Raw genomic sequence first — 72,089 nt, 5'->3', positions numbered from 1 at the left:
TAAATTGCACGAGTTCAACTGTTTATTATGATACATATTATGGGTTCCGTTCTTTCTTGCACTGTGGGTATTTCTTTTGGTTTCTATATTCCTTCTTTCCTTGCCTTTATTCTTCATATTCTTTGTCAGTGTTTCATGGTTTTGTAAAATTTTGGAAAGCACTTAGAAATAAACACTATTGAAATTCATCAAATGTATAACCCCAGACTCTTGTTATGCTGCCATGTTGTTGATCTTTTGGCAACATAGGTGGTCCGAGTGATAAACAGGTGGTGAAATTGGCATTGTGGAGAGAAATTTAGTGATTTCGCTGGGCAGCAAGAGCCGTTTTTCTACCTTGATATAATTTCTCCAAGTGATCATGCCTGGTACACGGATGTATGACGTTACAACGCATACTTTTACCACGCCTACCATTAAAACGCATTTTTTTACAACGCAGGATCCATTACAACGCATACCATTACCACGCATGTATTTACAACGCAGGTACCTTTACAACGCATACAATTACAACGTAAGTATTGGTAAGTATATAATATTTTTTAATATTTAATTTAATTGAAATTAATATAATGTAATTTAATTTAATTTAATTTAATTAATTTAATTTAATTTAATTTAATTTAATTTAGTTAATTTAATTTAATCAATTTAATTTAATGTAATTTAAATTTAATTATATTTAATTTTTACCCTGTACCCTTTTACCCAAAAACCCAAAACTGACCCTGAACCCAAAAAATACCCCTTTACCCAAAAACACAAAACTGACCCTGAACCCTAAAAATACCCCTTTATCCAAAAACTCAAAACTGACCCTAAACCCTAAAAATACCCCTTTACCCAAAAACCCAAAACTGACCCTGAACCCTAAAAATACCCCTTTACCCAAAAACCCAAAACTGACCCTGAACCCTAAAAATACCCCTTTACCCAAAAACTGAAAACTGACCCTGAACCCTAAAAATACCCCTTTACCCAAAAACTGAAAACTGACCCTGAACCCTAAAAATACCCCTTTACCCAAAAACTGAAAACTGACCCTAAACCCTAAAAATACCCCTTTACCCAAAAACTGAAAACTGACCCTAAACCCTAAAAATACCCCTTTACCCAAAAACTGAAAACTGACCCTGAACCCTAAAAATACCCCTTTACCCAAAAACCCAAAACTGACCCTGAACCCTAAAAATACCCCTTTACCCAAAAACTGAAAACTGACCCTGAACCCTAAAAATACCCCTTTACCCAAAAACTGAAAACTGACCCTGAACCCTAAAAATACCCCTTTACCCAAAAACTGAAAACTGACCCTGAACCCTAAAAATACCCCTGTACCCAAAAACTGAAAACTGACCCTAAACCCTAAAAATACCCCTTTACCCAAAAACTGAAAACTGACCCTGAACCCTAAAAATACCCCTTTACCCAAAAACCCAAAACTGACCCTGAACCCTAAAAATACCCCTTTACCAAAAAACCCAAATAATATTTTTAATAAAATAATATACTTACCAATACTTACGTTGTAATGGTATGCGTTGTAAAAGTACCTGCGTTGTAAATACATGCGTGGTAATGGTATGCGTTGTAATGGATCCTGCGTTGTAAAAAATGCGTGGTAATGGTAGGTCGTGGTAAAAGTTGCGTTGTAAAGGTTGTATACCCTGGTACACTTAAGCCCTACACCTGGTTCCTATTGCACAAGTTCTCATTAAGAGGCCAGAATTTGTCTCCTAAACCTTTATTTGCATATCTTTCACTCTAGTGTTCCTTATTTTTCTCTGGTCTTTTACTCTTCAGTGTCTTACTCTTCTTCGGAACCGTGAGACCGTCACATAAATGTACTGTTGTGTGGGATATGTTGACCCCACTTTTGCTGAGATTTACTCCTGTAATACTTTAATTTACTCCCGAGTTCCAGGAGTAAGTCAGAATTACTCCAGATTTACTCCAGGAATTCAGGAGTAGGTCAGAGTTTTACAACAGTACTTAACTAATACTCATGGCAAAATCTTTGTGACCTGAGACCATGTCCTTTCTGCCAGGGGGGGCAAATGAGCTGTGGAGTTTTACAGAGAACATCCCCAACTCAATCCCATTACTTTTTCAAAGCAGTGTATGATCTATTTACAAAAGTGGTGGCCAACCTAGGTGCAGGAGGGCAGGGCCGATGCCAGATTCAGGACATCCCTGCACGATAAACGTACATAAGATGGATTTAAATGCAAGTGGTTGATCTGAAAACCTAGGCCCCTTTCAACCTATATCTTAAGTACCTATTTTACAACTTTTGGGGGCATCTGCAATTTTCCCTCTATGGCTGAAACGCGAGGGAGTTCCTATGGACAGACGATGACGCAGACCACTAGTACCCTCTTTTCTTGTACCGGAAGAATTGAGCTATCACCTCTGAGCCATGAAAGGTCAGCACACCACCGGAGTACAACACGACAATTACTCCTCGTCGTTAATCACGTGGAGTATAACACGCACCACTGTTTAGACCTGTGTGACAGCAAGCGATATTCCATTTTGTGGTAATGAGGGCTCCCTTCACATGGAAAAACATCTTCATATTGAGATTACCAGGCTAATGACAGTGGTGTTTTTAGCACTCATCATGTTTGTACACCTTACAACACATCATTTGTCAGATGTCAGCAGGCTCAGTGTCCAAAGCGCAGCTTAGTTTCTAATTACCGCCATTTTGTTGACAGGGATCTGGCTATAGTTTTCCGACTTGAATATGCATTTAATTGGCGGGAGCAACAATTTAGAATTTATGTGCTTTGGACAAATTCTAAAAGCCTGAAAACGCCTGAAACGTGAACACGCGTAGGTACAGTTTCTTTGTTTATTACTTCAATCTTTTTGTGTATAATTGTGATTAATTGGAATAATAAATAAAACAATCTCACTCAAAATATATTATCAGTCACTTAAGCCTAAAATCTAACATACATTCATAATTATTCAGTACACCATCGAAACAGATTTCATTATTCATTAAAATGGTTATCTTTAAATTGTCTTGCCCAATGCAACGTGGAATTTGAGCAGCTTAGGAAAGCACCATTTCTTCAACGCATGATAGGATAAGATGCCGGCATATTTGAAGGTACCATGGGGTGACTATGGGGGGTCCTCAACATTTTCCTTATATTAGGTGTGAGTGGAGCTACATTCTTTCAGATCGCAAAGACAGGGCAAAATAACAGACACATGTATTACTTTCTCTACACACGTTATATCATGGTATGTGTTTTTGTTTCATGTAACAGAGTATTGTAGCCCACAACATAGGGTGACCAGAATTTTAAAGCCAAAAACCGGGACATTTCACAAAAATAGAAGAAGGACTACAATTTCACTTCAAGCGATGAGAGCGCTTCTCAGCAGAGAATTCAAAATTTGCTAACATTCGTGACAAGAATTTTCAATTCTATTAAGGACAAGGAGGCGAGGATTATGCTTAGTCTCATTTCTTTACTGACACATAGCAGCCAATCACATTACAGTAAAGAAAAAACAGAAAAATACGTCACGTATGAACCCAGGGCAACCATAGAGTACACCCATAGTATATAAACAGTCTCAGAGGTAACCACTTCCTCTTTCTTTGTCCAAATCCAGTAGGAAGAACCAATTGAACATCAGAAAACCACGGAGAACATCATCCGAAAGGGCCAAAATCCGAACGAGGAGGAGGAGGAACTTCCAAAAGCCACAGGAACAGAAGCAGTCCCACGAGGAGAAGAAACTCGCAGCAGAACTGCCACAAGGGCGGAGCCGGAGGAACCTCACTTGGGATCAGAGCCTGAAAAGAGACACAAAGCCGTAATACACATCCTGTGTAATCATGAGCAAATAAAGGGTGGGTAGAGCAAAAATCAAAGCATTCATTACATTTCATCAGGAAAGAACTATGAAGCATTGCATAGTAACAATATAATAGATACATGCATATACAAAGGGTGGGATAATCCTCGCCTCCTTGTCCTTAATAGAATTGAAAATTCTTGTCACGAATGTTAGCAAATTTTGAATTCTATGTCAGGACAGGAGGCTCCGATTATGCTTGTTTAAAGCTCATCCACCACAACAGAAGCAACAGTAGGAACAGGCTTGAAATAAAATGTCTTAAACACTGAATCTGAGGACCAATCCGCAGCTTTCATAATGTCACATAAAGAGACCCCCAATGAAAAAGCCTTAGAGGCCATGGCTCCCCGAGCCGAGTGAGCACCAAAAACAGAAACATCAATGCCCGCTTCCTCCATAAGCCATCTTACCCAACGGGCCAAAGTGGCTGGAGCAACGGGACGAAAGGGTTTTTGCAAAGCAATCAACAATTGACCCTGCATATCAGATCGATGAAGAGAAGTACTCACCTCATACTCCTTAAGGCATTGAACCACACAAAGGTTGGGTCGAGCCGGAAAAGAAGGATACGAAATGACCTCCGTGTTAGTTTTTGTGCGCCGGGAAAGGCGAAAGGAAACACCCTCAGGCGTGAAACTACGACCCGCTAGATCTAGAGCGCGGACGTCAGAAATGCGTTTGCAGGAAAGCAAACACAGTAACATAGTAAGCTTGGCTGAAAGTTGCTTACGAGATAATAAGGAATTAACCGGCCAAGCGTCTAGAAAACGTAGTACCACAGAAACATCCCAAAGGGAAACATATTTAGGCGTAGGAGGAGTAGCCATACGAATACCTTTCAGAAGTTTGGCTACGAGAGGATGTTCCCCAACTGGCTTGCCATCGACAGGAAGATGACCCGCCGAGATGGCGGAACGGAAATTGTTGACTGTGTAATAAGCCAAACCCGAAGAGGAGGACAGGGAGGACAAAAAAAAAATTGCAGATCAAAGAGATATCAGCCGATGTGGGATCGACTTGCCGTTGAGCACACCAATCACTCCAACGTTTCCAGGAACTTCTGTAGCGCTTGTGAGTGTTAGGGGCCCAGGCATTGCTGAGGAATCTGGCAGCGTCTTCAGAAAGGCCTGGCACCGTCCAACGGTCCCCGAAATCCGCCACGCCAGGAGAAGGAGGGAGCCTGACTGAACCAGGGGATGCGGATTCTGCAATGGATCTAGAAGGAGATTCGCCCTCTGAGGAAGAAGAAAGGGCAGGTCGCATGCCATCTCCAGAAGAACAGGGAACCATGGCTGAGCCCTCCAGAGAGGGGCAATCAGAATCAATTCCGCCTGAAAGCGCGTCACGTAGGCTAGAACCCTCGGGAGCATCATAAATGGGGGAAACGCATAACAGAGGGATGTCGGCCACGTCTGGAGGAAAGCATCGGTGGCTAGAGCCTCCGGATCCGGTCGCCAGCTGAAGAACTGGGGAAGTTGGGCGTTGAGCCGGGACGCAAAGAGGTCGATCAGACACGGACCCCAGTTGCGAAGCAGTTGGCGAAACACCCTGGGGTGGAGTCTCCAGTCGCTGAAGTCCCTCAGATGTCTGGAGTTCCAGTCCGCCACTAGATTGCGAGACCCGGGAAGATACTCTGCAATAACAGTGATCTTGTGTTGGAGGCAATAATGCCAGAACTCCTTGGCAATCTCTGCCAACAACCGCGACCGAGTTCCCCCCAGCTTGTTGATGTAACGCACTGCGGAGACATTGTCCATCCGGAGAAGGATGCAGCAGTGGGATTGAAGAGGCGACAGGCATTTGATCGCAAATGACCCCGCTAGCAACTCCAAACAGTTGATGTGGAGTGAAAGTTCCCGCGGAGACCACCGTCCCCCCGTCGAGACCGGACCGCAACGGGCTCCCCAGCCCCAACGACTGGCATCCGATTCGATCACAATCTCCGGGGAGGAGCCGAAGAGGGCTCTGCCGTTCCAGGCCTCCATGTGATCCAACCACCATTGCATCTCCAGCCTGGCCTCCTCCGAGAGAGGTATCAAATCGGAATACCGGAGGCCACGCTGAAGATGCTGGATCTTCAGACGCTGAAGGGCCCGATAATGTAGCGGTGCTGGAAATATTGCCTGCAGGGAAGACGCCAAAAGCCCGACTACTCGTGCTAACAACCTCAATGACACAGTCGGACTCGAGATAATGGAATTCAATTCCTTCTTGATATAGCGAATCTTCTGCTGGGGCAGCAGCAGTTGACAAGTGATGGAGTTGACTCTGAACCCCAAGAAATCGATGACCTGAGAAGGATGAAGAACAGATTTGGGAACATTCACCAGAAATCCGAGGGACTGGAGAAGGTCTATGGTCCAGTCCAGATGAGTCATTAGTCGGACCGGACAATCCGCCAGAAGGAGGATGTCGTCCAAATAAATGATCAAACGAACCCCACGACTGCGGAGCGATTCCACTACAGGACGTAACAGTTTCGTGAAGCACCACGGTGCCGACGAAAGGCCGAAGGGAAGGACTTGGTATTGATACCAAGTCCCCTGCCACTGAAACTGCAGAAAACGGCGATGTGGATGGAAGATCGGGACCGAAAGGTAAGCATCTTTGAGGTCCAAACGAACCATCCAATCCCGTTCCTTCAAGAGGTCTCTCAACAGATGGATACCCTCCATCTTGAAATGCCTGTAAACTACCCCCGCATTGAAGTCCTTCAGATTGAGGACCAACCGTGAACCGCCTCCCTTCTTGTCCACCAGAAAGATCGAGCTGGCAAATCCCTGCGGATGGCGGACTGTCGGCACAATGGCCCCCTTCAATACCAGAGACTTGAGTTCCTCTGTGATGAACTCCTGACTTTCCTTTGAGAAGTGAAGAGGGAAGGGAGGACGAGATTGGTGAATGGGATGATAGAATTCGATTTTGAATCCCTGAACTGTTTCCAGCACCCAAGCATCGCCTGAGATTGCGCGCCAATTGGCTAGAAAATGGCGGATCCTGCCCCCCAGAACAACACTGCATGCAGGAAGAAGTCTCACCTGAAGCGGCGGAATCTTGACGTCCGCCGGAGTAGCCACCTGAACCTCCTTTCCTGAACTGCCCACGTCCTTTCCTGGAAGGGTAGAAGTTAGATCGCTGGGCATAACCGGAATCCTGATGGCCTCCCTTCTGGGACTGGTTCCCACGTTGAGTGGATTGGTATTGACCACGGCCGGACGAACGTCCCCAGTTTCGTCCGGCCTTGTTAAAAACCGGACGCATGGCCCGTTTTAAAGTGGCCTGTGCTTTGTCAATACTACTAAAAGTGCTGACAAAATGGGTGAGCTCCTTCAAAAAGGATTGGCCAAAAAGAAGACCCTGAGCAGCAGCACCTGCCTCTGAGGAAGAAAGTTCAGACAATTTCGGGTCCAGTTTCAGAAGAATAGAACGCCGGCGTTCACTCGAAAGGGCACAGTTGGCGTTCCCTAAAAAACAGACGGCTCGCTGTGCCCACTGAATGAGCTCGTCAGGGTCGACAGTGGAGGAGGCTTCTTTGGCCCGGAAGCCCAGATCCAACATTTTCGTGATAGGACCTAAGAGGTCCAAAACCTTATCCTGACAAGCCCGCCAGGAACGGTCTAGACCTTTTTTGGGGTCCTTGGAGAATTTGGTCATGTACGTAAGAATGGTAGGGTCGACCTCCGGCGTGTCCGCCAGGTTGTCTGCCAAATCTGGCCGCGGACACTCTGAGCGAAGACGCGCTCGTACATCTTTATCAAAAGGGTGTCTGATATACTGCTGAACATAGTCAGCCACAGCCGGGGAAGGAAGCCAGGCGGAAGAATTCGGGTGCACAATATCCTCGGGCTCAAAAGTCAAAACAGGAGGCCGAGAGGAGGCGTCCACAAAATGTTCTTTGCATTTACGTTTTTTGGGAGGAGGAGGCAAAACCTCCGACGAGGAGGAGGAAGCATCATGGTCGTCGCTCTCCTCCAGTACAGGGACAGCCTTGGATTTAGAGGACAATGACCGAGCCAACTTCCGAAAGTCCGAAGAATGGGGGTTACCAGGAGAGGAGGACTTCTTGGAGGGAAGCCAACCTTGCCGTTGCGCATATTGCGTCAAATGGCGTTTCAGGGGAGTAAGGGCGCGAGCCATTGCCCTATTCATAGAGAGTTGTACCCCTTTGTCCAGTGCCTCCACCAGGTCCTGCTCAAAAAAGTCAGACCCCTCCTCCTCAAAGTCACCTTCCTCCCCAAAATGATAGGAGCCACTCATGATACACTGGGAGTGTAGTAAATCAGCCCACCAGGTGACAAGAAATCTGGTATGTCAGTGACACAGTCTGAGGGAGTGAAAAAAACCTCACAGTCAGCAAGATAAGCAGGAAAAACTGCATAGAAGACAAGATATAAAGCGTGGAGGGAGGCTTGCCGACCAAAAAATCACCACTCTAGGCAAAGCCTATGCAATTTTACAACCGGGACCTTTTTCCAAGCACCGGCGTCGAACGGGACAAGCTGACAGGCAGTGGGCGTATACGTCAACAGACGCGTTCAAGAGCCGGCGCTGTGTTGACAGAAAAACACAGCTGCGCGAGGAAAAGCCCTTAGGGACAAAGGTCGCGCATGCGCAGACACACGGCTCACCCGACAGCCAAGGAGTCTGCTCGCGCTGAACGCGCGCGAGGCAGGACAGTCCCCAACTCCCTCCACCAAATACGGGACAAACGGCAACAAGTGCCCGACCCCGGGAGGTGACACACGCTCCCACCGACGCGCCGGCCGAGGAAATGGAAACGACCAAGACGGCAGCAAGAGCGCGAAATAAGCGCCAAAGCAATAGCACACAGCGCGCACAAAGCGGTATGAATTTAACCAACAATATAAGTTAAACAGTAATAGAAGAACAAGTTTGCACTTAACTGGCTGCGGAGCAGCAAAGAAAGAGGAAGTGGTTACCTCTGAGACTGTTTATATACTATGGGTGTACTCTATGGTTGCCCTGGGTTCATACGTGACGTATTTTTCTGTTTTTTCTTTACTGTAATGTGATTGGCTGCTATGTGTCAGTAAAGAAATGAGACTAAGCATAATCGGAGCCTCCTGTCCTGACATAGAATTACAGAACAGGCAGTAAGAACATACATAAAATGCAATGTTTAAACCCAGTAGCTTGCCTGTTAATTAAATTGCTTTCTTGAAACAACTGCTAACTATCCCTACTTTGTAAAACATTAAAAACACCTCGCCCCGTTTTCAGTCGACCCTCTCTAAAACGGGGACATTAGCTAAATTTCTTCAAATTTGCAGGGACAGCTAGTTAAAAACAGGGACCGTCCTGGCAAAACGGGGACGCCTGGTCACCCTACCACAACACCCAAATTACAAGCATGCAAATTGTGTCCATCAGTTCCAGCCCAGTATCTGAAGCCTCTTGGCCAACTATCAGCCCATCCAGGGCTTTAAGTGGGATAAAAAGAACTGGGGGTCTCTCAAGGGGCGTGACCAATGTAATTAAGGGCGTGGCTTAAAAGCATGTAAGCTAAAGGTCTGTGCTTAGTGCCGCCGGACTTGTATTTTGCTGTTTCCGTAATTGCATTCAGATATATGATGTAAGAAGTAACAAATACATGTACAACAAGCCAGGAATATTGGCTTTGTCAATGGGTGTTAGTTGCATAAGATAAATAAGCAGCAACTATGGCTTGTATATAATATTGAAAAAGCTTCCACTTAAAGCCCTGGTGATACCACAACAATGTTGCTGCTCCTTAGTTTCAAAAAGAGAACGGAAATCCAGAGAGAAAATGACTCTCTTTGAACGATTTCCCTTCCCCTACAACGCTCACCTGGCATGACGTCATGCCGTGACTCCTCTACTAGTGAGAAGTGAGCACTGTGAGCATGCTCACATCAATATGCCTGCTGTCACTACAGTGGGGGGGAGGGGGGAAATGGACCGCATGTGCCAGAGCCCGATAGAGACCCGTTTCGAGGCCCCCTTTTAAAAACTGCCTGTGCTCAGCACCGGTGCGACCTGGCCCACTCAAAGCCCTGAGCCCACCTGCATTCATCATGAACAGCAGGGTACAAGCAGGCCTCTACTACTACCCAACGAGCATTCACTTTCAATCAATAACGTCAAGTCCGGAGCAACAGACACCATCCCAGTGGTCCTGAACGCTACTGGTAACACCACGTTATACGGCCTTCTGCAGGCACGCCCTCTCAGTGAGAGGGAAAGGAAAAGACTCCGTAAACAATGGAACAAGACAAGCAGTAACACTCTCACTGCAACTCGTAACCTATTTCCACTGTTTGCAGATTCTAGAATCGGGTCAGCCTCCCCCATTGGCGCTGAAAGTGGCCCACACACTGGCAATCACATGGTCAAGTTACCCACCAACCTTTTTTTGATAAACACATTTTTATTGAGTTTAACAAAAAGATACCAGCCAATCATCAAGGCTCCATGATAACAAATGGATGTGTACAATAGTCTGGACAATCCAAAGGTAAAGTACATGCAAATCAAAAGGACAGCATCTGGAGAATCCCCTACGAGACTAAACCAAGCCCCCCAACCACTTCCCCCAAACCCTACGGTACTTCTTGGGAAAACCACGCGCTGCATACATTGTTTTTTTCTGTGCCGCGCACCAGTCTACCCGGGCCTGTAACTTCCCCACAATGGGAGGGTCAGGACTTTTCCAAACAGAGGCTATATCCCTCTTGGCCACCGCCATTGCTTTAGTGTAAAACAATTTTCATGTCTGGACCCATCCAACCCGTCTGTGATGCCCAGGATCGCATGCTTTGGATCGTGAGGAATCTCCCACCCAAGCACCTCAGTGAGTTCCCCCTCAATGTCTCCCCAGAATCGCGCCAAGCGCGGGCATGACCACACCATATGGAGAAAGTTGGCTGGCTCATAGCCGCACCTCGTGCAGGCGGAGGTCGGCTGGAACCCCGCACGGTGCAGGCGTGCCGGTGTAAAAAAGGCAGCATGTAAGAAGTAGAGCTGCATCATAAGCAGTCTGGCAGAGGCCGTGACTGTCTTGGGAGCCATAAGGGCGTCGCGCCAGTCCTCCTCTTCCAGGGAGCCTACCCATTCCTCCCATTGGGTCTGGAGCCGCTCAAGTGAGGTGGGAGTATTGTTAATGAGTGCACAATAGATGTGGGAGATGCCCCCCCCTTCCCAGGTCCCCCAGCACGTTTTGCGCCTCGGGCGGGCTGTGGTCGGGTAGACGTGTGCCAGTCGTGAGGTGCGCCTGAAGGGCGTGAGGCAGCTGTAAGTATCTATAAAACTGAGAGTGATGTAAGGAGTATCTTGCCTGAAGGTCCTGAAAGGAGCGCATATGATCACCCACCCAAATGTAGCCCATCTGCGAGATACCTATCAGGGCCCATGACCGGAAGCCCTGTAGCCAGTTGACTACCTTGAGCCAGTTCCCCTGCCACAAGGGTGTGCACTGGGTCAGCATTCGGGTCCATTTGGTATGGTGGAGCGCAGCCCGCCATGCCAGGAACACTGAAGGAGTCACTTCGGACAAACGAGATGGGACAGGTGCCCCATACATCATCGATTGGAGGTTAGACAAGCCCAACTCACTGAGTTCCAACCTGTATGCCGGGTCAGACCAACCCCCATTGAACCAGTCATGCAGCACAAGAAAGCGCGTTGCCAGATAATATAGGTATAATTTGGTCTTCCCTAAACACCCGTCGTAGGAAGGTATTTGGCAGATGCCCAGGGCCAATCAGGATCTGCCCCTCCCCCAAAGGAATTTGGAGGCCAGACTGTCAAACTCCTGGAACCAAGCTCTCGAAAAATTAAGGGGGATGTTTTGAAGCATGTAAAAGAATCTGGGAAGAATCATCATTTTAAAAAGCGCAACTCTTCCCATGGGATTCAAAGGCAGCGGCTGCCATTTCAACAGATCCTTCCTAACCCGCTTCACCAGGCAGTGACATTAAGAGTCCAGCTGAGCTCAGGGAGCAAAGACACCCATATCCCTAAGTACTTAAACGACTGGCGGCGGAACGGTATGGTGGACTCTCACTCAAAACACTCTCTGGAGATGTGGAGGGGGCCAAGACTGACTTACCTGGATTAAGCCGGAGGGCGGAGGCTTGCTCGAAAGACCAGAGGATCCGGAGGCAGTGGGGGCCTGAACTCACGGGGTCCGCTCAATAAATCAGGACGTCATCAGCATGGAGGGTGATTTTGTCTGCTTCTGTATTGGACCATTCCCAACCCTGCACATGTCCGCTAGAGCGTATGAGGACTGCCAGGGGCTCCATCACCAGCGCAAAGAGCAGGGGAGAGAAGGGGCAGCCCTGCCTCGTTCCCCTACAGATCTGGAAGGGTTTGGATAGGACCCCGTTCACCAGGACACAAGCCCTCGGGTGAGCATACTGTATGCGGTCAAGACCATGAAAGCGGGGTCCGAAGCCTATCCCTGCCAGGACGTCGTCCAAGAACCCCCAATCCACTGAATCGGAGGCTTTCTCAAAGTCTACCAGGAGAAGTGTGAGGTAGGGGGTGATTAAATTGCGGTGGGCCAGGTCTGAGTGGAGCCTCTGCAAACAGTGACGGGTACCATGGGATGGCATGAACCTGCATTGGTCTGGATGGACCAGCGTGTGCAAATGGGGTTTGAGGCTCTGAGCAAGTACCGTGGCATACAGTTTTAGCTCTGTGTTAATAAGTGAGATGGGACGATAGTCCGCTCACCGAATCAAGGGTGGCTGGGATTTAGGCAGGACCACAATGGCGGCCACATCAGTCTCCGGCAGACAGGAACCCTTCTCCACCGCCTCATTGAGTAGCTGGACAAGGTGAGGAGTCAACGTCTCATGGAACAGGGCGAAATACTCCTGAGGGAGGCCGTCTGGACCCGGCGTTTTGCCAGACGAGACAAGGGCAATCGCCTCCCAAATCTCATCACGAGTGATGGGGCGGTCCAGGTCCATCTGCACTGCCAAATCCAGGTGAGGGAGCCGACCTTCTTCAGCCTGCAGCATGTCTAAGAGAGACAGGGAGGGAGTCCGGGCCGTGTAGACCTGGTGATAATACCGAGCAAAGGCCTGGGCCATGCTGGCAGAGGAGTTACAGACCGAGCCGTCTTGATCTATGATTTCAGGGATTATACGGTTCGCTCCTGGGTATGTGGCCAATCTGTGGAGGAGGGAGCCGTTCTAATCTCCCCATCCGTACACCCTAGCAATAGAAGAGCTCCAGAGGAGTTGAGCCGCATCCATCGACAGTTGCTGAATCTCTTTGCGTATGTGGGCGAGGAGTCTCACGTCTGAGGCATCAGAGTTCAGGGCAGCGGACCGTTCAAGGCGTAAGGCCTGTGCCTTGCGTGAAGTGAGCTGGTCCAGCTGCGCACGCCGCTGGGCTTTGAGTTGCCCCTTGGCCACTCCATGGACCATGGCCTTGCCAGCCTCCCACAGAGTACCCGGCGACAACACCGACCCCTCATTGGTTTGGAGGTAATGTTGGAGTTCCTGTCCTACCACTTTCCAGAAGTCCTTGTCTTGGAGGAACCACGCATTCAACCTCCAGGTCTGACGCATTGAGGCAAGAGGGGGGCCCACAGTGAGCAGCACCGGAGAGTGGTCGGATATACCCCGTGGGAGGATTGCGGCATCCTGGAGCCTAAGGCGGTCGGTCGAGGGAATATAAATGATGTCTATACGGGCGTGTGTGAGGTGTGCAGCTGAAGTGTGCGTGAATAGCCTGGATCACGGGTGCCAAGTACGCCATGCATCACAAAGACCTAGGGATTCAGCCCAGCTCGCTAAGTGCTTCGCTTGCGCCAGTCTGCCACGGGAGGGGATCCCAGTCGTTTCCAAGTCCGGGGAAGGGACCGCGTTGAAGTCCCCCCCAGGAAGGTGGAGCCCGGGGGCAAGGAGGCCAGGAATCCAACGGCTGCACCAAGGGTCACTGCCAGCCACGCTGGAGGAGAGAATATGACACCAAGTTTAGGGGTATGCAGTTCAGAGTGCCGGACAGGGCCAGGAAGGTGCCCTGGTCATCATGAATGACACGTGTTGCCACGAAAAGAAGGGAGCGTTGTACCAAGATCTCAACCCTGCGGGATCCACGTGCAAAGCCCGAGGCTTAATTGGAGAGGTGAAGTTTAGTATGCCTGAACTCACAATTCAATAACACATCTTTTCGTGAAGGTGGTTTTTACATTGTGTGTTTAGAAACCACTCTTTTAGAAGTGGCTGAGTTTTTGTGCTCTAACATTTCTGTGTGTCTCTACCTGGTTGTGGATTGACTGTCTGGATCTGAAAGGGATATGATCTGGGAAATGTCTTGACCCAGGGGAGGAGGCGAGACAGCAACCGGCTGACCTGCATCTGGAGTGCAGGGGGTAGGAATAGCCCCTGGAGGTGAAGAGGCCTGGGCTTCCGCCATAAAACAATGGCTCCATCTCCTGCTGAGTGATTAAGGATCCAGACCCCCGCTATCAAAGGAAGAAGATGTCACTGTCAGAGAGACACCCAGAACTGGTTTGGACAGGGGTCAGTGCCCCCCTGAACACAAAGACTTCAAAGACATTTAGGGGTATAACTATGAGAGCTAAAGCCCCTGAACATTGGAATTGGATTGATCAAGACTGAAAAGGATTGAACCTACTTCATGGTCAAGAGGAACCTCTGCCAAGGAAGAAACAGCTGAAGAGACTGAAGGAAAGGACTGACCCTTGCTGTGTGTTCTGGGGCTGGCCTGCTGTTTGCTGCTTTTAACCAAGGAGAGGCTAAAGGGACTTTGCTGTGTGCTGTGTACTGAAGTAACTTATCCCCAAGGGCCCAAAGAGTGCTGGCTCCCTGTTGTGGAAACTCAGGTAGATAAAAGTTTCCAGGAGAGTCTCAGCGACGCTGTGTGCATGTGCTTTTTGCAGCCTGAGACCCTCGTAAGAATTGCCCTGTGATTGTGGGCAACTGGAGTCCAAGCGAGTCTGAGCGACGCTGTGTGTATGTGGTTCGTGCAGCCTGAGCCCTTCGTGAGGATTGTCCTGTGATCGTGTGCACCCATAACTCAAGTGAGTCTCAGCGATGCTGTGTGCGTGTGCTTCTTGCAGCCTGAGACCTACGTGAGGATTGCCCTGTTATTGTGTGCACAACACCAAACTCAAGTAAGTCTCAGTGACGCTGTGTGCGTGTGCTTCTTGCAGCCTGAGAACTTTGTGAGGATTGCCCTGTTATCGGGTACACCCGGACCTCAAGTGAGTCTCAGCGATGCTGTGTGCGTGTGCTTTTTGCAGCCTGAGACCTTTGTGAGGATTGCCCTGTGATCGTGTGCACCCGAAGTTCAAGTGAGTCTCAGCGACGCTGTGTGCGTGTGCCCTGTTGCAGCTTGAGATCTTCGTGAGGATAGCGTTGTGATCTTGTGCACCCGAAGCTCAAGTGAGTCTCAGCGACGCTGTGGGCGTGTGTCCTGTTGCAGCCTGAGATCTTCGTTATCACCAGCGGCCTGGGCCGGCATCCCCAGAGAAGCTGTGCTGCCTGCCCGAGCCCACCATTACCAGAGCGGGAGCTCGAACCAACCCCTTCGGGGGAGTGCCCTAGTCCCACTTCCCGGCATCCACAAAGTCGCATTGGATTCCCAAGTCGCGGCAAGAGGAGAGGAGAGTGAGGGTGCACCCTCAGGTAACCCGTGTTGCCGCCTGGGGCTGGGTGCGGGCTCAGAGGGAGACACTCTCGACCTCTCCTGTTCTTGCAGCGTGAGCCTCTGCTTCAGCTCGTATTGCGGCTTGTCATTGCCCAGGAGTGGCAGTACAGGGCCCGAAGTGCGGAGCTGCACTTTGGTTTACACCATACCCGTGTTGGGGGCATCTGTTGGCGGAAGCTGACCGTGAGTCAATATGAGTGGCGGAGAGACCGTCTAAAGCACTGTGATGAGTGCTGGAGTGTATTACGCATTGCATTATTTCTGCATTACGAGCTACCTGATTGTTGTATTACGCATTGCATTATTTCTGCAGTACGAACTACCTGATTGTTGCATTACGCATTGCATTATTTCTGCATTACCAACAACGTAATTGTTGCATTACGCATTGCGTTATTTCTGCAATACAAACTGCCTGATTGGTGCATTACACATTGCATTATTTTGGCATTACAAACTGTTATGGGTAACTACATGAAGGCCAAGGGTGGGTCAATCCACCTGGCCTTCATAGACTTATCTAGTGCTTTCGACACAGTCAATAGAGGGAAGTTGTCGACATTAATGGAAAGAATTGACTTTGAGGAAACACTTATTACTCTGTTGCGTAGATTGCACTCAACAACCTCTGTATCAATACGCTACGGACCAGGTGGCGAAAAAACTAGGCCTATTGCGTCTACTGAGGGTGTCAGACAGGAATGCATACTGGCCCCCTTTTTATTTCTTTTATATACAAATTGGGTGGAGAAATGTTTATTGGATCAGCAGTTGGACTATCCGAGCATTGGAGGAAAGCAGGTTCCCCTTTTGTCTTATGCGGATGATACGGTATTGATGACTTTAACTGCTAATAGCCTACAAAAAGCTTTAATTGCTTTTACTGACTTTATGATGGCATTGGATCTTAAAGTAAATTTTAGCAAGTCTTTTATCATGGTATGTGGCCCAAAACAAACAAAAACGAGGACATTTGTGGTAAAAGAAAATATTCTAGACAAAGTACCTAACTTCACATACCTGGGGAATGGCTTCAATAATAAATTGAACTCGGATCATCTGATCATAGTGAGGGCCCAACATACTAGAAGAATCATATAGGGCTTGTTCCGCTTTGCATGCAAGTTAGGTCATAAACCGGTTGTAGAAACACTTACCTTATATAAATAAAAATGCCGGTCAGTTACAACCTATGGGGCAGGAGTATGGGGCTATCAAAAAAGCAACCAGTTAAAAATTCTGGAAAACAAATTCTTTAAAAGACTATTGATGGTCCCTATTAGTTCTCCTACAAAATTCTGTCTCTCCGAACTGGGAGTGGATTATGCTGAAGACCGAATTAAAATTGCCCCATTCATTTTATGGGGGGAGAGTGTGGTCTTCAGAGGAATTGACATTTACTAGAGGGATTATTAAGGACTGTATGAGCCTGGAAAAGGTATTGTCCATCCCTTGGCTCCAGTATGTTAAAAATGCATTAAATAAGATTGGTCTGGGAAAATATTATGGCAATCCCGAAAGCATACCAGCTAATATGAAACCAATCATAAAAATGCCTATTACAAATTAGGAATGCTTGACTCGGCTGACAAGCTTTTAGTTTAAAGGCAGCCAAGAGGCCAGGAATTGTATTTATCTTTTAGCACCCATACACCAGCTAATATGAAACCAATCATAAAAATGCCTATTACAAAGAATTAGGAATGCTTGACTCGGCTGACAAGCTTTTAGTTTAAAGGCAGCCAAGAGGCCAGGAATTGTATTTATCTTTTAGCACCCATACACAATTACGCTTCCTTCTGACTAGGTTTAGTTTCTACTGCAGTGCACTTTCTTCTGACTTTTCCGAAACCGGTGAGTTGGTGTGAGAGACGGACTCCTTGGTCATGTAATAATTTAGCATAACAAAGCACAATGCCCTTTATGCTTTTCTGCACATTATATAAGGATATAAGGGCCGCTTTATCAGGCCAATTTTGAAGGAAATTTGTCCTAGTTTGTATCAAGAGGGTTTTTTATTATTTATTATCTTTGTCTTCGGCTGTCATCTGTAGTGCTGTGCTTAATTTCATCAGAACTGCATTATCAATTAGGAAACGTTATGAATTGTGTTAGGAAAACTGGGCATAGCGATCGAAGGGTTTAAATCCATCCTGTTATTTTCGGATAGTGATAGAATATGCTGAAAGTTTAAGATCATGTTTTAAATTTTTATATTGTGAAATCTATATATTTATCCACCCCAAATGTTGTATTGGAAATGTTTTAAAGATGTTTTATGTACGATGCTTACTTTTATGATTCAATGAATCGAATAAAGTTATATGATGATGATGATGATGATGATGATTGCTGCATTATGCATTGCATTATTTCTGCATTACGAACTACTTGATTGTTGCATTACGCATTGCATTATTTCTGCATTACGAACTACCTGATTGTTGCATTACGCATTGCATTATTTCTGCATTACCACCTACCTAATTGTTGCATTCCGCATTGCATTATTTCTGCATTACGAACTTCCTGATTGCTGCGTTACACATTAAATTATTTTGGCATTACGAACTGCTTGATTGTTGCATAACGAACTGCATTATATTTACATTGCAAAATGCCAGATTCTTGCATTATGAACTGCATAGCATTGCATTAGGACTGCAGTGGATCATCTAGAATGTTTTCATTAATATCGCCAGAACCTACAAGGGCTGCTGGCCTAATGATCGGCCAGGAGAAACATTACAAATACACATATGTTGGATTTATATTGTGTGGTCTCATCGTATATCTTTTTATATAAATATATACTTGTTTTTATGAAACTCTTGTGAAGTCCATTTGTGGTGTCATCATTGGGTTACTGAGAGTGTGGTTGCAAATACTTTACAAAAGACTGGGTGCTCGTGCCAAGCCACCAAGAGAGTGAGCAGGGGCTATCTGAGAAGGTGTTCTTCCTTTCCCTGACTTAGAAGCAAGGGTCCCTATTTGGCCAAAGGTACCTACCTTAGCCAACTAGAGACCCCCAGTTCAAACAGGCATACAAACACGATCAGCAGCAAACGAAGATGAACAACACCTGACCCCCAAAGAAACAACTGGAATTGGCTGCCTTCCGTCCTGTCTCATGCTTGCTCCAACTGAACTGACCTTACGTCGCCTTTACGCTCTAAGTCACTTATGCTAACCCATTGCCCCTGGAACATCAATGGCCTTCCGCAGAAATTGCAGTCCCAGGACTTCATAGCCTTTCTAAATAATCATGACATCATAGCTCTGCAGGAAATGGGCAGAGCAGAGTTGTTCGATCCCGGGATTTATTAAGTATTGGAAGCAAGCCATGAGAGAGCATAAGTTTGGCAGATCAAAAGGAGGGCTGTCCATATAAACTTCAGTTAAACTCCAAGGAAACATCAACCTGATTACACTTCCAGAGAGCTGGCTGCAAGGAATCAAAGTCAAGGGCTGGAGATGACAGTGTCCCCTCTTCTTGATTAATGTTTATATCAGTCTGAATGTAAGGGAGAGGTGGTCCAACTACAGTGCCTGATTATGACCCTGTGTGACCTGACCTGACCAGAGACAACCCCAAGCTGATTATATGATAACCGGGGCTTCAATACAAACCCCTTTCAAAATCATCAAGAGGACATTGGTGAGCTCATCCTTGGGATCCCTCGTGAACATTTTGGAACAAATCAGGCTGAGGGGCTGTTCACGCTACCCACTAGGAGAGTTCCTGGTTCAGCAACTTTACTGCGTGGGCTTCAAAATTTTGATTGGCAGGTTCCAACAAGATATTCCAACAAACTGGTCAAGAACCGATGAAAAAACCTAGTCTCACCTTGATTACGTTATATGTAACATAGATATGTTACCACAGTAGAAAGTTATAATATCATTCCTCAGGCAGAGAGTGCCCACTGACCTCAATCCGTCATTATAAATTCCAACTTGTCCTACCATGCCTCGGCAAGCACCACATGTAAAGGAACATACACAGAGAACCTTAAGTGCCTTAAAAGGAGTGACACTATTAGTGGCGACATAAAGGCTGAATGCATACATTTAGTTGAGGAGATGGCTCAAGAAATGTGTCAACAATCAGTGCATGGACAAGCCTTACTGTCATTCTCCTCTCCAGGTTCTCATGCTCAACACGATGGTACCACCCTATTAATCCAGCCATCTTCTCGACCGCGATTTGGCGTCCTAAGAAAGCCTGCAATGAGGGGGGCTCAGAAGAACCCCAGATCGAACGAGTTAATCAATGCATTCAAGCAAGTGCAGAAAAACTACAGGCAAGGGATTCAAACAGAGAAGCTAAGACGTTTAAACCACGTCTGGGTAACCCTCTTATGTGAGAGCAAGAAATCTAACTCAACAGGCAGTTAAATGGATCGAGCAGGCTTGGCTGTGCGATTATCACTGAACTGGAATGGGTAACTTTCCTCTCCAGTACCTTCCTGGCAAGCGGGGCTGCAGCCCCAACATTGGATGTTGGCCTTCAAGTCCAGAAACAACTAACACCTTTGCCTCACTTTAAGATCAAGACTCCTCGCACCGCTCTGATGTAGATAAAGGCATTTTGACGAAATCGCTGGTCCACGTAATATTGAAGGCCACAACAGAAGGGGCCCCTGGGCCCAACGGTCTCCCCCAAGCTCTCTTCAAACAGGACATTCCGTTCTGGGCTGGAAGGCTGTCCTTGACCACTACCTGAGGCAATACCCAAGTCATGGCGCGGGGCCATAATCAATCCAATCCACAAAGAGGGGTCTACATCGGACCCCAACAATTATAGACTAATCGCATTTCTGGACAATGAAGCTAAATGTTATGGCAGTTTGCTGATGAAGCACCTTTCCCTCTGGGTGGAGTCGGAGAGGCTCATACCCAAAAATCAAACAGGGTTTACTTTAAAATCGGGCATGTTGTCAAACTTGTTAGCAAAATCAATTTTAGTGGCTAAAGCAACGTCTTCACACTCTTTGTTGCAATGCTGTTTAATTGACTTTGATGCAGTGTCTGATCGGGTACCAAGGGGGGCACTCTGGACCAAACTAATGAAATGGGGAATCCCTCCGATGCTCCTGGAGTCAATTGTTCAGCTGCACTCCAACACTTGGATTCGCGTCAAAATAGGAGGTAGAGCTAGTGTATCAAAGAAAATCCCTATAATGCGGGGTATAAAGCACAGGTGCATGCTGGCCCCCCTACTTTTTAATCTGTTCATCGCTGACCTGTCTCACTCCCTTGATTCTGTCAACTGTCACTCCATGTCAGGTGGAGAACAGACCAGCATTTATTTATATGCCGATGATCTTGCTCTATTCAGTTTTGCATGATATGGGCTACAACGACTGCTAAATCAGTTACATAACTATACAGCAACGAGCATCTTGGAAATCAATCTGAAGAAAACCAAGGCAGTGACTTTTGGCTGGTTTTATAATGGCAATAGAATTACAGTGGATCAATCATGCAAGTATTTCAAGTACTGTAGACACAAGAGGCTCATTTGTGCAGCACCAAAAGGAAGTTGAAGCAAAGGCCCTGGCACATCAGGTGAATGGCAAAACTTTCAAAATCATTTCTGGGGCCAAACCTATCTCCATTGCTGGAAGTTTTGAAGGCCAAAATCTCTCCTTTGCTGTCCTACGGTAGGGAAATATCATTGGGCAAACGTAGCAGTTTATTAAATAAACTGATTGCAAGAATATACAAAAGCATTCTTTGCCTGACTAGGGCCTCATCTCTCGCACATATTGGGCTGAATCTGAGCCTTCTTGGCCAGCTGGCAGTCAGTGCTGGTGGCTATCTCAATTTGTGTCATAAACTACGGGCGACCAGGAGTGACAGTCTGAAAACTCTGTTGTGTGCTGAAATTAGTGCCAACGGCCCAAGTCTGGTACATCAACAGGTCCTTGAGGATTGTCAACACTTTCTGGATGTGAACTATGCTTGGGTTTCTAACCAGAGCCAATTCGCCTTTAAGTAGGGTATCAAAAAATATATTCGCCTTTGATCATTCCACTCTGACAGGGCTACCCTTGCCAAGTGTACACATGCTTGGGCGGTCATTAATACCTATCAACCAGCGTTCCCCCTTTCTACCTTGCCTGTACATACTCTAACGTACTGAAAGCAAGATTCATGGCTCTTAGGATGGGGAAGTGGCAGATTCTGAAGCATCTTACCCATTGGCGCTGACCCCAGGAAGGAATGATATGTAGGGGCTTTGGGCAATGCGAGGAATCCTTCTAACTTGTGTGTCTTTGTCCTGCACTGTTCTATGAACATAAAATCAGGCTAAAGAGCTTGTGTTGCCAAGCTATCATTGCCTACCTTAACCCCGACAACACCTGCCTAAACATTTGATTAACAGAATTTGTTTCCCTCGTACGCAACAGCTTTAGATGCTCAGAAGCCTCATCGGGGGGGGGCAGTATTTCGAACACATAACCCACTGCCACAAGGGTGTCCCACAGGCAGAGACAACCTGCAGCCACCCTTATCACATTGGCCATCTGCACTTTCACCAGCATGTGCACATGTCCCCACAGCCTTGCACCCTGTTCTTCTTTTTAGGTCAAGCCTGGGCAGCACATGCACTGCTCTGCGAGGCATGCTGTATTCAGGTAGGGACTTGAAACTCCGCCCATATTTTTCATTGGCTTGTGTCATTGTCCACTGTAAACTGTGGCTGTTCATTGGTGACTAGGCTTGGTAGTACCTCCTTAGTACCACCATGTCACATTTTGTAACCTCCCATGATGACCCCCTGTTACGAGTGTTGTTACTTGGTAGGCTTTAATTACAGCCTCCAAGCACCATTTTTTCAAATAGCAATAGGTCTCACATTTGTGAGAGTTTAAGCTATTGGCATTGTAAGCAACGCCTTTTATTTATCAGTTTTAAAAACAACACATAAATAAAAGCAATTGTCATTTACAATGCCAATAGCTTAAACTCTCACAAATGCGAGACCAATTGCATTGCAAATACTTGTTTCCTGTTGTCATTGGATGATTATTCCGAGCAACCATTTTGAGCCACAGGGACATGAGATGGCCTCACAAGGAGCAGTGTTGCACTTTGTAAACCTTGTGCATTTTTTAAAGTATGATTGCGTGTTCAGCGTTAGGTAGCACTTTTGGATGGTTCTTTAAATGAACATATTGCTGCTATTATTAACTGCATCAGCACTTTATTGTCACTAATTTGAGCTTCTTCATAAACTCTTTTTGCGACTAAATGTTGGTCCAGCTTATAATAACATTTTCTCCATGAGTGTATTTTTACCTTTAGTTGAGGTCTCCAACATAGTGTGTCTCACCATGTGACAGAGATCCAAGCACTGGCAACATTGTTGGATGGCACTCACAATTGAACTCCGTGTTGTTCCTTTTTATTGCATTATCATTTTTTTGTATACGTCTTTTCAATGTAACAGTGCTTTGTGTGTTAAGTGATATTGTTGGACGGCACTTTTCAATATGCTCATTTTGATGCTATAAATCCTTGCACAAGCACTTTATTGTTGCCAACTTGGGTTCTTGTATCAGCATTTTCACTATAACAAAACGTCTGTTTAAGCTGATTGTTATGTTTTAAACATGAGTGTATTATTACTGACTTGAGATTTTACATCCCTTGTATGTGTTTTTAATAGTTGTAATGGTTTTTACTAATCGTATACAAATAATATATATATATATATATATATATATATATATATATATATATATATATATATATATATATATATATATATATATATTATGTATTGATAGACAGACAGACAGACAGACAGATAGATAGATAGATAGATAGATAGATAGATAGATAGATAGATAGATAGATAGATAGATAGATAGATAGATAGATCCTCTCAGCGTACCATTTGCCATCTCCTTGGCCTGTTCTAGCAGTGCAGTGGGGGGTTTGGTTGCTGCCGTTTTCAATAAATGGTAGACTTGACCATTGGAGCACAAGTCATAGGTGTTAATGTTCTTTCGGTCTTTTATCTGATGCATGTTGGTGTGACCAGCCAGTTTGCGTGTTCGACGTAGTCCCAGTATATGGGTTCAGAAGGTTTTGTGCGGTGTGACTGTCCTACAAGCTAGTGTCTGAAGCCACGAGCCATAGGTTGCCAGTAGTTACCTATTATGTAGTGAGAGAGAAAGAGAACGTGTGTGTGTGTGTGTTTCTGTGTGTGTGTTTCTACAATAACAGGCTGGACAATACTCTGTAACAGATGAACCAAACGTTGGTCTTCCAAAGAATGGACCTATTTACAGGGAGTACCACCCAGAGAATCAATTTCTGCCTACTGTAACCTTTGTGTAATGCGTAAGATGTCTTCTGCAAGGGCAAGGAAGTAAATAAGGTATCTCATATCTGGAATTCTTGGACCTATCTGCCAACTCCTGAACAGGGCTGTGTGTCATTTTTATAACACAAAAGGGGGTGGTGATGGACGGGGCATCTGAACCAATCAAACACTCACACCCAGTCAAAAGATCTGGGTTTGATCCATCACTGTTCTTTAGCCCACTCTGCCACCCCAGTTCAGACATGGCTATATGCAAATCAGTCTGACCCTGTGCCTCATGGGAACAGTCCAGCCCGAACTGCCAAGCCATGCCTTCCCTGGACCGGAAACGATCTTCTGAGGACCGGTTTCTGGCATTCCAGCCGTCTTCAGCCCGGCTTGCTTGAATCCAGTGGCAAAGTGAGCAAGGGACTCACGTCTGAGCATACCCTGCCACACTTATGGCGGCCAAAGCGGTACAAAAGGGGGTGGTGATGGACGGAGCATCTGAACCAATCAAACACTTACACCCAGTCAAAAGATCTAGGTTTGATCCATCACCGTTCTTTAGCCCACTCTGCCACCCCAGTTCAGACATGGCTATATGCAAATCAGTCTGACCCTGTGTCTCATGGGAACAGTCCAGCCCGAACTGCCAAGCCATGTCTTTCCTGTACCGGAAACGAGCTTCCGAGGACCAGTTTCTGGCATTCCAGCCGTCTTCAGCCCGGCTTGCTTGAATACAGTGGCAAAGTGAGCAAGGGACTAATGTCTGAGCATACCCTGCCACACTTATGGTGGCCTAAGCGGTACAAAAGGGGGTGGTGATGGACGGAGCATCTGAACCATTCAAACACTCACACCCAGTCAAAAGATCTGGGTTTGATCCATCACCGTTCTTTAGCCCACTCTGCCACCCCAGTTCAGACATGGCTATATGCAAATCAGTCTGACCCTGTGCCTCATGGGAACAGTCCAGCCCGAACTGCCAAGCCATGCCTTCCCTGGACCGGAAACGAGCTTCCGAGGACCGGTTTCTGGCATTCCAGCCGTCTTCAGCCCAGCTTGCTTGAATCCAGTGGCAAAGTGAGCAAGGGACTCACGTCTGAGTATACCCTGCCACACTTATGGCGGCCAAAGTGGTACAAAAGGGGGTGGTGATGGACGGAGCATCTGAACCAATCAAACGCTCACACCCAGTCAAAAGATCTGGGTTTGATCCATCACCGTTCTTTAGCTCACTCTGCCACCCCAGTTCAGACATGGCTATATGCAAATCAGTCTGACCCTGTGCCTCATGGGAACAGTCCAGCCCGAACTGCCAAGCCATGTCTTTCCTGTACCGGAAACGAGCTTCCGAGGACCGGTTTCTGGCATTCCAGCCGTCTTCAGCCCGGCTTGCTTGAATACAGTGGCAAAGTGAGCAAGGGACTCACGTCTGAGCATACCCTGCCACACTTATGGCGGCCAAAGCGGTACAAAAGGGGGTGGTGATGGACGGAGCATCTGAACCAATCAAACACTCGCACCCAGTCAAAAGATCTGGGTTTGATCCATCACCGTTCTTTAGCCCACTCTGCCACCCCAGTTCAGACATGGCTATATGCAAATCAGGCTGACCCTGTGCCTCATGGGAACAGTCCAGCCCAAACTGCCAAGCCATGCCTTCCCTGGACTGAAAACAAGCTTCCGAGGACCGGTTTCTGGCATTCCAGCCGTCTTCAGCCCGGCTTGCTTGAATCCAGTGGCAAAGTGAGCGAGGGACTCACGTCTGAGCATACCCTGCCACACTTATGGCGGCCAAAGCGGTACAAAAGGGGGTGGTGATGGACGGAGCATCTGAACCAATCAAACACTCACACCCAGTCAAAAGATCCGGGTTTGATCCATCACCGTTCTTTAGTCCACTCTGCCACCCCAGTTCAGACATGGCTATGTGCAAATCAGTCTGACCCTGTGCCTCATGGGAACAGTCCAGCCCGAACTGCCAAGCCATGCCTTCCCTGGCCCGGAAACGAGCTTCCGAGGACCGGTTTCTGGCATTCCAGCCGTCTTCAGCCCGGCTTACTTGAATCCGGTGGCAAAGTGAGCAAGGGACTCACGTCTGAGCATACCCTGCCACACTTATGGCGGCCAAAGCGGTACAAAAGGGGGTGGTGATGGACGGAGCATCTGAACCAATCAAACCCGCACACCCAGTCAAAAGATCTGGGTTTGATCCATCACCATTCTTTAGCCCACTCTGCCACCCCAGTTCAGACATGGCTATGTGCAAATCAGTCTGACCCTGTGCCTCATGGGAACAGTCCAGCCCGAACTGCCAAGCCATGCCTTCCCTGGACCGGAAACGAGCTTCCGAGGACCGGTTTCTGGCATTCCAGCCGTCTTTAGCCTGGCTTGCTTGAATCCAGTGGCAAAGTGAGCAGGGGACTCACGTCTGAGCATACCCTGCCACACTTATGGCGGCCAAAGCGGTACAAAAGGGGGTGGTGATGGACGGTGCATCTGAACCAATCAAACACTCACACCCAGTCAAAAGATCTGGGTTTGATCCATCACCGTTCTTTAGCCCACTCTGCCACCCCAGTTCAGACATGGCTATATGCAAATCAGTCTGACCCTGTGCCTCATGGGAACACTTATGGCGGCCAAAGCGGTACAAAAGGGGGTGGTGATGGACGGAGCATCTGAACCAATCAAACGCTCACACCCAGTCAAAAGATCTGGGTTTGATCCATCACCGTTCTTTAGCCCACTCTGCCACCCCAGTTCAGACATGGCTATATGCAAATCAGTCTGACCCTCTGCCTCATGGGAACAGTCCAGCCCGAACTGCCAAGCCATGTCTTTCCTGTACCGGAAACGAGCTTCCGAGGACCGGTTTCTGGCATTCCAGCCGTCTTCAGCCCGGCTTGCTTGAATACAGTGGCAAAGTGAGCAAGGGACTCACGTCTGAGCATACCCTGCCACACTTATGGCGGCCAAAGCGGTACAAAAGGGGGTGGTGATGGGCGGAGCATCTGAACCAATCAAACACTCACACCCAGTCAAAAGATCTGGGTTTGATCCATCACAGTTCTTTAGCCCACTCTGCCACCCCAGTTCAGACATGGCTATATGCAAATCAATCTGACCCTGTGCCTCATGGGAACAGTCCAGCCCAAACTGCCAAGCCATGCCTTCCCTGGACTGAAAACAAGCTTCCGAGGACCGGTTTCTGGCATTCCAGCCGTCTTCAGCCCGGCTTGCTTGAATCCAGTGGCAAAGTGAGCGAGGGACTCACGTCTGAGCATACCCTGCCACACTTATGGCGGCCAAAGCGGTACAAAAGCGGGTGGTGATGGACGGAGCATCTGAACCAATCAAACACTCACACCCAGTCAAAAGATCCGGGTTTGATCCATCACCGTTCTTTAGTCCACTCTGCCACCCCAGTTCAGACATGTCTATGTGCAAATCAGTCTGACCCTGTGCCTCATGGGAACAGTCCAGCCCGAACTGCCAAGCCATGCCTTCCCTGGCCCGGAAACGAGCTTCCGAGGACCGGTTTCTGGCATTCCAGCCATCTTCAGCCCGGCTTGCTTGAATCCAGTGGCAAAGTGAGCAAGGGACTCACGTCTGAGCATACCCTGCCACACTTATGGCAGCCAAAGCGGTACAAAAGGGGGTGGTGATGGACGGAGCATCTGAACCAATCAAATCCTCACACCCAGTCAAAAGATCTGGGTTTGATCCATCACCATTCTTTAGCCCACTCTGCCACCCCAGTTCAGACGTGGCTATGTGCAAATCAGTCTGACCCTGTGCCTCATGGGAACAGTCCAGCCCGAACTGCCAAGCCATGCCTTCCCTGGACCGGAAACGAGCTTCCGAGGACCGGTTTCTGACATTCCAGCCGTCTTCAGCCCGGCGTGCTTGAATCTAGTGGCAAAGTGAACAAGGGACTCACGTCTGAGCATACCCTGCCACACTTATGGCGGCCAAAGCGGTACAAAAGGGGGAGGTGATGGATGGAGCATCTGAACCAATCAAACCCTCACACCCAGTCAAAATATCTGGGTTTGATCCGTCACCGTTCTTTAGCACACTCTGCCAACCCAGTTCAGACATGGCTATATGCAAATCAGTCTGACCCTGTGCCTCATGGGAACAGTCCAGCCCGAACTGCCAAGCCATGCCTTCCCTGGACCGGAAACGAGCTTCCAAGGACCGGTTTCTGGCATTCCAGCCGTCTTCAGCCCTGCTTGCTTTAATCCAGTGGCAAAGTGAGCAAGGGACTCACGTCTGAGCATACCCTGCCACACTTATGGCGGCCAAAGCGGTACAAAAGAGGGTGGTGACGGACGTAGCATCTGAACCAATCAAACACTCACACTCAGTCAAAAAATCTGGGTTTGATCCATCACCGTTCTTTAGCCCACTCTGCCACCCCAGTTCAGACATGGCTATGTGCAAATCAGTCTGATCCTGTGCCTCATGGGAATAGTCCAGCCCGAACTGCCAAGCCATGCCTTCCCTGGACCGGAAACGAGCTTCCGAGGACCGGTTTCTGGCATTCCAGCCGTCTTCAGCCCGACTTGCTTGAATCCAGTGGCAAAGTGAGCAAGGGACTCACTTCTGAGCATACCCTGCCACACTTATGGCGGCCAAAGCGGTACAAAAGGGGGTGGTGATGGACGGAGCATCTGAACCAAACAAACACTCACACCCAGTCAAAAGATCTGGGTTTGATCCATCACCGTTCTTTAGCCCACTCTGCCACCCCAGTTCAGACATGGCTATATGCGAATCAGTCTGACCCTGTGCCTCATGGGAATAGTCCAGCCCGAACTGCCAAGCCATGCCTTCCCTGGACCGGAAACGAGCTTCCGAGGACCGGTTTCTGGCATTCCAGCCGTCTTTAGCCTGGCTTGCTTGAATACAGTGGCAAAGTGAGCAAGGGACTCACGTCTGAGCATACCCTGCCACACTTATGGCGGCCAAAGCGGTACAAAAGGGGGTGGTGATGGACGGAGCATCTGAACCAATCAAACACTCACACCCAGTCAAAAGATCTGGGTTTGATCCATCACCGTTCTTTAGCCCACTCTGCCACCCCAGTTCAGACATGGCTATATGCAAATCAGTCTGACCCTGTGCCTCATGGGAACAGTCCAGCCCGAAATGCCAAGCCATGCCTTCCTTTTGTACCGCTTTGGCCGCCATAAGTGTGGCAGGGCATGCTCAGACGTGAGTCCCTTGCTCACTTTGCCACTGGATTCAAGGAAGTCGGGCTGAAGACGGCTGGAATGCCAGGAACCGGTCCTCGGAAGCTTGTTTCCGGTCCAGGGAAGGCATGGCTTGGGAGTTCGGGCTCAACTGTTCCTATGAGGCACAGGGGCAGACTGATTTGCATATAGCCATGTCTGAACTGGGGTGGCAGAGTGGGCTAAAGAACGGTGATGGATCAAACCCAGATCTTTTGACTGGGTGTGAGTGTTTGATTGGTTCAGATGCTCCGTCCATCACGACTAAGCATGGGCGTAAAATCCGATCCGCTCGCGGATTTTCGGCAAATTCACAATTCGCGAACTCTCGCAAATTTGTCGAAAATCCGTGAATCCGCTTGCGGCGGATTTTTTGCTTGGTTGCGGTGCGCGGCGTGGTGCACGGCGTTCACTTTCCGTCATTAAGCGTTTGCCGAGTTGTTTTTCTTGATCATATTTTGCGAGTGCTGCGCCATTTTGGATCTTGCTGCGTGATCCCGCGGGAGTTTGGCGCCCGCGAATACGTAATCGCGGCTTGCCACCTTGCACAGCACACCTCGCGAGAGTTCGCAATTGCGAACACGTAGTTGCAGCGGAAAGGAACAATCTCGCACTCGCGAAATAGAGATTTTGCAATTCTGCACAAGAAATCCACCAGCAAACAGGATAAACCTTCAGAAAATGATGATTTTTATCAGAATCACTCCTCAGGTTGACATTTGCATGGCCTTTCTTTTTGCAAGGAGTCCATTTTTTTTGGGGGGGGGGAGGGACGGAAGTGCCCCACAGTCTCCAACTTCCTGTTCCTGTCCAGCAGGCTCCTCCCAGTGCTTTGTCCATCTCCTGGTCACTTTCATTTGGATCTGGAGCTGGAAGGATTCCTTTTTGTGGGTGCTGCTGGATATTTGGATTTGAGGCCTTTTTGACTTTCTTTGGATCACTTTTGGATTAGAAATCAACTTTCACAAGTAAGTTTGGTTTGGGGCATTACAGTTGCTGCAACTACAATTTTGGAACTTTTTCAGAACATTAAATAAATTATATTGTGGGTAGCCACAGTATCCAGTAGGACCAGGGTTGGTTATGGGTGCATGATACAACTGTTTTGTTGAATTTAAACACCATTGAGGCCATGGATGGGCTGGGATTGTGCTGATTTTCTTGTTTTTTGTCGTTTTTTTGGGGCTGCTGGTGGGGCCCTTTGCCCAGGGGTGGTGAGTGTTGCATGGGCCTAGTCTTTCTGTGGGGTGTCCTCTTGAATTTAAACACCATTGAGGCCATGGATGGGCTGGGATTGTGCTGTTTTTGGTGGTTTTTGTCGTTTTTTGGGGGCTGCTGGTGTGGCCTTTTGCCCAGGGGTAGTGGTGCATGGACTGAGTGTGCCTGTAGTGTGGTCTCACTCTCTTTAATGTAAACATCCTGGATGGCATTGGATTGTGGTGATTTGTGGGTGTTTTTCTGGTTTTTTGGGGTGTACTGTTGATGTGGACTGGCCATGTGGGTGGTGGTGGTGGCCATCTTGAGTGCTGGCTGGTACAGGCAACATGTGCTTGGGGTGCAAGGGGCCATTTTGAAGAGAGGCAGTGTCTGAGGCCTGCACTTATTTTGCCTACCTTTCATCCATTATGCCCAGGGGTAGTGAGTGTTGCATGGGCCTAGTCTTTCTGAGGGGTGTCTTCTTGAATGTAAACACCATTGAGGCCATGGATGGGCTGGGATTGTGCTGATTTTCTTGTTTTTTGTCGTTTGTTTGGGGCTGCTGGTGGGGCCCTTTGCCCAGGGGTGGTGAGTGTTGCATGGGCCTAGTCTTTCTGTGGGGTGTCCTCTTGAATTTAAACACCATTGAGGCCATGGATGGGCTGGGATTGTGCTGTTTTTGGTGGTTTTTGTCGTTTTTTGGGGGCTGCTGGTGTGGCCTTTTGCCCAGGGGTAGTGGTGCATGGACTGAGTCTGCCTGTAGTGTGGTCTCACTCTCTTTAATGTAAACATCCTGGATGGCATTGGATTGTGGTGATTTGTGGGTGTTTTTCTGTTTTTTTGGGGTGTACTGTTGATGTGGACTGGCCATGTGGGTGGTGGTGGTGGCCATCTTGAGTGCTGGCTGGTACAGGCAACATGTGCTTGTGGTGCAAGGGGCCATTTTGAAGAGAGGCAGTGTCTGAGGCCTGCACTTATTTTGCCTACTTTTCATCCATTATGCCCAGGGGTAGTGAGTGTTGCATGGGCCTAGTCTTTCTGTGGGGTGTCTTGAATGTAAACATCATGGATGGCATGGGATTGTGCTGATTTTTCTGTGTTTTTCGATTTTTTGGGGTGTATAACTGAACTGATGTTCCTCTGTCTTCCATTGCTTTTAGGTGCACAAGACTCAAGAGAACCACCAGTGCCAGGAAGAAGTCCTGCAGCGGTGTGTGTGTGCAGCATAACGTCACGCGACGTCACGTCTGGACACAGACAACTCTGCAACTCGTGCAACTGCTGCCTGCTGTTCTGACCTGCTCTGAAGAAGATGGCCCCAAAAAAAGTTACCCGTAGCAACTCTAGCAAGAAAGTTGCCAGTAAGGAGCAGAAGAAGCAAGTTACCAAGGAGACTGGTGTGCCGGCCGCCCCTTTTTTTGGGAGTAAAAAAAAAGTATGCCTGCAGCAGCAGCGGGATCTGCTGGGGACCAAGCTGGGAGCAGCACCCCCGCTCCATTGGGCTCAGTGCCACCACCACCACGCCAACTTAAGTCCAAGCCCTTCACTGCTGCAGAGGCACTTAGTCAAGTTGTTCAATCACCATCGACCAGTGATGTTGGCTCATCGCAAGAAAGTAGCAGCAATGTCCCTCAATCAACACAGGTTGTTGTAACTCATCTGACGAGTGTTGAACAACCACAGCCGCAACAAAAACCACATGTGCAAGTACAAGCCCAAGTACATGTGGAAGGAGAGGCAGCGCAAGGAGATGCGCAAGCAGAGGTGCATGGAGGGTCACAAGTGCCCACAATAGTTGTTCCTCCCGAAGTAGGGGCACATCAGGAAATCGACAATCAAGGCGAGGTATCATTTGAGGAAGACACTACTCCTGATGATCATTCATTGTCTTCCACACCCCTAGCAAGGAAGAGATCAAGGGTGGTGTCTACATCTTCTTCAAGCACACCTCCTTCTGATGAGACGGATCAAAATTGGGAACCAGCACCACTGCCGTCTGAGAGTGAGGCACATGATCTGACAAAGGTATTTAAGCGTAAAAGTCTCAGAGTTATGGAGTGTAATGATGAGGCTCAACAAGAAGTGGCGGATACTGCTGCTGATGAAGACTCTGACAACGACGACCCAGTCATCATAAAGGTCACTGCAGCCCCAGCGGGCATGCAGCAAACAGACATTTTGACCCTAGCCCGAAAAGCTGCTGAGCGTGATGATGATGATGTTGTCGACGAGGAGGCAGTGGAAACACCACAATCATTGGAGTTAAGTACACCAACTCGTACCGCTTCCATATTTCTTTCTCACAAGAAGGGACCTCCATCCACCTCGACCTTAATTAGTGGCGGTGAAAGTGCACAACGTACAAAAGTTGGGCAATCCAGATCCTCCACTTCGTCTGGCATTAGCAGCATGACCACCACCACCAGTATCGCCGCCTCCTCCAGGCCCCACAGACACTTCAAGTCCCCGGTTTGGGACTTCTTTACTGTTTGCCAAAAAAGGGAAAAGTTCGCCATTTGTACCCTTTGTAAGCTTGCAGTTAGTTGTGGTAAGTCAGGTACCAACTATGGTACCGGAGGCCAGAGAGGTCATCTTGAGAGACAGCACACTGTCCAATGGTTTGCGCACCTAGATGCGATCAAGGAAGCCCGAATTGGAAGTCAAGAAAACGTTGATGTTGCATCTGATGATGACGAGGAGGAAGAAGACGTGTCAAACACTTCACTTACACCCAGTACCCCTGTCAGCAGCACACCCCGTGTGAGGCACACTAAGAGTGTTGGAGCGAGTGAGACACCAACGCGCAAAAGTTCACCAGCGAGCATAATTGGGTCAACAAAGTCATTATCATCCCGTAAATGCTTGGTCCAGGGCAACATTAGAACCATGTTTTCTTCAGACGCGCCATATGAACGCAACCACCCACTGACGCGTCTGTATAACACTAAGCTGGCTAAAATGCTAGCTGTGGACCTTCTCCCTTTTTCTTTTGTAGAAGCGGTAGGTTTTCTAGAATTAGTGGCAACGCTCTGCCCTAAATGGAAGGTTCCTAGCCGGTTCTATTTTGCCAGAGTTGCGGTTCCAGCACTACATGAAGATGTGCTGGAGGCGATTGGGGCAGCTTTGCAGAAGAGTGCTGTTCACACTATACATCTGACAACAGACATGTGGACCAGTGGCGCAGGCGCTGATTACATGTGCATCACTGCACACTGGGTCTCTTTTTCAGGTGTTAAAGCAAAGCTAAACGCAGGTGTTGACCCGGCGCAAGTTTTTAAAGCTGCTCGGAAACATGCAACACTAGCCATGTTTGGCTTGGAGAAAAGTCACACAGCAGAAAACATTTTGGACGAGTTTAACAAAAAGGTCTTTCACTGGCTGTCCCCAAAAAAACGCCAGATTGGTTATGTTTCCACGGATAATGGCGCCAATGTAGTTAAGGCCATGGCGATGGGTGCATATTTCAGAGTGCCGTGTTTGGCGCACTGTATCAACCTGGTAGTTCAAAAATTCTTGAGTGATAGAGACAGTACAGCGTTCGAGGTAATGGCCACCTGCCGCAAAATGTGCAACCATTTCAGCCATTCTTTTAAAGCCCGGAAGCATCTGAGGAGGCTGCTACTTGAACGTCGAATGCCAGTGAAAGCACTCATCCAGGAGGTGGCAAAACGTTGGAACTCAACCTTCTACATGCTTGAGCGTCTGTATGAGCAGTATACGGTACTCGATCACTATTTCTTAACAGAGGGTACAGCTCAGAAGGACCTGCGGATGGGTGCGGCGCAATGGGACATAGTTAAAAGCCTGACAGGCATGCTTCGTCCTTTTGAGTTCTTCACGCGTGCAGTCAGCCAGGAGGACTGTAATTTGGGACAAGCTATCCCATTGTTGTGCATGCTGGAGCACCAACTGAAGGCGTTGTCTTTTGAGTTAGAAAAAGATGAAAAAAACAAAGACCCTTTTCTTTTGTCGGAGAAATTATTAGAGCGCCTACGTGGTGATGAACGTCTTAAAAAGATCAACTCAGAACAGCATTACATTTGTGCTACTATTCTGGATCCACGCTACAAAAAGGCGCTGGCAGGCCAAGCATTCTTTCCTTTTGCTGATGAAGATGTTAAAAAGTACAAACGTTGGCTAGCCTGGTCAGCCAAGAGGTTTGAAAAAGAACGGCAGGATATTGAAGGAGAAGGCAGTACATCAGCATCAGCATCAGCAGGCCATCCCCAGTCAAAAGAATCCACTTCTGCACCTGTGGCTGTGGCACAAGTGACCTCTCGGCCGTTAAAGACACCGGCAACCGGATCATCTGCACCACACACAACAGTAACAGTGGCTGCTGTAGAGGATTGGCTAACTTTGCTTGGGTATGGTTCTCGAAAAAATGTCACAGGCACAGCAAAAAGTAAGCAAAGTGGAGGAACCGTTGGGGACCTTGAGTCGATGGTGCAGGACTATCTGAATGACTCAACAGAGGTCTTTCTTAATGATGAGCCATTGCAGTATTGGCATGGGAAAAAACAATTGTGGCCACAGCTCTCCAACCTGGCTATAAACTATTTGTCTTGCCCACTCGCAAGTGTGTCTTCTGAACGTGTTTTCAGTGCTGCTGGTGGCATTGTAACTCCCAAACGGAGCCGCCTCTTGCCCAAAAATGTGGAGCGGCTGACAATGATCAAGATGAATCAGCACCTCATACCACCAGATTACAAAGTACGAGAAAGCACGCCGCATGAAGACGAGGAGGACGGCAACGTAGATGAGGGGATTTGTTCTCTGTTCGGTGACACTGACCTCATCCTGTCTGAATTCGCAGAGTTTGATGACAAACTCTTCTTCTTATTCCCTGACACCGAGCCCTGAAAATGAGACAATGAATCAATAACTTTCTTTTTCGTCCTTATTCACTTTTATTCCTGTGTGTCTGTCTTTCTTTGTTTTGCACAGTTAATTTATTTCAAACTTTAATCACCTAATCCCAAAAACAAGCCCATCAGCAGAACTGTCTTCACTTGTTTGCTTATTGATTTGAAGGTGCCGCAGTCAACATTCCTCAGGTTCACAAGTTCAGAAGAACATGCTCCTCTATCCTCCTCCTCCTATTTCCCTCAAAGCAGAGGGCTGGATTACGCCCAATGAAGAAAGACTCAGCACTTGTGGGGGTGTTCTACTTCTTTGCGGGTGAGTTGACGGCTCTGGGCCCATTGCTGTGAAGCTCTAATAATGGATAAAAGTGTTTAGGACCAAATATGAGGCGGAAATTTCTTGCCGTTTTTGCTGACTTGCTTGCCTTTGACGTGCTCTTTGGCGGGGTTCCGGGTGTTTGTGGGTGAGTTTTGGGGACTGGGAGGACTGCTGCGACAGTCTAATCTTGATTGCATTTCCTTTTCAGGAAATCCGTGGTGGAAAACAGGAGTTATGATGATGATGACCTAGCTGCACAGCGCGTTTGGACCGAAGGCCGAGAGATATTGTAAGTAAGAGATTTTGCTTTTTGGCTGTTTGGGGGTGTTGTCGCGTGCTTTTTTGCGGGTGGGTTGGCGGGTCTCTTGGGGCATTCCTGTGAAGGTCTAATACCGGATAGAAGTGGTTTGGACAAAATCCATAAGGAAAAGCCTTTTTTTTGCTATTTCTTCTGACATCTTGCTCAATGTAGCGTTTTGGGGGGCTTCCTGGTGTTTGTGGGTGGGTTGCGGGGTCTCTGTCGAAGCACTGCTGCGACAGTCTAATCTTGATTGCATTTCCTTTTCAGGAAATCCGTGGTGGAAAACAGGAGTTATGATGATGATGACCTAGCTGCACAGCGTGTTTGGACCGAAGGCCGAGAGATATTGTAAGTATGAGATTTTGCTTTTTGGCTGTTTGGGGGTGTTGTCGCGTGCTTTTTTGCGGGTGGGTTGGCGGGTCTCTTGGGGCATTCCCGTGAAGGTCTAATACCGGATAGAAGTGGTTTGGACAAAATCCATAAGGAAAAGCCTTTTTTTTTGCTATTTCTTCTGACATCTTGCTCAATGTACCGTTTTGGGGGCTTCCTGGTGTTTGTGGGTGGGTTGCGGGGTCTCTGTCGAAGCACTGCTGCGACAGTCTAATCTTGATTGCATTTCCTTTTCAGGAAATCCGTGGTGGAAAACAGGAGTTATGATGATGATGACCTAGCTGCACAGCGCGTTTGGACCGAAGGCCGAGAGATATTGTAAGTATGAGATTTTGCTTTTTGGCTGTTTGGGGGTGTTGTCGCGTGCTTTTTTGCGGGTGGGTTGGCGGGTCTTGGGGCATTCCTGGGAAGGTCTAATACCAGATAGAAGTGTTTTGGACAAATTTCATAAGGCAAAACCTTTTGGCACTTTTTGTAACTTAGGGTTCGTTAGGATTAGCCCTAGCAGCAGGATTGCATGTGTTTCGGGGTGTTCTATTGCAACTCATTTCTGGGGTTTTAGAGCACTCTTGGAGCGATGCTGGCTATGGATACTTTTGCTTGCTTGCAAGTGGTTTGAATACAATCCACGGTGGGTAAGGGTGTATTTGGGCCTACTTTTACTTTTAAAGTACGTTTTGTCACCATTTTTCTGCTAGGCCTCATTTTTTTAGATCTGATTGGGGGTCTTCTACATTTGCGACTGGCTTTAGTAAGGGTCTTGGTGGGAGCATTGCTGGGAAGGTCAAATTTTGTTCTAAAACACAGTTTACAGTACACCTACTTCGAGGGGAAAGATCCGCTATATTATTTTGGCCATACTTATTTATCCTTAAAAATGTGACTCAGACAGAGTACGCAATTTCAAAAATATTGTACTGTCTATTAGGGAAATCAAAGTGTGACTTTTTGCACCACACAGCGTACATACCTTATATTTATTTATCAGTGGTATTGTAATAGCACTTCCTGTTTTCCGTTCAATTATTACAGGCCGGGTTTCAGTCAACATCCGCCAGGCAGGCAGTGGACAGGGAGGTGTCTTCTGTCAGTGGTCACCAACATTGATGGACGAAGCATCAGCTGGAATGGAGGAGTGCCGCTAATAAGAGGAATTGTTTGCTGCATGCAACTTACTTACCAAATTCAACAGGACAACTCCAACAACATACAGAATACAGATACAGTATCCATTGTTTTCTTCTATGAGTGTGACTGCATGTGGTTAGCTTTAGTTTGTACCCAAAGATTTCTTTATCTTCAATTATTGTTTGTCCATGCTGTGCTTTTTTTTTCTTCTCTCAACAAAACCTACCCAAAAAGAAACCCCCATTCCCATCCATTTTCCAAACCCTAACCCTCTTCCCCCGGGCTGTGTGGTTTTGCTTGATGTCTGACTAAATGACATCAATTATTCCACACACTTGCTGGGGAGGATAAGGTCATAGCAACAGGCTGGTGAAGGAATACGAGGATATATTCTAGACTTACTCAGCTTCAGTACTATTTCTTGTAGTAGTAGGAGCCAATGTCAAATAAATTCAACGCAAGTACTAGTTATACTTGCAATACTTTACCATTTGTTAGGCTACATTGTGGCACTGTTCTAGTGTACTGTCACCTGCTATATTCTCGAGCGTACCGTAACCGTTGTAATGCTACAGTAAGGACAAACCAGGTTTCGTTTTCTTTTTTTCCATAGGCATGCAACTGCCACTGTGTCACACCACTAGTACCACCGCAATGAGGAAATTTCATCCGCCCAGGATTGCCAACCTTAATCCCCATTTCACGTGGAGCCAGCCCTGGGCTAGCCCTAATTTCTAACACAAATTACAGGTAAGATAAGCGTTTGGTGGGAGGTAGTATAATGGAGTATTAGGACTAGACGAGAGATTGACGGTAGTACTACTAAAGTCCTAGGACTCTTCAGGAAAACAAACTTACTGTTACACCCCCACCCACCAGACTGAAAAGCAGTAAAAAACAGGTATGGTCAGATAAAGTTTAAAAAAGTATATTTATGTAGCCCTAACAAAATAATCTCCCTCAAGACCCTCCCTAACCCCAACGATTGTCTTTGAAAAGTCCCAAAAAGCACCCAACTCCCAAATCCCACCCCCCAAAAGTCTCTAAAAAAAAGGGCAAGGGACACTCCACTACTGGAGGGTGCTGGTGAATTTTGCGGCCAGGGCATCATACTCCTTGCGGAGGGTGGCATGCTCGAAGCGGAGGCCCTCCACCAAGTTCTTGTACCTATGGACCTCCTGCTCCAGGTAGGACATTCTCACTCCTAGGCGGCGCTGGCGTGCCTTGCAGCTCCTGTGGGGGGCAGCTGGTCTTTTTGCTGCTTGGCGGTGGTGGTTGGCTTTGTTAGCCCGGCTCCGTACCGCTGGAGCACTGCGCTGGCTGGCAGCCCGTGGGGTCACGGAGGAGGATGCAGCTGTCCCAGTCGAGGATGTTGTGGTTGCACCGGTCGACTGCGTGTCCTCCGACTCCTCCAGGGCCACCAGCCGCCGATATTCCGCGACAGTGGCATCCAGCCTCCGTTGCCGGGCCATTCGAGCCTGCTCCCTCCGTGATGTCAATTTGGAAGGAGCAACTATATGAAGAAAGAAAGACATAGTCTGTAACCAATGCTCCTTAACATTAATAACACAAAGTGATTGAGCCGAAAGTTGTGTCACAGTACAAGTAGCAAATTGAAAGCACAGTACATAACTATTGAGGACAGTTTCTATCTAACCTCCCACTTCTGCATCCTTGCTCTAACATTAGTGGTAGTTTAATTAACAAATTCTACGACCACTATGGACTTCCATTACAGTCGACTATGACAGTACACCAGTCTTATTCTTCTTCTTCTCTCTTGTTTCGGAAAATTGGTACGTTATCTTATGCAAGCCGGCAGAATGCCAGCGCAGTGAACTTGCACCCGAGAAAAACAGACGCACACCATGATGAGTGAGACAGACTTGCGTTACTGTACCGGTCCAGTACATGCAGGTGGTGAAGCTATTACTTTTCTATTACGGGTGGCACTGAGAATACTCGGTTACAAGGGCTACTGCTTAATTAATTTACCTTTCACCCTACAGTGCAAATGAGTACTAGAAAAGGAAAATGAAGAAGCTAAATAATTAGATTATCTATCACTTCACATGGGATGTATTTGATGACATATGGGATGACTTTAGGTGCTTTGCTTATTATTGAGTGAACAGTGCTACACCCACACATGAATGACGTACTACTACTAAACTAAAGTTATTAAGAGAGGTACGGAGTGTCCACCGTAATAACCGGATATATGCTGTGCTTGCAGTTGCAATACAAACTATTGCTACTATTCATGGTAGTATTGGACAAATTTACAATTTCTTTTCCTTGCCTTCCCTACACTGGAACGGACGTGCGGGTGCGGTGTTACATGCTCTTCAAGGTAACACTTAGTTCATCCAGTGACCATCTACTCTCTCTAGATACACAAGAGTCAGATAATACCATGCTCCAGGCATCCATCCATTCAAAGTATATGCACACATACAGTTTATGTTTCACCCACCCAGGCTGTTGTCCTTCCACCCATCCTTGCTTCATCATTGACCCAGCCATGCACCATACCATATTCTTTCCTTCCCAGCGACCTCGGGGGCCAAGCAAACACATATCATTCTTCTTTGCCAGCCATCATAAAATTTCTCGTCCTTCCACACTTACTTACACCCTTCTTTCGCTTTTCGAATATATAGCTTACCTGTGCCCGCCACCACCGTGTCAACCCTCACAGGCACATTGGTGTCGTTCGGCACTCGCACCGCCTCCTCCCCAGAAGTGTTGTCCTCCTCATCCACCACCTCCGCGCTGGCCCTGCCACCAGATGTTCCACCTACAAAGTAAATTTTTAGAATGTTAGAATACACCACTCACTACTGTATAATATTTGGTCTAGGAGGAAAAAAGAAAGTTAAAAAAAAACGAAATACAATGTAATAATTTGTAACTGTATACTCAACAGTAAAAATGTCCCTTTTTCCAGGGAAGGCTGTTGTCTTGCTGCACTTTTTGGCACAACTGATGAATGCTTGCTTTTTATTTTTAACACACAACATTTTTTCTCCTAACAGAAGCTTGACTTCTAAAAACACGATCAGGGTCAAGCTCAAGTTCAAACCAGGTGAGAGCTCAGCTCGACCACAAGAAATGTGTCCAATTAATCGTTAGCACTAAGCACTTTTCCATTTTCAGTTAAACGGTTACTTTTATGACAAAGTTGATTTTAATAAATGTGTTTAGTTTTATTAAAGCTTTTAAGCTTAAATAGACTCTGTGGTTTTTGGTCCTCCGGACTAGAGTGGATGAGCTAAAGGTTTTGGAATTTTTGCAAGCATGAGTGCCTCTGACACTTCTTGACTGTGACTCCGTACTCTTGCCCTGCGTAGGATAATCTAATGATCATTGGGGATCAATCATCGGTGACTTAGGGAGCTAAATGACTCTGCCACACTATCTAGTCAGTAAGGAGATTGGGGGTTCTTCAAAGTCTGATATCACTGAGGTATGTGGAAAGAAAGTCTACCTGCGCCTATTATAATTGATTAACAATGCACTATTTAGTGTTCATAGTTCGGTTTGCGCAGATTTGTCCCTGCAACAGTAGTAGAATGGATTGTCCTCCTATCCAAAACAAAAGTAAAGTAGTATCTTATTCTTTCTTGGTGGTCATTCACCTTTTTATTGTTGGCAATTGTCAAAGCATAAACATTTAGAAGACTTGAAAAGACATTATGGACAATCCCAGAGGACTGCACTCAGTGCATAGAGCTATTGCTGACTAGAAGGGGAGTCCAATAGAATTGCCAAATGTGCAATCTTAGTTAGCTACACACACGGACTAATAAGAATAATCTAGTAATACCACAGGGAGTCATAGTCGAGGCAGGATAAGAATTTAGATCCAGTCTACAAGAAGATCAAAGACGATTTAGAAAAAATCGAATGAGGAACGCTAGGAAAAAATAGGTACTCTTTATTAAAATTAAAACTTACTGGGGCCAGCAAAGGAGCCCTCGCCTGCCCGATCCTGGCCTGCATCCTCCTGAACAGCACCCTCCTCCTGTGTCCTCTTGCCCTTGGGGGGAGCTGATGTACAACATGAAAGAAAGAAAGACCAGAAAACATGGATGGGATTTGTCAACCAAATCAAACATTTCAAAAGAACTATAACAAAATATTTTTGAGAAATAGCAAATAGATAGACAACTATTCCACGGGATATATTGACCTATCTCATGTGGTATACTACGTTATTCGTATTGCCTGATTTGCGGACCGTTGACTTTCAAAGTTCCTATGTAACTCAATAAACAGACTACTAAAAAGGTTTGCCTAGGCCTGGCAGGCAGCAGTCCGCAGCTCGCAAAGTGACAGACAAAGTCCATCCTGCTTGCAGATCAGTGAATACTCAAACTATTAATCCACCGACCACCACCACTATTTCTTCTTATAGCCATGTGTCTAAAGGAAGGACTGGACTTCAGTCTGTTGGGGCTGATTTAGAAGTCCCTTGCGGCTCATTTTCCTCCATTGTTGCGTGACTTTTGTGACGCAGTGGCAGAACAAAAGAGTCGCCATGGTGCGACGTATATATTAAAAAAAAACGCATATGGGAGATGCATCACGTTGTAAAGCCCTGCACCATCAGGGGGCGTTCCGGCGCAAGGGAGGGCGTTCCTGCGCAGGAACGAATCCTAGAAGTGGGTGAGGGAAATGTACAAGATGTCAATCAGTCACTTTTAGGACAATGATGCGTGACTCAAACCCTGCGCCTGCTTGAAGCCGACGTACGGCTTGATGCAGCATTGGGGAGATAGGGCACCCCAGAGCATTGCTGGAGCTGCGCCATCGTTGGCATGCAACTCCAGCAATGCGCCGCCTTTACGCCACAGATGCGTAAGGCTTCTGTGACGTTTTGGGCCAATGGGTGGTGGTGGCATGGCGCACAATTACTGCCGCATCCCTGCTACTTTGCAGGGATGCGCCGGTAATTGAAAATATGACCCTTAGTGTCTAGCATTACGCAGTTCTTTACACTACACTCATACATAATTTCTCAGACCAATGAAATGAACACAAAATACAAAACAAATAGGCATAGTAGCAAGCAAGGCTACTGAGAAGGAGAGCAGTGCACCTGAAATGCATAGAAGATTTTGAAATATAATTTACCTAATGTAATCGGCAGCATTATTGCTCTTGGTAAAGAACAAACATTTGCAAATAACAGAGCCGGATAAAACAGATTAGTGATGAAATAGCTAGAAATGGCTACTACTACTCACCAAGCCCGGGGACCTCTACGCCGAGCGCGTCCAGCAAGTCCCGTTCCCGGTCCATGACATCCGTCCAGCGGTGGGTGGCCTGGTTATAGGTGCGCCGGACCCCAGAGAGCTTAAACATGGCCCGGCACACCTTCTCCCACCGCTTCTGGCGCTCCCGGATGCCATAGCCGGTTGCGATCTTGCCGCTTCCCAGGATCATCTTGGGGAGGCGGCGCTGGACGTGGAAGATGAGTGCGGCCACCTCCTCCGCGCTAAAGATCTCCCGTGGCATCACTTGCTCCCCCTCAAACGCCCGCACGGGAGCCGGGCACGGGGTGCGGGACCCTTTCCCTTCTCAGGGTGCTTCCCGGCTCCCTTTACCATGGTCTGGGCAGAAATGAGTTAAATAATAAAGAAGAAATAGAATAGGGAAGAAGAAAATAAAAGAGTTAAAAAAAGTAGTTTAAAATTAACAAAAAGTAGCAGAAAACACAAAAATATAGAGCTAGAAAAATAGAGGGATAGATAATAAGTAAAATAGATCAAATAAACTTCAAAAAAAGCAAAGGATGGCAGAGATTCAGAGAGGATACAGAAAGCATGCCCAGAACCATAGCAATGAATGAGAAACAAGATGGCCGCGCCCATTCACGACAGCGTGGGTAAGTTCGCGCGAGATTTTCCTCGCGAGCACGTGCGAAATTGTACTAGCGAGCAGCACACTTTGCGAGATTACACATAGCGGCCGGAAACGGAATTACGTCACGCAAACAAGATGGCTGCGCCCGTGTACGACCGCTAGGGTAACTTCGCAAACGTATAGCTACAAGCGCCTTGCGAACACGAAAAAAATCACGCGAACATACACGCCGCAAAAAAAAAAGTGTATTCGCTCGCATTCGCGTCTTCCAAAATCGATCTCGCACGGATTCGCGCCCCGCAAATCACGCGAAATTGCAGAAAAACGATTTTTGCTAAACTGAAAGCAATCAGCAGGTGCAAAAGTTCAAACTTAACATTAGTAACCATTCACTCTAGTGCTTCCTGAGGGGCCCCTCCAGAGTTCAGTTGCCTATTTGCAACTATTCCATGACCCTGCTATGACCCAAACAGCAGGCTCATAGAATAGCTACAAGTAGACCATAAAGGTCCTGTGAAAAAAAATTGCACTGCAACAGAAAGCAAATTACAGATAAGGAAGGAAGCAGGTGCCAGCCAGACTGGAAGTTTCAAAATTACTGACACATTAATCCCCCCCTAATTAATTCATGGCAGTTGAAGAAGGGCAGGTGTGCTTGCTTTCACTGCAACAGAAAGCAAATTACAGATAAGGAAGGAAGCAGGTGCCAGCCAGACTGGAAGTTTAAAAATAAGTGACACATTAATCAACCCCAAATTAATTCATGGCAGTTGAAGCAGGGTGGTGTGCTTGCTTTTTTTCACCCCCATAATCTACAGTGATAAACAAACCTAATGGGTGGCAGTCAGGATGTACCAGAGGGTGGCATGGGTGTACCAGAGGGTGGCAGTGGTGAAACAGAGGGTGCTGTGAACCTGTGATGATAAACCAGATGTAGAAACAACATAGTTGCGGCTGTTGCGAGCCGAAAAGTAAGTTCGCAATAGCGAAATGGTCCACAAATCCTCGCGAACGCTCGCCAACAAAAAAACCGGAAAAATCCGCTAATCCGCGAGAGTTCGCGGATTTTGCGGATTGCGAATCCGTAAATCCGCAAATTTGCGTACGCGAGATCCGCTAGATCCGCCCATGCTTAATCACGACCCCCTTTTGTACCGCTTTGGCCGCCATAAGTGTGGCAGGGTATGCTCAGACGTGAGTCCCTTGCTCACATTGCCACTGGATTCAAGCAAGCCGGGCTGAAGACGGCTGGAATGCCAGAAACCGGTCCTCGGAAGCTTGTTTACGGTCCAGGGAAGGCATGGCTTGGCAGTTCGGGCTGAACTGTTCCCATGAGGCACAGGGTCAGACTGATTTGCATATAGCAATGTCTGAACTGGGGCGGACAGAGTGGGCTAAAGAACGGTGATGGATCAAACCCAGATCTTTTGACTAGGTGTGAGTGTTTGATTGGTTCAGATGCTCCGTCCATCACCACCCCCTTTTTTACCGCTTTGGCCGCCATAAGTGTGGCAGGGTATGCTCAGACGTGAGTCCCTTGCTCACTTTGCCACTGGATTCAAGCAAGCCGGGCTGAAGACGGCTGGAATGCCAGAAACCGGTCCTCGGAAGCTTGTTTCCGGTCCAGGGAAGGCATGGCTTGACAGTTCGTGCTGGACTGTTCCCATGAGGCACAGGGTCAGACTGATTTGCATATAGCCTTGTTCGAACTGGGGTGGCAGAGTGGGCTAAAGAACGGTGATGGATCAAACCCAGATCTTTTGACTGGGTGTGAGTGTTTGATTGGTTCAGATGCTCTGTCCATCACCACCCCCTTTTGTACCGCTTTGGCCGCCATAAGTGTGGCAGGGTATGCTCAGACGTGAGTCCCTTGCTCACTTTGCCACTGGATTCAAGCAAGCCAGGCTGAAGACGTCTGGAATGCCAGAAACCGGTCCTTGGAAGCTTGTTTCCGGTCCAGGGAAGGCATGGCTTGGCAGTTCGGGCTGGACTGTTCCCATGAGGCACAGGGTCAGACTGATTTGCATATAGCCATGTCTGAACTGGGGTGGCAGAGTGGGCTAAAGAACGGTGATGGATCAAACGCAGATCTTTTGACTGGGTGTGAGTGTTTGATTGGTTCAGATGCTCCGTCCATCACCACCCCCTTTTGTACCGCTTTTGCCGCCATAAGTGTGGCAGGGTATGCTTAGACGTGAGTCCCTTGCTCACTTTGCCACTGGATTCAAGCAAGCCGGGCTGAAGACGGCTGGAATGCCAGAAACTGGTCCTCGGAAGCTTGTTTCCGGTCCAGGGAAGGCATGGCTTGGCAGTTCGGGCTGGACTGTTCCCATGAGGCACAGGGTCTGACGGATTTGCAGATAGCCATGTCTGAACTGGGGTGGCAGAGTGGGCTAAAGAACGGTGATGGATCAAACCCAGATCTTTTGACTGGGTGTGAGTGTTTGATTGGTTCAGATGCTCCGTCCATCACCACCCCCTTTTGTACCATTTTTATAACACAAGCATCATTTCAAGTAAACCCTCGATTATTTGATTACTTATATTTTGATTCAATTCTGTTTCCTTTATCCTTACCACAATCTCATTCTGTCAAGTAGACTTGGTGGACCAGAATATGTCTTGCGGGAACTGTCTACCTCAAATGCAAGCATTGCAAGCAATTTTCAATGCGCTTTTTACAGCCACTAGGTGGAGCCAGGTATATCTCAAGAGCCTGTTTGTGTACGTGCATACCTAGCGTACGTGTACCTAAGGACTACGGGGCATATTATCAAGAAACAGCGTTAAAATGATCGGCGCTTTAACGGCAGGAAACTGCCGCTAAAGCAGCGATAATGGGCTTGATAATATGCCCTTGTGAATTCCCATAGAAGTCCATGTTCTGGTGTGAACATGGGCTTCATTTGGAATTCACAAGGGCATATTATCAAGCCCATTATCGCCGCTTTAGCGGCAGTTTCCAGCCATTAAAGCGGCGATAATTTTAACGCCGTCCTTGATAATATGCCCCCAAGTGAGTGAGCAGGGGACGGTGGTGAGGGAATAATGCATGAGCGCTTTTTTTGTAAAGTACTGAGTGTACCGAAAGTATTAGAGGAGGATTTAGTAAAGTGCACAGAAAGATGCAGGGAATTGCAGGGAGGGTACATTAGATTTCAGGGGGAAAATGGGAGGGAGAAGCCACATCTACCATAAGGATTGCTGAAGGCTCAGAAAAGAAAAAAATTGCCCATTAAGTGCCCCAGCTTCCTTTGAAGCAATGCCTTTTTTGAGGTTTTTGCTGCAATTTAGTGCCTTCCTGTGTCCATTTGTTGTGACAGTAGTCAGCAATAACATAAATGCTTCAGCAGCTCTGAAGCTAATGTGAAGTTCAGGACAGTGGATTTAGGAAGAGATGTTTGGGGAGGCTTTCTGCATATGTCGTCTGCAGTAGAATTTTCCTTTGGAGTCTGACAGCAGGTGGGGTTACACACGGATGATGGAGGTTTTGGGAAAACACACCTGCGAAAGCATTGCAGCTGAGCAATCAGTATTCAAAGACACTCTCCAGAAACTCATAAAGCAGGGGCGTATCAGACATCCTCCAGAACCCCCTCTCCATCTCCCAATCCTGAAAGGTGCCCACGCATGCGAGTTGTGTATAAAATGAATATAGGAGCTGCTGCATTCTCTGTTCAGCTTGGTCCGTTGACCTCGAAGAGGAGTGAAACGCAATGTTAATTTCTCTTTCGGTTGGTGGGTCGGGGAAGCCCGGTTTATCAAGTAGCTGGGACAGTGGCACCCATTGGAGGGTGATCATTTTACACAAGCTTGATGTGATTGTTTCAAGGAGTTAGGGACAGCGTGATTACTCTGCTGCATGGTATCGCCCTGGAGAGGAGCAGAACCAGTGGCGGCTCCTCCAATATGGCAGAGGAGCGTTATTCCATTGCTTTTAAGCTATGCAATGTAAAGGAACGATACAATGGTAATAACATTAAGTTATTATCATTTTATGTTTTGGTGCTGCTTAGTTTGCGGGAGAAGGGTGGGTGGAGGCTGCTCTGCTCTCGGAGCAGGGCAGGTGAGGAGTGGTTTGCCCACTCCTAAGTGCACTTGACTGTTTGGCCAGCCCTCTTGGACCGCACAAATCAGTCATGCGCACTTTCCCCGTTCTCCATGCAAGCTGCATTACAGCCTGGGTGGAGAACATGCCCAGGCCCCATTCACTGGCTGAGCGCCGAACCAGGACGCTCAGACCAATCACAACCCTGCGTTGCAACATTGTGATTAGTCAGGGGGGCCTTGGTGTGCTTCCTGTTCCTCGAGTCAAGACCAGGAGAGCAGGAGCAGAGACACAGGACCCGGCGGCAAGGTAAGTGGTTTTTTTTACATTACCCACAACCCCCCATGGATTTGCAGTTTTCAAATATGAGTTTGATTTACCTTTTGTGGTCACTCCACCTGAACAGAGGCAGTTTGGGCTAGTCAGCTTGTGGCCTGGCAACAGCATCACCTGAACAGTGACTGCTGCCAATGGCATAGCTGTGTCTCAACATCTTACAAACAGAGTTTGGGCATCTGCGCATCCGGCGTCCATTGTTGCTGGAGAGAGAAGACCAGGACACAATCACTCTTGTGGGCAGATGTAGTTTGGAAGCCAATACACACCTGAGAGCGAGTCCTTACACATGACCAGTTAAAATGAAGATGTGGCAACTTGAGAGGAAAATGCATTAGACCATGATTGGCTCCTCCGATAAATTGTGACCACCTGTCTATCTGAGTGTGTGGTTCACTGCAGACCAACTTCCACTGTATTTACTATAAACCTCCCCCTTTGGCTTATCCAGTTTCATCTTTTGTTTCAATTAGCTCTGCCCAATAGGTAGAGGATAGCTAGCACCAGAGGCAAAAATGGTATCATTCCTATTTAGAGGAGAAAGGATCCTACCCGAAAAGTGAAACTTCTGCGGACACCTGAAGGACAAGACAGGGGATGGACTGCTTTGAATGTCAAGAACCAGCCTTAATTTAGAAGAGAGACTGGTTTCCTAAATGTCAAGAATCAGTCTTACCTCAGGAATGAGTCCTACATCAGTGCCCCTGAGCGCCGCTCTGAGTACATTGAAAGCCAAGCAATGGCGTAGCAAGGTCAGGTGGTACCCGGTGCGGAAAATTTCTTGTCACCCCCTGGCTTGACAAAATGGCAAAAATATGTGTTTAAAACACATATTTATGCTAATTTGTCACCCCCCTCAGTGATGACGCCTGGGGCGGCCCGCACCCACCACACCCCTCTTCCTATGCTACTCAAGCCAAGTATATCAAGACCAAAGCTAGCCCATCCCATATGCAATTCTCTGTCAGCGGCCTCTGTGATTTTAATAGAAATGAATATAAATCCGATTAATGGTAACAAAAATTCATGATTGTGACTTGCTGTGACTCCTGTTTATTGTGTTGCCTGAATCAGTCGTAATTTCTATTTTTTTTGTTTGGCGTAATATCTATTTTTCTTTCACTTGCATGCATTTTTCCCTTTCAGAGACTTTCGTCCAACAAAAACTATCTTGAAAGAAGCATGAAACGACAGAGGCTGCCATCAACTTTTTTTCCTCTAAGAAGAGCATGACTAGACCATAGTTCAGTTGACTAATTTTCTTCTTCCTGTGTCCTCCAGACAATCAATTTGTTCTAGAATAGGTTATCATTTTCTGTGTACTTTAAATTTTATAAAAGAAAATGCGGTGAAACTCTTTTTTGTCTCCTACCGAAGACTGCTTTTATATATGCAAATACACTTCGATAGAAGGTAGCTCCTCGAATTTAGAACCCACGGATTCTTTTTTATAAGCACCATTTTGTAATTATTTGTTTAGCGTGGATAGCTACAAACTCTTATGTTCTAGTTCACCTGAATGACGTAATTGACGAAACACACTGGAGGTTCACAATTAATTACAGATGAATTGGTCAAGGTATGGCGAGAGCAGTTCTCAAGCGATCCCTTCATAAATGTCAGTCAAGCATGTCAGCCTCATTGTCTCAGAATGGGGCGGTCTAGAAGTGGACCCAGTAAAATATGAGACCCTCAGCACAAGGCTGCAATCTAAAACCAATGCAGAGCTCTCTGAGGATCTGCAGCTGTTACTGCGTTTTCGTTCCTGACTTTGCCAAGATTAGCTGATCCCTAACCAAAATGGCCAATGACCCATAGGAGCAACTCTGTCACAAGGTCTGCGAGCAATCTGAACACTTGTTCATGAGAAAGGTCACAGGATTGAAGCTGTAGGACTTGGCACTTTTTGGCTAAAGTTCCCTAAACGTTTTGCTTTCCCCCTAGACCTTTTTTCTGACATGGTGTTGCCAACTTAGAATCTTTGGACACTTTGCCACTGCTAAACAGTGTCAAAATGCAAGTGCTCCCTGTATAAAGTGTAATGGTAATTGGTTGTTCATGATTGATATGTTTGCCTTACTAGTAAAGAAAGTAAGTAAGTAAGTATTGTACTTGTAGAGCGCAAACTAAGCCCAAGGGCGTTAAGGCGCTAATGCAAACTAAAGAGGGGAAGCGGACTAGACAGCACGCTCATACTGAAGTATGTGAGAAAAGCCAGGTTTTTAAGATTTTACGGAAGATGGAATGAGAAGGCTGACCAGAAAGCTCTTCCGGGGGGGGGGGGGGGTAGTTCCACAGCCTGGCCGCTGTCAAAGAGAAGGCTCTACCCCCCCACTTGGACTTTTTAAACTTAGGAAGTGCTAGCAGGTTTTTATTAGAGGACGAAATGGTCTGCTAGGGACATAACGCTGAAACATTGACTTGATGCCCTCAGGACCTAGGCCATAGTAGGCCTTGTGAGTCAGGCAGAGGGACTTAAACAGGATCCTTTGGTCAAGAGGCAACCAGTGCAGTGACCTGATGGAGGCTGTGAGAGAATGACATTTGTTCTGACAAGTGCGCCCACTTGCCAGACCTTACCCTTCACTTTCTATGCACATCAGACACCCCTATGGTAGGTCCAGGGTGCCCAATGGGCAGGGTGCAGTGAATGTGAAAGGTAGGACATGTACTAAGGTGTGTACCATGTCCTGACAGTGAAATGATCTCCATTATCTTTTCACTGTTGAAAGACCATCTTGCCCATGGGATAGAATGGGAAGGCTGTGTAACATGTTTTCCAGCCTATCTTCCCAAAGGCTTAAGATGGAGAGGTGAAGTTTAGTATGTCTGAACTCACAATGTAATAACACATCTTTCTATAAAGGTGTTTTTTGCATTGTGTTTTTAGAAACCGCTCTTTTAGAAGTGGCTGGGTGTTTGTGCTCTAACATTTCTGTGTCTCTCTGCCTGGTTGTGGATTGACTGTCTGGATTTGAAAGTGATTGGATCTGGGGAATATCTTGACCCAGGGGAGGAGGTGAGACAGCAACAGGCTGACCTGCATCTGGAGTGTGGGGAAGGAGTAGCACCTAGAGGTGAAGAGGTCATGGTTGATGCTATAAAACAATTGTTCCATCTCCTGCTTAGTAATTGAGAATCCAGACCCCCACTAATCAAAGTAAGAAGGTGTCACTAGCAGGTAGGCACCCAGAACTGGTTTGAACAGGGGTCAGTGCCCCCTGAACACAAAGACTTCAGAGCCATTGAGGGGTATAACTATGAGAGCTGAAACCCCTGAACTTTGGAGAATGGCTTGATCAAGATTGAACAAGACTGGAGCTACTTCGTGGTCAAGAGGAACCTTTGCCAAGGAAGAAACAACTGAAGAGACTGAAGGAAAGGACTGGCCCTTGCTGTGTGCTCTGGGGCTGGCCTGCAGTTTGCTGTTTTAACCAAGAAAGGCTAAAGGAACTTTGCTGTGTGCTGTGTCCCCCTGCTTGAGAGGACTTTGCTGTGCTGTGCCCTGAAGTAACTTATCCCCAAGGGCCCGAGGTGAGCTGGCTCCCTGTTGCAGAAACACAGGAACACAAAAGTTTCCAGGAGAGTCTCAGCGACGCTGTGTGTGTGTTCTTTTTGCAGCCTGAGACCCTCGTAAGGTGTGCCCTGTGATCGTGGGCACCTGGAGTCCACACAAGGATCAGCAATGCTGTGGGCGTGTTTTTGCAGCCTGATTCCTTTGTGAGGATTGTCCAGTTATTGTGTGCACCGGAATCCAAGTGAGTCTCATCAATGCTGTGTGCATGTGCTTTGTGCAGCATGAGACCTTCGTGAGGATTGCCTTGTTATAGTGCACCCAGAGTCCAAGTGAGTCTCATCGACGCTGTGTGCTTTGTGCCGCATGAGACCTTCGTGAGGATTGCCTTGTCAATGTGCACCCGAAGTTAAAGTGAGTCTCAGCGACGCTGTGCGCGTATTCTTCGTGAAGCCTGAGACCTTCGTGTCAAGTGTCCGGTGATAGTGCAACCGAAGCTCAAGGGAATCTCAGCGATGCTGTGTGCGTTTGCCCTGTGGCAGCCTGAGATCTTGGTAGCAGTAGCAATCTGGACCGGCAGCCTCAGAGGAGCTGAGCCACCGGCCCGAGCCCGCTGTTGCCAATTCACAAAGATTGCATCGGAGGCCCAAACCACTTGACGACGAGAGTGAGTTTGCGCCACCCAGGTAATGTGTGTCGACTTCTGGGGCAGGGTGCGGGCTCAGAGAGAGACGCTCTAGGCCTCTCTCTCATTCCGGCAGCGCAAGCCTCTGCTTCGGCTCGTATCACGGCCCATATTGCCAAGGGAGTGGCAGTACTGGGGCCGGAGTGCGGAGCTGCACTTTTTGCTACACCATACTCGTGTTGGGGGCAACTGTTGACAGAGGCTGACTGCGAGTCAGAAGGAGTGGCGGAGAGACGGTCTCCGGCACCGTGATCGGCGCCGTAGTGTATTACGCATTATCTTATTTCTGCATAATGGAGTACCTGATTGTCGTATTACACATTGCATCATTTCTGCATAATGGAGTACCTGATTGTCGTATTACACATTGAATAATTCCTGCATAACAGAATACCTGATTAGTGTATTACGCATTGCATTATTTCTGCATAACGAACTACCTGATTAGTGTATGACGCATGGCATTATTTCTGCATAACGAACTACCTGATTGTTGTAGGGCACATTGCCTTGTTTCTGCATAACAAACTACCTGATTAGCGTATTACGCATTGCATTAGTCCTGCATAATGAACTAACTGATTAGTGTTTTATGCATTGCCTGATTTCTGCAAAACTATGTACCTGGTCGTTGTATTACGCATTGCATTATTTTACATTGCAAAAGTGCCTGATTCTAGCATTACGAACTGCATAACATGGTATTAGGATTACAGTGGAATGTTTAGAAGTGCTCATTAATATCGCCAGAACTTACAAGGGCTGGCTGGCCTAACCACCGGCCAGGAGAGATAGTACACATATTCATATAATGGATTTGTATCGTGTGGTCTTATCGTATATCTTTTTATATAAAATGTATACTTGTTTTTATAAAACTTGTGTGGAGTCTATTTGTGGTGTCATCATTGGTTTGCTGTAAGTGTGGTTTCAAATACTTTACACATTTGCCTTGAAGATAAGCCTGGCTGCTCGTGCCAAGCTACCAAAGGGGTGAGCGGGTGCTACCTCAGAAGGTGACCTTCCTTTCCTTTAAGTGGAAACGCGGGTCCCTATTTGGCCTAAGGTACCTACCTCAGCCAGCCAGGGATCCGGGTCTAACAGCAGCCAATAGATTGTCCAAAAACTATGTGCTACATGCAGATCCCGGGTTTGATGAAAAGAAGCCAAAACTCTGTGTTTTGCCAGCCTAGGCATGTCAAGGGTCAGAAGAAAACTAGAGGTTCGCGATTTTGAATTCCTGATGGTCGAGTGGGCCATCGCCATCATATTTTATGACTACCTGTTCATGATGAAGACTACAATGTCCATCTAACATGCTTAAAGATAACAGCTAAGATGGATGCCGCAGTCCTCCTATGCATGCTGCCTTTTCCACATTTTCCCTTCAAACCCTGTTCAAGCTTGAAAGGGTGGCTATTGATCCATATGTCCACCTCTCAAGCAGCATGGGGCATCCTGAGTAGAATGCGGCAGCCAATTGAGAGGTTCTGGGTGCCATTCCTGATGCTCTCCACCTGCTTATAGCATTGTCTTAATCTTGGGACAGGTTTCATTGTTCTACTTGTGCAATAGAAGCATCTTTACAACCCAGTTAATTGATCCCCGCATCTCAGTAGAAAATGAGTGCAAAGAAGATGGAAAAAACACTGATATATTGCGCTGCATCTTCCAAGAGAATGGCATTTTTCTTTGTGCTTGGGCTTGCCCGATTGTAAGAGGATGTGATCTGGAGAGCTAAATCCACCTATTCCACATGTTCTAGTAGTTTGCTCTGCCACTGGAATTCTAAGAGATGGTCCTCAAGTCACTCCGTAGTGTTAAGGGGCACTTGGGATTTGACAAGGCTTTTAACCCCTTGGGCGCAGCCGCGATTCTGCGCCTGTGCGGCGTTTTTCAAAGTGGGCGGGATCATGACGGCCCCCAGCCGTCATCAGCACACGAGCCCCGTGATGCATGACGGCTGGGGGCTGTCATCAGCATCGAAGGGGTTAACCTGCTTTGATGACAGTTGTGGCACTTAATCCTGGTCTGCAGAACATACGAGTTAGCTCTGTCCCCTAGGGCATCAGGATATGCTGATTGACCAGCTATAGTTCCATATAAATTATTTTACAAAGATATCTCGAGTCATTTAATTGAATGTCGAATCTTTATTCAAATAACTCCATGTTTCCTTTAGATGTTGCATTCACATCTTTTTGTGTATCCATTGTTTCATTTAAAAAAAACATTGCTTTTACGATCCAATGCTACAAATGTTTCCTTATTCCCAATGCATTTCGGCGGATCACGCCTTTGTCAAGGGATTCAAAATTTGCAAACATTCGTGACAAGAATTTTCAATTCTATTAAGGACTAGGAGGCGAGGATTATGCTAGTCTCATTTCTTTATTAGAAATGCCCAGCAGCCATGTAAAAAACCACATTACCCAGAAACACTTGGGTGACAACCATAGAGTCTGTACTATAAATAGGTATGCAGACAATCCCACTTCCTCTTTCTTTGGTGAGGAGTAAATCCAGGAAAAACAACAAACAGTTCAAGAAAGTCAATGTAACAGCAAACCCCAGTCCAGGGAAAAGGACGGAAAAGTCCATAACCGCAACAGCCGGAGGCAGAAAAACAGGATCCATCTTCAAAGAAGAAAACAGGAGCTTCCACGTTGCACTGTAGGCACATCATTTGGGATCAGAGCCTGAAAAGAGACACAAAGCCGTAATACACGTCCAGCATATACTTGAACATGTCGAAACAAGGGTGGGAAAGAAGACAAGGCAATAGATACTGTTGTAACAGAATAATGGATAAACATTTGTCAGCAAACACAATGTAGAAATTACGGGTGGGATAATCCTCGCCTCCTAGTCCTTAATAGAATTGAAAATTCTTGTCACGAATGTTTGCAAATTTTTGAATTCTATTGCAGGACAGGAGGCTCCGATTATGCTTGTTCAAAGCTCATCCAACACCACAGAAGCAACAGTAGCAACAGGCTTAAAGTAAAAGGTTTTAAACACAGAATCTGTTGACCAATCAGCAGCTTTCATAATGTCCCCCAAGGTGACTCCCAAGGAAAAAGCCTTAGAGGCCATGGCCCCCCGAGCAGAATGAGCACCAAATACAGCAACATCAATGCCCGCCTCTCCCATAAGCCACCGTACCCAGCGAGCCAATGTAGCAGGAGTAACGGGGCAGAAGGGCTTCATCAACGCAATCAACAATTGACCTTGCATATCAGAGCGAAGAAGCGAAGTACTTACCTCATAATCTTTAAGGCATTGGACAACACAAAGGTTGGGACGAGCCGGAAAAGACGGGTAAGAAATAACGTCAGTATTAGTTTTGGTGCGCCGTGAAAGGCGAAACGTAACCCCTTCAGGAGTGAAACTGCGGCCAGCAAGATCTAATGCGTGAACATCTGATATTCGTTTGCAGGAAAGCAAACACAGCAACATAGTAAGTTTGGCCGAGAGCTGTTTGCGAGATAGCAAGGAATTGATCGGCCAGGCATCCAAAAAACGCAAGACCACCGAAACGTCCCATAAAGAAACATATTTGGGACGTGGAGGAACAACCATACGAATACCTTTAAGGAGTTTAGACACCAGAGGATGCTCCCCAACAGGTTTGCCATCAATAGGAAGATGGCCCGCCGAAATTGCGGAACGGAAATTGTTGACCGTACGGTACGCCAGACCAGAAGCAGAAGACAAAGAAGCCAAAAAATTGACAATTAAAGAGACATCAGCTGATGTCGGATCAACTTGCCGTTGAGCACACCAATCACTCCAACGTTTCCATGAACCACTGTAACGTTTGTGAGTAGCCGGGGCCCAGGCGTTGCTGAGGAGACTGGAAGCGTCCGCAGAAAGGCCCGACACCGCCCAACGTTCCCCGAAATCCGCCACGCCAGGAGAAGGAGAGAGCCTGACTGAACCAGGGGATGCGGATTCCGAAGCGGATCTAACAGGAGATTCCGCTTCCGAGGAAGAAGAAATGGCAATGCGCAAGTCATTTCCAGGAGAACAGGGAACCACGGTTGAGCCCGCCACAGAGGAGTGATCAGAATTAACTCCGCCCGAAATCGCGTCACATAGGCCAGAACCCTGGGGATCATCATAAATGGGGGAAACGCATAGCACAGGGAGGACGGCCACGGTTGAAGAAAAGCATCCGTTGCCAGAGCCTCCGGATCCGGTCTCCAACTGAAGAACCGGGGAAGTTGGGTGTTGAGCCGAGACGCAAAGAGGTCGATCTGACAAGGGCCCCAAGCCCGTAGAAGTTGCCGAAACACCCGCGGATGGAGTCTCCAGTCGCTGAAATCCCTCAGATACCTGGAGTTCCAATCCGCAACAAGATTGCGACAACCCGGAAGGTATTCCGCAATAACTGTGATCTTGTTGTGAAGACAATAGTGCCAAAACTCCTTGGCTATCTCCGCCAACATCCGTGAACGAGTCCCTCCCAGCTTGTTGATGTACCGGACTGCTGAAACATTGTCCATCCGGAGAAGTATGCAGCAGCGGGACTGAAGAGGAGACAGACACTTGATCGCGAACGATCCCGCCAGTAACTCCAAACAATTGATGTGGAGCGAAAGTTCCTGCGGGGACCATCGTCCCCCTGTCGAGATCGGGCCGCAGCGGGCCCCCCAGCCCCAACGGCTGGCATCCGACTCGATCACAATCTCTGGAGAAGAACCGAAGAGAGCCCTGCCGTTCCAGGCCTCCATGTGGGTTAACCACCACTGCATTTCCGACTTCGCTTCCTCCGAGAGAGGAATGTGGTCGGAATAACGAAGGCCCCTCTGAAGATGTTGAATCTTCAGACGCTGCAACGCCCGGTAATGCAGCGGAGCCGGAAATATCGCTTGCAGGGAAGACGCCAAAAGACCGACAACTCGTGCTAACGATCTCAACGAAACTGTCGGATTCGAGATAACGGAATTCAATTCCCGCTTGATGTAACGAATCTTCTGACGAGGTAACAGAAGTTGGCAGGAAAGGGAATCGATCTGGAATCCCAAAAAATCTATCACCTGAGTAGGCTGCAGTACAGATTTGGGAACATTCACTAAAAACCCGAGAGACTGAAGTAGGTCGATCGTCCAATCCAGATGAGTCATTAGTTTGACAGGACAATCCGCCAGAAGAAGGATGTCGTCCAAGTAGATGATCAAGCGGACTCCGCGACTGCGGAGTGACTCCACAACCGGACGCAACAGTTTCGTGAAGCACCAAGGTGCTGACGAAAGGCCGAAGGGGAGAACCTGATACTGATACCAAGTCCCCAGCCACTGAAACTGCAGAAAGCGGCAATGTGGCGGGAAAATTGGAACAGAGAGATACGCATCTTTGAGGTCCAGCCGGACCATCCAATCCCGTTCCCTCAGGAGATCCCTCAACAGATGGATGCCCTCCATCTTGAAGTGACGGTAAACCACTCCCGCATTGAACTCTTTCAGGTTGAGAACCAACCTCGATCCCCCTCCCTTCTTTTCCACCAGGAAGACTGAGCTGGCAAAACCCTGAGGACAGCGCACTGTCTGCACAATCGCCCCCTTTTAATGTCAGAGACCTGAGTTCCTCTGTGATGAACTCTTGACTTCTTTGTGAGAAATAGAGGGGAAAGGGAGGATGGGATTGACGGATTGGCTGATAGAACTCTAGCTTGAAGCCCTGAACCGTCTCCAGCACCCATGCATCGCTGGGGATTGATCGCCAGTTCTCTAGAAAAAGGCGAATCCTGCCCCCCAGAACAACACTGCATGCAGGAAGAATGCTCACCTGAAGTGGCGGAATCGTGATAGCCGCCGGAAGAGCCACCGGAACGTCCTTTTTTATATTGTCCACGGCCTTTTCTTGAAGGATAGAAGTTGGAGCGCTGGGTATAGCCCGAAGCTTGGTGACCTCCCCGCTGGGACTGGAACCCCCTTTGGGAGGGTTGTGGATGACCACGGCCGGAGGAACGTCCCCCACTTCTTCCGGCCCTGTTGAAAACCGGTCGAAAAGTGCGGCGCATAGACGCCTGGGCTTTATCTAGGCCACTGAAAGTATTGACGAAGTTGGTCAACTCCTCCTTAAGAAAGGCTGCCCGAAAAGCAGACCCTGGGCAGCAGGGCCCGACTCAGACGTCGCCAATTCAGCCAGCTTAGGGTCTAACTTGAGCAGAATTGAGCGGCGCCTCTCGCTAGAGAGTGCGCAGTTGGCATTACCCAACTGGCAAATGGCGCGTTGAGCCCATTCAATTAGTTCATCAGGGTCAACCATCCGGTTAGTACTCTTAGCCAGAAAACCAAGATCTAACATCTTGGTAAGGGGCCCCAAGAGATCCAAAACCTTGTCTTGGCAAGCCCGCCACGACCTGTCAAGACCCTTCTTCGGATCTTTTGCAAATTTGCGCAAATAAGTGATCATGGTGGGGTCCACCTCAGGAGTCTCAGCCAGGTGGTCAGCCAAATCGGGCCGTGGGCACTCAGAACGGAGGCGGGCACGGACCTCCTTCTCGAATGGCTGACGTATGTGATGTTGGACGTACTCCGTCACCGCTGGGGACGGTAGCCATGCCGTGGATTGAGGATGGACAATATCCGCAGGTTCGAAAGTAAGCACAGGGGGTTGTGAAGATGCGTCCACAAAATGTTCCTTACATTTTTTCTTCTTGGGAGGGGGAGGAGCAGGGTCTGAGGACGAAGAGGATTGCTGGTCATCACTCTCGTCAATCTCCACAAGAGTATGAGGCTTTGCCGAAGACAAAGACTGCGCCAACTTGCGGAAGTCCGAAGCATGCGGATTACCAGGAGAAGAAGAGGACTTCTTGGCCGCAGGGACCCAACCTTGTTGTTGGGCATACTTAGTCAGGTGTCGCTTCAGAGGCGTAATAGCACGCACAAGGGCCTTATTCATGGAGTGCTGGACTCCTCGGTCCAATGCCTCCACAAGATCCTGCTCCATGGTGTCAGGAGTCTCATCATCAAATTCCCCTTCCTCCTCATAATAGTATTCACTCATGACGTACACTGTACGTTTGAATATGCCCACAAACTGAGGAAGGTAAAAAATAAATAATGCCAATGGCAAATTCACAGGGGAGTGAAAAAACCCTCACAGTAAGCCAAGTATGAACATCCACTGGATAACAGCACTAACTATAAAGAGTGGAGGGAGGGCTCACTGTTACACTAAAAAACGTCACTCTAGGCAAAGCCTATGCCAATTGTTACAGCCAGAGTCTTTTAGTGAGACACTGGCGTCAACAGGGTCTGTCCCGGAGGCTGTGGGCGCTAACGTCTCGAAGGACGTCGTTCTGTCAGGCTCCGGTAAGGAAGTAAACACGGAGCGCCGGAAATAGAGAAACGCGCATGCGCGTTGACCGGCCGCCTCCCAGGAAACAGGGCAGCTCGCGCTAGCAGCGCGAAGCTGTCCGGACCCCCAGAAATCCACTCCACTAACAAGAAAGGTCCCAGGCACAAAGCGCCCGACCCTAGGGTGGAGATGCCTCGCACCCGACCCCGCCGCACCGCAACAGAGAACGGAGGCAGTGAAACCGAACGCGGCGAGAAAGCGCAATGAAAGGCACAAACCATGCGGCAATTCAAGCAACAGAAGCGCAATAAGGCAAGCAAGAAAAGCGCAATAACAATATCAACAGTAAGGTAAGAAAACACTTAACTGGCTGCGGAGCAGCAAAGAAAGAGGAAGTGGGATTGTCTGCATACCTATTTATAGTACAGACTCTATGGTTGTCACCCAAGTGTTTCTGGGTAATGTGTTTTTTTACATGGCTGCTGGGCATTTCTAATAAAGAAATGAGACTAGCATAATCGGAGCCTCCTGTCCTGCAATAGAATTAATCTATCAAGAAAACAATAATACATTTTATTATTCATATATTCTCCTGCCACCGTAAAAAACTTATAATGCATGTCGGTGTTACTGATACTTTTCTAATGTTTAATTCATAGATCACAATCTACCAAGAATACGTGCTTTTAACCTGCGTCTTCCTTTAGTTCGCATATGTCATGTTGTCATTCTCCCCTTTGGTTAGTGTCTATTATTCAAAAACAGCCCATGTTTACCAAACTCCGTACTGGTAAAACGCACCGCGAGGGAGTCTCCGAAACGGAGTTTGGTAAACATGGGCTGTTTTTGAATAATAGATACTAACCAAAGGGGAGAATGACAACATGACATATGCGAACTAAAGGAAGACGCAGGTTAAAAGCACGTATTCTTGGTAGATTGTGATCTATGAGTTAAACATTAGAAAATTATCAGTAACACCGACATGCATTATAAGTTTTTTACGGTGGCAGGAGAATATATGAATAATAAAATGTATTATTGTTTTCTTGATAGATTAATCCCTTGACAAAGGCGAGATCCGCCGAAATGCATTGGGAATAAGGAAACATTTGTAGCATTGGATCGTAAAAGCAATGTTTTTTTTTAAATAAAACAATGGATACACTAAAAGATGTGAATGCAACATCTAAAGGAAACATGGAGTTATTTGAATAAAGATTCGACATTCAATTAAATGACTCGAGATATCTTTGTAAAATAATTTATATGGAACTATAGCTGGTCAATCAGCATATCCTGATGCCCTAGGGGACAGAGCTAACTCGTATGTTCTGCAGACCAGGATTATCATTTCAATCACTCGAGAGTAGAGGGTGATACCTAGGAGCACGGAAACAATAATCAACCAACATTAAACCTCAGCGGTGCACACCCCGGCAACATAGTTGTGGCACTTACCCACAGACTTTAAGCAGCACTTCAACTTTGAGTGGCACTTAAAGAGCTATTCTTGCTGCATCATTCAGAAGATTCAACACAAGAGAGGGAAAGAGAAGCAACTCATGTAAAGAACCGAACCTATGTACATTATGCCTGCATAGACTGTATATCATGGGAACTTTATTACCATGAAGTAGGAAGCATGTTCATCAACACAGATCACTTTAGTAATTATTCACAGTGTTAAGTTCAAGTTTTATTTAGATTTGCTTTTGTCCTTCCAGAAAGGATAACAGGATCAAGCAACAGCCATTCTAACACAATAGTAAAGAATATTACAAAATGTTAAAACGCCCTCCTTAGATACTCACTTGCAAAGAACTAATCTTTTTTTAAAATCAAATATTATACATTTATTAAGAAGATATTATCTATAATATTCTGAGTGTGGCGATAGTAAAAAATCCAGAACCTGAACAGAATTTGTTACTGTTTTTTATATACATTTTTCTAAGGTACCTAGTGCGGCACAACTTAGGCACAGGTATCTCAGCGCAATGAACACAACGCAACCAATGTGAACAAAGAAGTCTGGGGGAATTCTTTTTGCACTACAATTGGCTAACTTGTGGAAGAGATGTGGTGTAGTGGCTAGGCTGCCTGACTCTGGAACACTGGTTTCACGGTTCGATCCCCAGCGGCGGCGGCAGGTTAGCCCAGCACAATGTGACTCTGGGCAATAGCTCGCTTAATCTTTCCGACGGCCCCCAGCGCCGGAACACCTCTCTGGTGGTAGCTGTGCACTTTACAAATGCTGGTATATGGTATAAACTACATTCCAACCCAGGTTGATACTCTGATAGTAAGATGCACAGAAACATTCAGGATCTGGAAGGATTTAATAAGCCGTGTGTAGTATTTTGAAGGTAAAATGATCCAGACTTCAATAGGATTTGATTGAAGTGTATTCTTAACAGAAGATCTCATCAATCCAGGTTACACCAGTCATAACTGTCACCAACTCTGTTTACAGTTCCGTACCTCTCTATGACATATATACATTCTAACCTATGATGCAATAGGGACCATAGAAGTGGGGAAGGATAAACAATATTACATACCATAGAGAGGAGATTGCAGAATGCTACACATCTCCCTTCTTCGACAAACTATCTACATACATTATAATGACTTTAACACAATAATATTCATACGTATTCATTAAGGTAACAAGGTCTTTTGGCCGATCTAGAAGACCATTGGGAACTCTTCATAGCATGACAGTCATGTGGTTGCTGACTATGTGAAGAGGTAGAATTGGTTACATCAATTATTTCTTTAGCCCCTGTTTTTAAATTGCACCTTAGCGCTCACCTGCACTCTAATTGGTTATCGCCACCGCTGCTTTGGCGGGTCAGTGGCTGTTCTTCCCGTTTGTTGGCCATTTTGGGGGTAGCTGGGGACGTTTGCGGCCATCTTGTTGAGCGCTCTAGTGCTCAGTTGGGCACACGAGCTCCCTACTTAAGTTGAGCTCATTTGACAGGTCGGCCTTGGTCAAGGCTTATCCGCATCACGCTGCGCTCTTCATGATCATAGCGCTGTTGCGAGTAGTATTATGAAGGCGTTCGCGCATTTAAAATGTCGTTCCCGTTTTTGTGTATTTTGGTTTTAAAATTATTTCTTCAGCCCCTGTTTTTAAATTGCACCTTAGCGCTCACCTTCACTCTAATTGGTTATCGCCACCGCTGCTTTGGCGGGTCAGTAGCTGTTCTTCCCGTTTGTTGGCCATTTTGGGGGTAGCTGGGGACGTTTGCGGCCATCTTGTTGAGCGCTCTAGTGCTCAGTTGGGCACACGAGCTCCCTACTTAAGTTGAGCTCATTTGACAGGTCGGCCTTGGACAAGGCTTATTTGCATCACGCTGCGCTCTTCATGATCATAGCGCTGTAGCGAGTAGTATTGTGAAGGCGTTCGCGCACTTTAAAATTCGTTCCTGTTTTTGTGCATTTTGGTTTTAAAAATATTTCTTCAGCCCCTGTTTTTAAATTGCACCTTAGCGCTCACCTGCACTCTAATTGGTTATCGCCACCGCTGCTTTGGCGGGTCAGTAGCTGTTCTTCCCGTTTGTTGGGCATTTTGGGGGTAGCTGGGGACGTTTGCGGCCATCCTGTTGAGCTCTCTAGTGCTCAGTTGGGCACACGAGCTCCCTACTTATCTCCGCCATGGAGACGCGCAGCGGTGACGGGCAGCGGGTGCGCCATAATTGCGCCGGAGTCGAGCCAGAGTCCTGCCGGTCTGCGCCCGTCAGCGCTAAAGAGGCGCTAAGCGCTAGGCAGGACCCTGTCCCTTCTACGCCTAGTGGAGGTATGTATTCAAGGAAGGATCTGTTGAGTATCCGGCATATGCTTCCACACTGTGCTGTTGACTCTATAGATCCCCTCTCCGGCCCTTTTCAGTGTGTGTCTCAGAACTTTTCACTTTTTTAGCCAGCCCCCACCGTAGCTTTTATTGATTCTATTGATTCTCCCCCGATTGTAGTTCCCCATACTATCTCCTCTAGCCCTAAAGATCTTGTTATCTTGAACCTTAATGTTAGGTCTTTGCCCAAACACCATTCTGAGATTCATGACCTTATCTCGGAGGAGACTCCGGATATTTTCTTCATGACGGAAACTTGGCTACAGGACGATGCCACGGCTGTAGTAAATCTTGCTCTGCCTACAGATTATTCTATTTATACTCACAATCGTAACTCTAGAGGGGGGGGATTGCCGTGATTGTTAAGTCCTGTTACCCATGCATTTGGAAGGTACAGAATGTGGATGGGTGCGAAAGTGCGTATTTTCGCATTACGGTCAGCCACCACTTTACTCTGTCCGGACTTTTAATCTATAGACCCCAGGTAACGATACTGCCTTTAGAAGGTCTCTCCCCGAAATAGTGGGCTCGCTTGCTATGGGCTCTGCGAATTTCTGTGTTATTGGAGACCTCAATCTCCACTTTGATCTCTGTCAGAATCCGACCATAAGTAGCACTCTTGCAGATTTAGAGGCACTGCAGCTTAGTCAGTTGGTTATTCATCCCATGCATGTGGGTGGACACATATTAGACCCTATCTTTATGAACCTGACTGGGGCAAAGGTGTTCCAGCCAAGCCCAGTGGCATGGTCCGACCACTTCCTCGTGAAACTGCACATTACCACCAAGGATCTGCCTTTTAAACCTCTAGACAGAGTTGTTTTAAAGGGCCCTGGAAAAAACTTAAGCTAGAAGTTTTCCATCGTCTGCTTGAGGAAAACCTGCCAGGTCAGATTACTGATGTCGAATCGGGGTATGATTTCCTCTGTGATTGGATCACTGGGGCCCTTGATTCTCTGATTCCTGCTACCTGGAGTACAGTTCGTTCTTTAGAACCTAGTCCATAGTACGATGGTACTCTTCTGCTTTTAAAGAAAGCTTGTAAACAAGCAGAAAGGAACTGGCGCAAGTCTTATGAGGCAGGGAAAAAAACATTGTATCTCTCTAAGGTTAAAAGCTACCATAGAGCTATATGTAGGGCCCGTGCAGCCTACTACTCTCAAGAGTTTAAGAGCAGCCCAAATCCCTCGAAGTTGATCTTTAAGGTTCTTAAAGATCTGACTGCCAAAAGAGCTCCCACAGCGGAAATCTGCTCGGTGTCTCACTGTGAAGACCTAGCGGCTTTCTTCCTAGAGAAGGTTCAGGCGATTTATCGCTCTTTTTCTAACACTCCCTCTCCTTGTGAGTCGCCGAGGCTTAGTGTCAACACTTACGGGGCTCTCTCCTCCCTCCCTGCTATGTCAGAGGAGGTGTTTGATAGGTTAGTCACTAAGGTAAAATCGGGATCTCCTGCTGACCCCCTCAGACCGGCACAATTCAGAGAATTATCGATTCTCTGTATTCCCCTAATGCGTTACTTAATTAACCTGTCTTTGTCCTCAGGTTCAGTCCCAGTTAAATGGAAGCAGGCGGTGGTCACCCCTATTCTCAAGAAGCCTACACTAGACCCCCTCCAGTTGGAAAACTATCGCCCGATCTCACTCCTTCCTTGGGATGCGAAAGTAGCCGAGGCTCATGTTAATGTTCTCCTCTCTGAGCATCTCCAAAGGGCTAACATTCTAGAACCTTCTCAGAATGGCTTTCGTGCCGGCCACAGTACTGAGACTGCCCTTCTCTCAATGATGGAAAACCTGCGGGCCGTGCTCGATTCCGGTCATACAGCGGCACTGGTGCTACTCGACCTCAGTGCCGCGTTCGACACGGTCTCGCATTCGATACTGGTGCAACGTCTAAGAGAAGCTGGTGTCTCTGGCATGGCACTAAAGTGGTTCCAGTCTTTCCTGAGTGATCGTGCATTCCGGGTCGCCACTCCACCTTTTGAGTCCAAATTCTATCCGTTAGAACTGGGAGTGCCTCAGGGGTCGGCATTAAGTCCCACACTTTTCAATCTTTATGTACACCCGCTGGCTGCGGTCGCCAAGCAGTGGGATATGACCATCGTCTCCTATGCTGACGACAAGCAGCTGGCGGTTGTTCTGAGTGGGAAGTCCGACCTTGATGCCCCCAGGTTCAGAGCGGGTCTCCTGGCGGTGGCCGGCTGGATGACAGCCAACTGTCTTCAGCTGAATGCTGAGAAGACTGAGATACTGGTTGTTGGTAAGCATAGTAACATGTGGAGTGATGAGTGGTGGCCTCTAGAGTTAGGTGTCACGCCTACTCCGGTATCGGAGGTAAAAAACTTAGGGGTGTGGTTAGACTCTGCCCTTAGTTTTTGTGCCCATACAAAAAAGTTGCAGCTACTTGTTTCGGGATCCTTCGAGGACTGAGACCCATTTTGAAGTTCTTTTACGCCCCTACTAGGCAGCTGATCATTCAGGCCACTATTCTGTCTCAGCTCGATTACGCCAGTTCGCTCCTGTTAGGGGCGAACCAGGCGGAAATCGCCCGGATGCAGCACGTTCAGAATGCTGCGGCCAGAGCCCTGGTGGGGTTACCGAGGTTTTGCTCTGTGAGTGCAACTATTCGGTCTCTTCACTGGCTGCCTATGGTGCAGAGGATTGACTTTAAAACTCTCTGTCTTTCCTTTAAGATCCTCAAGCTGTCCTCTCCTCAGATTCTTGAGAATCTTCTTACTCCCTATGTTCCTGCGCGCTCCCTGAGATCTGCCTGTCAAAATCTGGTGGTGGTACCTTGGTTTAAGTTGTGTAGAGCTGGAGGGCGGTCCTTCTGGGTTATGGCTGCTAAACTCTGGAACTCTCTTCCGCTCCACATCCGTGCACTTGACGACCTGTTTATATTCAGGAGGGCCATTAAAACTTACTTGTTTCCTAGTGTTTCTTAGTCCTTCTCCCTTTCTTGCTTTGGTCCTGCAGTTTGTGTGGTGTTATGTGTTCATTTGCCAGTTCAAAAGCGCCGGGACGCCCCTTTGCTGGGGCAGCTGTGCGCTATAAAAATATGTATAACATAACATAACATCAGAATACTCCTCACCATTTAAGTTACCTAGTTGGTTAGATTTACTTCTCACCACTACCACTCTATTGAGATTCCAAACCTGATGGTCTTGTGTCTTCACAGCGTTGCTGAAGACTTTGATGACAACCATGGGTTCAAGATTTCTCGAATTAGTGTTACCAATAAAACCCAGCCGCTTGATTGCTACTAAATCTCCTATATTCACCTTCAATTTCTTGACAGATATTTTTTTGGCAAAATACCTTTTCCTTTGCAAAGCTTTATTTTATCTCTCAATAGCACTTCCTCACCATCACTCACACATTCTCTCCCCTTGGAAAAACAATAGTTGTTGACCCAATAGGGCTCAAGATGAGTGTTGGGTACTCTACCACGAAAGTGTAAGAAAGGTGTCTTTCCTGTACTGGAATGGGGTGTCAATCTGTATTCTTCTGCTTTTCTGAGTACTTCCCCTCTCCACTCCAGGGATAAAAATGTAGTCAAGGTAATGGTCTCTTTCAGGACTCTGTTAAACCTCCTCACCATCCCATTTGCCTCGGGATGATAGAGAGAACATGTTTTATGCATAATACCAATAGATGACAGAAATAGTTCCATCTCTTTAGAAATTAGCTGGACACATTGTCCGTTAACATAGTTTTAGGAAACCCTTCTCTAGAAAACAGCTTTCTTAAACATTTGATGATGCTCCCAGTGTTGACATTGGACAAGGTAAACACCTCTGGCCAACGAGAATACATATCTATTACCACCAAGAGAAACACCTCAGAACCATTGCCATAAATGGGACCCAAAAGGTCCAACGCAATATCTTCCCAAGGATACGTGGGTCGTTTCCTCAAAATCATGGGTTGCACTCTAGGTGATTTAGATTTGTCACTTATGTTACAAGGAACACACTCACATATCTCTCTTCCTCAATTACCTTGTCAATCCATGGCCACCAGTATGATAAACGTAACCTTTCTTTAGTTTTGGTAATTCCATCATGGGTGACATGGGCGAGACTTATCAAATTGTTCCTGAGACTCATAGGAGGAACCAACCTGGTACCACGAAACAACCAAAAGGGCTTAGTCGCTTTGGATTCCATTTTGATACTTGTCAAGTTACGCTGCAACAAAGACATTACTTCTTTGAGGGTCACATCAAGGTCAATATCATGACACCATTTTTCTTCTGTTATGTGGGCTGGATCCAATGCACATACCCAGTCGCAGCTCACCTCTATTTCACCCACATCCGGATTCTCACCAGGAACTAGGCGTGAAATGACATCAGCTATTCTATTATCAACTCCTGGGATGTACTTGAGGGAAAAAGAATATTCCTGAAGTCCTATGATCCACTTAGTTATGCAACTAGAAATGAAATCTACACCTTTCTTATCAAAAATCTCGATTGATGATTTGTGGTCAGTTCTTATATCAAAGTCTACACCCCACAACAACTTCCTATTTTTTTTACTGCCCAAAAAACACAAGAGATTCCCGCTCAACTACGGAACAGCGAGTCTCAGGATCCCTCAAACATCTAGACAGAAACATGATGGTTCTCATACCATGTGGACCTTGCTGTTGCATACAGCCCCCAAACCCTCATTTGCATCAGTGGTAAGGATCGGTTTGAGCCTAGTGTCGAAACTCTGTAAGAAAGGAGCATTACACAAGCTTTCCTGGATTTGAGAGAATTCTTCCTCACACATCCCCGACCACCCTAAACTCACACCTTTTTTGTAATAAAGACCTAATATTGGTGGTCAAAACTGTAAAACCTTTAACGGATTTTGAATAATATTCGATCATGCCCAAAACACTCATAAGTTCCTCTTTAGAGGATGGAGCATGCATGTTACGGATCGTGGTCACTAAATCGTCTGTAGGTCTGACTTCATTCCCAGTAATATTGTGGCCAAGATAATTTATAGAGCCAGCTCTAAACTTGCACTTCTCTATTTTTACAGTGAGATTAGCTTCACACAATTTTGAAAGAAAGGACCTCAGGCGCACATCATGTTCCTCTACATTATCACCAAAAATGAATATGTAATCCTGGTAAATGCATACACCATCCAGATTCTTCAGGATGTTTTCCATGGCTCGCTGGAATACGAATGACGCTAAGACTAAGCCAAAGGGCATCCGAGTAAATCCAAAAGTGCGAAATGGTGTGATAAACGCGGTTAGGTCTCTGCATGATTGGTCTAATATAGTCAGGTGATAGGCAGAGGTTAAGTCAATCGTACTAAATGTTTTCGCACCTCCCAACAAAACAAGCAGTTCACTGATGTTGGGAAGCGGATATCTGTCCACTACTACATTTTTGTTTAATTGGCGCTAGTCGATGCATAGTCGCAAATCTCTGTTGGGTGTGCGCGCAGCGACTACCGGAGCTAGCCATTCTGTTCCTTCCACCTCTTCTATGATTCTGTTTTCCTTAGGGTTAATAATTTTTTTCGCATATCGTCTCTAACAGAAAATGGTACACTCCTGACTTTACTGGCAACAGACACAGAGTTTTTATTAAGCTTGATTTTGTGTTGGTATCCTTTCAAGCAACCTAGACATTTTTTTAATACTTCAGGAAATTTATTTTTCAAAGCATTATTGAACTCCCCATCCTCCAATTTCTCTACAGCACATATCATATCCTTCAACAAAATTGGGGCATTCGAATTGGGATCGAGATACACTCCTAAATCACCTTGGTGTAACCAAATTTATAATTCTATCTCCTTTCTTAGAGACTTAAATTGAAATTATTCTACCCTTGTATTCAATGAGTCGTAGGAAATATGCATGTAATTTAATTGGTTCCCCTCCATAAGCAAATTGAGAGATGTCAGGTTAAAGTAAATTGATTTCGTTTTTCGGCTTATTGGTATAAAAGTCATTTGAAATAATTGTAATTTTCATCCCAGAATCGAATAGGACATGTGTGTGTTCCCCATCAACCAATATCTCATCTGTGGGGCAAGCTTTTTTACAAGGCTCATTTCCAATTTCTAAAACAATCTGACCACATTCAAAATCATCATGGCTAGCATCGGGACTTTCATCTTCATGCACTTCTATTCTTTTTTAATCTAGGGCCAGGTCTACTTCTGCACTCAGACGGAAAGTGTCCCTTCTTCTTGCATTTTGTACAAACATGACCCAGTGTAGGACATTTTCTATCATTTGCAAGATGTCCAGGCTTATCACATCTATAACATTTGAAGGAGAAAGATGTATTGGTAAACTTCCCTTTGTCTATTATTAATTTTTCTTTCACTTTAGACTTGGTGTCAGGATTTCTTTCTTTAATGACTTGAAATTTAACGTCTTTTAAACTATCTCTTTTAATGACAGCCACACACTTAAGGGAGTGTTCGATTTTCTTTGCTACAGCAACAACCTCATCAAGTGTGGGTTCGTCAAATAACCACAATTCTCCTCTTACCTTATTCATATTACATCCTAGCATAAATTGATCACGGATGTGTTCATCCATTAGTTTCTCAAACTTGCAAGATGAAGTGAGTTTCCTTAAATCAGTTATATGGCTTTCAACAGTTTCCTCTTCTTTTTGTGTTCTTTTACCAAAAAGGTACCTTTCTAAAATTGTACTTATTTTAGGAAGATAATGCTTATCTAGCTTACTGATGCTAACTTCGTAATTCCATCATGGGTGACATGGGCGAGATTTATCAAATTGTTCCTGAGACTCATAGGAGGAACCAACTTGGTACCACGAAACAACCAAAAGGGCTTAGTCGATTCGGATCCCATTTTGATACTTGTCCAGTTACGCTGCAACAAAGACATTACTTCTTTGAGGGTCACATCAAGGTCAACTTCCTGACACCATTTTTCTTCTGTTATGTGGGCTGGATCCAATGCACATACCCAGTCGCAGCCCACCTCTATTTCACCCTCATCCAGATTCTCATTAGAAACTAGGCGTGAAAGGATATCAGCTATTCTATTGTCAACTCCTGGGATGTACTTGAGGGAAAACGAATATTCCTGAAGCCCTATGATCCACTTAGTTATTCAACTAGTAATTAAATCTAGACCTTACTTATCAAAAATCTCAATTAATGATTTGTGGTCAGTTCTGATCTCAAAGTCTACACCCCACAAGAACTTCCTAAGTTTTTTTACTGCCCAAAAAACGCAAGAGATTCCTGCTCAACTACGGAAAAGCAAGTCTCGGGATCCCTCAAACTTCTAGACAGAAACATGATGGTTTTCTTACCATGTGGACCTTGCTGTTGCAATACAGCCCCCAAACCCTTCTCACTTGCATCAGTGGTAAGGATCGGTTTGAGCCTAGTGTTCAAACTCTGTAAGAAAGGGGCATTACACAAGCTTTCCTCGATTTGAGAGAATTCTTCCTCACACATCTCCGACCACACTAAACTCACACCTTTTTTTAATAAAGACCTAATATTGGTCGTCAAATCTGTAAAACCTTAACGAATTTTGAATAATATTCGATCATGCCCAAAAAACTCATAAGTTCCTCTTTAGAGGATGGAGCATGCATGTTACGGATCGTGGTTACTAAATCGTCTGTAGGTCTGACTCCATTCCCAGTGATATTGTGGCCAAGATAAATTAGAGAGACAGCTCTAAACTTGCACTTCTCTATTTTTACAGTGAGATTAGCTTCCCACAATTTTGAAAGAATGGACCTCAGGCGCACATCATGTTCCTCTACATTATCACCAAAAATGAGTATGTCATCCTGGTAAATGCATACACCATCCAGATTCTTCAGGATGTTTTCCATGGCACGCTGGAATACGGATGAGGCTAAGACTAAGCTAAAGGGCATCCGAGTAAATCCAAAAGTGTGAAATGGTGTGATAAACGCGGTTAGGTCTCTGCATGATTGCTCTAATATAGTCTGGTGATAGGCAGAGGTTAAATCAATCGTACTAAATGTTTTTGCACCTCCTAACAAAACAAGCAGTTCACTGATGTTGGGAAGCGGATATCTGTCCACTAGTACATTTTTATTTAATTGGCGCAAGTTGATGCACAAGCGCAAATCTCCGTTGGGTTTGCGCGCAGCGACTACCGGAGCTAGCCATTCTGTTCCTTCCACCTCTTGAAATGAAATGAAATTTGTACTTGTAAAGCGCACTTATACCCCAACTGGGCTGTCCTGGCGCTGTACGCATACCGCTGTGGAACCCTTCCTGGCTTCTCCCTGTGAAATGTCCACTCCTGTGCACCCCCAAGGTGAAGCCAGGCATCCCAGCGCTGTTGGGGCCATTGTGGAGATTAAGCAAACTATTGCCCAGATTTGAAGAGTGGGACCCATGATTAGAATAGGCACCGAGGCAAGAATTATCAGGTCCGAGGAAATTGAGCCCAAGACCCACTGAGGCGGGAATTGAACCCTGGTCCCGGGCCAGACTTCTGCATCAGGGTCTGCCGCTCTAACCATTGAGACACACTTCTCCACATCTATGATTCTGTTTTCCTTAAGCTTAATAATTTCTTTTTCCATATCGTCTCTAACAGAAAATGGTACGTTCTTGACTTTACTGGCAACAGAGACAATGTTTTTCTTAAGCTTGATTTTGTGTTGGTATCCCTTCATTTTTTTAATATTTCAGGAAATTAATTTTTCAAAGCATTAATGAACTCCCCATCCTCCGATTTCTCTACAGCACATAATGTATCCTTCAACAAAATTGGAAGATTCTAATTGGGATCGAGATACACTCCTAAATCACCTTGGTGTAACCAAATTTATAATGCTGTCTCCTTTCTTAGAGATATAAATTTTCCCTGAAATTATTCTACCCTTGTATTCAATGAGTCCTAGGAAATATGCATGCAATTTAATTGGTTCCCCACCATAAGCCAATGAAGTGATGTCAGGTTTAAGTAAATTGATTTCGTTTTTCAGCTTATTGGTATAAAAGTCAAGTGAAATAATTGTAATTTTCACCCCAGAATCGAATAGGACATGTGTGTGTTCCCCATCAACCAATATCTCATCTGTGGGGCAAGCTTTTTTACAAGGCTCATTTCCGATTTCTAAAACAATCTGACCACATTCAAAATCATC

Source organism: Lissotriton helveticus, chromosome 2_1, assembly GCF_964261635.1.
Source record: "Lissotriton helveticus chromosome 2_1, aLisHel1.1, whole genome shotgun sequence".
NCBI lineage: Eukaryota > Metazoa > Chordata > Amphibia > Caudata > Salamandridae > Lissotriton > Lissotriton helveticus.
This window is presented reverse-complemented; position numbering follows the sequence as displayed.